Source organism: Nelusetta ayraudi, unplaced genomic scaffold (assembly GCF_046127955.1).
Source record: "Nelusetta ayraudi isolate G7.1 ecotype Tasmania unplaced genomic scaffold, CSIRO-AGI_Nayr_v1 ptg000012l, whole genome shotgun sequence".
In the NCBI taxonomy this organism is placed as follows: Eukaryota; Metazoa; Chordata; class Actinopteri; order Tetraodontiformes; family Monacanthidae; genus Nelusetta; species Nelusetta ayraudi.
The window spans coordinates 111,050-177,512 of record NW_027466062.1 but is presented as its reverse complement, the minus strand read 5'-3'; the positions used below and the strand labels follow the sequence as shown (position 1 = coordinate 177,512).

The window sequence follows — 66,463 nt, the reverse complement described above, 5'->3', positions numbered from 1 at the left end:
TTTTCTGTGCAAGATTTTGAATAGAATAATTTCACAAATACTTTTGCAGCATATTGACATGAATGATTTACATCCACGTCAATATGCCCCCCCCGCCCCCCTCTTGTCCCCTGCTGATCATGTTTGTTTTCTTGGAGGATGATCTTTAGAACGCTGCCATATCAAAGATCAAATCTTGCACAGACATCACACTGACGTGTCATGAAATGTTTCCAGGACTCAGAGTTGTTGGACCTGAGGGAAACCATAGATGCTCTGAGGACCAAGAATGAGGAGGCCCAGGCCGTCATACATGGAGCCTTGAACAACCCTGAAAATCCCAAAGGTTTGTCGCTTTCCCAGGACATCTGTGCACTTTTTTTTCCCCCTTTGTCTCTTTATAATTTCCCCTTTTGATGTCTCTCTTTCTAAACAGACCTGCGGATCCGACGCCAGAACTCCTGTGAGAGCATCTCCAGTCTGAACAGTCTGACCAGTATGTCCAGCATGGGCAGCCTGAAGGATCAGGATGCCAAGAAGAAGAAGAAGAAGAGCTGGGTAAGTGAGTCAGGGATGGACTCGTTGATCATCACGACTCCTCTGTCCACACTTCAATAGTTCTGACCGGTCAACAGCCAGCGTCACCAATCTCCTCTCCCTCTGTGTTGCTGTTCTGTTACATTTCTGTTAGCTCGCTGAGGTGAGTCAAGCAATCCACTGTCGTTTACAGCATGACAGACCACCTCAGGCTGCTTTGCAGTCCTCCACCTCTGCTCATTGGCCACTTAAACTACTTCCTCACCTGTGAATGGCAGGGATAAATGGACAGCCGTAACAATTGTGGCGGCAATCAGCAGACTCTGTGTTCCATGACAAGTGTTACCACCCCAGCCTGAGAATAGTGCTGCCCTCTTTGTTGGAATTCTTCCTTATGTGTTCCTTGTTTTGGTGTTTTCTTTGTCCTTCGGTGGAACCTCTGTTTTTTTTTTGTTTTTTTTTGCAGCCGCATCCACAATCCTCTGCTGCAGAGAATTCAACCAACTAACTTTGACGCTTTTCTAGAAGATAGCTGAAAGATTTAACATGTCCCCCTATTGAGAGATGTTTGTTTGCTTTCTTTCAAATGCGCATCTGTGAAAGCCTCGTGTCATCCTACATGAACATAAAGTCTTGACATTTCTCTGCTTCAGTTCTATCCTGCCGGTGTTTTAGCCTCAACCTCCTAAAATGATTGATTTGTTTTTGCCACATAGCGATCCGCCAGAATGAAAAGTCCATATCTACTGTCTACAGACAAAATGCATTTCTCAACATGTCAAACCGTCCCTTTAAGATTTTGCGTGTCACTAATTATCAGACCTAAAACTTTTCTTCCCCAACCGCTCTCCATAGTCAGCAAGCAATCCACTAAATGCCGGGTTTGCCTTCTTCTCTCCGTAGCTGAGGAGCTCCTTCAACAAGGCATTCAGCATTAAGAAAGGCGCCAAAACTTACTCGGACATCGAGGAGATCGCCACGCCCGACTCATCTGCTCCCAACTCCCCGAAGATGCCTCACGAGGGGCTGGAAGCGGGAGAGAACCAGTCCTCGGAGCTCAAGAGCTCGGCCTCCGCCACCTCCTCCGTGTGAGTGCACCAACACCGCTCCACCTCTGCTCTCAATCTCCCCGCCCGTCCGCTCAGGTCTCACCTGTGCACCTTGCGTCTGCCCTGCAGGATCATGGAGAGCACGGAGGAGGGAGACAACGAGGAGACGGCGGTGTCAGAGCTGCGCTCGGAGCTCTGGCTCAAGGAGAGAGAGCTGACGGACATCCGACTGGAGGCGCTGAGCTCTGCCCACCAGCTGGAGCAGCTCAGAGAGAACATGAACAACATGCACGTACGTTCCGGCCCTCATTCTTTGCATTTCTCCTGCAGTCACATTGCGCTTCTTTCACGTCACATATTCATGTGATGCTCATCTAAAGGTGAAGAGTGTCATATTTGGAGATTTTGAGAAGAAACAGCAACATCAAGTGGTTACTTTTTAGATTGCAGCGCTCATCCGCTCACCCTCCCTCTCCCAAGGTCGCCAGTGAACTACGGTGGCCGCAAAAACCTAGATACCTCGTCCACCTTCTCCTTCGGTGGTTTATTTAAGGGGCGTAAATACGCAACACGCTGTCAGGCCACCTGGATTGTCCTCACTGGGCAAGACTCTTACTAATCCATGTATAATCTTATATAGATAAATGAAATCAGTCTATGGGTAGGAAAACCAAATTACTTTTATTGTACTGTGAGTATCCTCTTTTCTTAATGTATTTGTTGAACTATGTTAAGCTTGTACGTATATACAAATCGTAAATCAGGTCAAATCTTGCACACTGGACATCTAAGTGCCTGTCCCCTGCCCAAATCAGTCCATAGTTGAGAACCTGAAGGCTGAGAACGACCACCTGAAGACAGGAAGTCAGCTCCAGCTGAACGCCTGCGGTCCCACCTCCTCCACCTCGCAGCCCTCAGGCCTGTCCTCCCTCCTGGGCCCGACTGTCCGCCAGCCGATGGGAATGTCCCTCACCAAGTCCTTCAGCCTCAGTCTCAACGGCTGCAAAGAACCGGGTGAGCGGACTCTTTTGTCTACTTGTTTAAGAGGCTGTTTACGTGCCAAAAGGATGTCTCATCTCACGTATGCCGTGTCTTTTGTTGCCTTATTCTCGCAGACGTGTCGCAAGCCGACACGCTGAGTGTGTCTTCCCTGCCGGATGAGGCGTGTGCACGGGTCCTGGTTCGCATCACCGACCACACGGAGGTGAATGCACTGAAAACCATCATCATTATAATAAGTGGTCATAAAGAATTACATTTGTTAGGGCACCTTTCAAGACAATCAAAGTTGCCTTGCAGAAACAATTAAAATACAAAATAGTACAGAAAGCATACAACATGTTCCAGCTTATAATGTCTTTGTGTAAAGGGCAGATTGTTCTTACGGCTCCCTTTCATTGAGGAGTTGGGAATGTTGTTGCTTATTTGCTATGTTTTAACTCAATGAATGAAATAAAAATTGTAATTAAATAGATCATCTAACGGCAGTAAAAAAAACAAACAAACAAACAAACAACTCTCACTCCTCCTCTTCTCTTGCGGCACTGCAGGGTAGTAAACACCAGCAGGAGTTCTACTTGGGCTCAGTGTTGATCAGCGCCAGAACCGACTGGGTCTGTCTTGACTCCCTTATAGCGAAAACCTTCAAGGTGAGTCACTGCCCGTGTCCTCTCCACCCCGAGGGCAAAGCTTGGATCGTTCATTTTGCCCTCTTTTTTAACGTTTGCCAGGATTACCTCACACAAGTGGACCCGACTGCTAGCTTGGGCCTGTCCTGTGATTCGCTGCACGCCTATCAGCTGACCCAGGGAGGCCAGAGGGTGATGGGAGGGGAGGCGCCTCAGGCCGCGCCTCACCGCTGCCTTGGTGCTTCTTCACCTCGGATATTTGTCAGCTTGAAAGGTCAGTGACTGCGCAGCCTCACATGAGTTGATGAGTTGTGCCAACAATTGTCTACCACAGTTCAACTGGACTTCGTTTTGACCTCATGCATTACACTCAGAGACAGACATGTCTTTTTGGCAGACAGAATTAAAATATTCAATTCCAGGATGGTCACATATATGCAAGAATCAGCTCATAACTGCTCCAAGAGAGGAAAATAATATGCAGGTTTATTTCATTCCAAACCCAAATAACCAAAACTGTGGCTGGTGGTTCTGGTATCTGAGAGGAGTGAGTTAGGAAATAAATATTGAGAATTATGTCTCTGCTTGGATCAGATTCAGACACCCTTCAGTAGAAAAGATGATTTTTTTTTTTTTTTTTAAATAGATCAAATCATCATCTTGTTCCATTTCATTACTTAGGCTTTTGATTCCTGTGACAACACATACAACTGGGCTGAACACTTCTCTCCTTTATCTCTCCCATGCTTCGACCTCCTTCCAGGTTTAAGAGAAAAATGCGTTGACTCACTTGTGTTTGAGACGATGATTCCCAAACCAATGATGCAACACTACATCAGCCTGCTACTGAAGCACAGACGTTTGGTCCTGTCGGGCCCCAGCGGGACTGGGAAGACCTACCTGGCCCAGCGTCTGGCCCGCTACCTCCTCGGACGGAACCGGATCGACTCGTCCGAGGGCGACCACGAGGGCTGCGTCCAAGGTCGCACCAGCGCCGTCACCTTCAACATGCATCATCAGTCGCAGAAGGTGACGACAACCGTGTTCAACCTTCACGTTTTTTGGGGTTTTTTTTTACATTTCTGCCCCGTTTGTGATACAATGTTAAAGATTCCCGTCTTCTCTTGCGCTGGCAGGAGCTGCAGCTGTACCTCTCCGATGTGGCCAACCAGATCGACAGGGAGAGCGGAGGAGAGCTGCCGCTGGTTGTGATCATCGACGACATCAGCGACCCGGCTGCCATCAGCGAGCTGGTGAACGGAGCGCTGACCTGCAAGTACCACAAGTGGTGAGTCTCTGACAACGGAGCGGAGCCTTTGACTTGTGAGCTTGAGAGACACTCAGTGTGTGACATTGGGTTTCCCTGTGTCTCAGTCCCTACATCATTGGAACCACCAACCAACCGGTGAGGATGTTGTCCAACCACGGGCTGCACCTCAGCTTCAGGTGAGAAAACCCTCCCACTCCTCCCGTGGCTACACTTTTAAAACAGCCCAAGGTGCAGTGTTGATTCAATGCAACACGACTCGCCCCCCCTTGACTCCAGGATGGTCACGTTCTCCAACAATGTGGAACCTGCCAACGGGTTCCTGCTGAGGTACCTGCACAGGAAAGCTGTGGAAGCCCACCAGGAAACAGAGCAGGACTCTGCACACCTCAAGGCCCTTCTCCATGTCCTGGACTGGGTGCCTCAGCTCTGGTACCACCTCCACGCTTTCCTGGAGAAGCACGGCACGTCAGACTTTCTCATAGGTGAGCGCACCAAGGTGAGAAACGGGAGAGCTGGAGCTGGGTGGTCGACTGACTCGACTCTGGTCTCGCCTCCAACAGGTCCTTGCTTCTTCCTGTCGTGTCCTGTATCCGTGGCAGAGTTCAGGCAGTGGTTCATCGACTTGTGGAACCACTCCATCATACCGTACCTGCAGGAGGGAGCCAAAGATGGCATCAAGGTAGACGCACTCCCTATATTAGCCATAATGCCGTGAGCCATGATCTCTTCAGTTGCTTTAACGTTAGCCTGCAACGTATTGAATGCATCAGGTTCACGGACAGAAGGCTGTCTGGGAGGACCCGGTAGAGTGGGTCAGAGGGACCCTCCCTTGGCCCAGTGCACAGCAGGACCAGTCCCGCCTCTTCCACCTACCTCCGCCCAGCATCGGCCCGCTGACTGAGGAGAAGAAGGCCCCTAAAGACACACCACCACCACCCAGCACTTTGGAGTCAGACCCCCTGGTGAGCAAGGCAGTCCGTTGCCATGAGCTCGAGGTGCTGAGAAAAAAAAAAAGGCATGAAATCTGAGATGTGTGTGTGTGTGTGTGTCCACCCCCTACCCCCCTCCCCCTAGATGGCCATGCTGCTGAAGCTCCAGGAGTCGGCCAACTACATCGAGTCTCCGGAGCGTGAGGGCTGTCTGGACCCCACCCTGCAGGCGACGCTCTGACAGGGCTCACAGTTGAGCTGTGGAGCCACAGTGCAGCCCTGACAAGACTGTAAAGACTCAGTAATTGCCTCTGTGCTCTGTCAGTAAACATGAAGCTAAGTGTAAAGAAAATCTACAGATAAGAGTGAATATGGACAAAAGGGTTTTCCTCTCTGTCCTGTTTCAACTGCTAACATGGAAAACTGTGATAATCGCGCAAGGAGAAAAGATGTTTCCCTTCCCTGTTGCCTGGTTCAGACGGGATGCTTATAAATCTGCAAGTGCATGGTAATCTGAATTATATGATGCAAAAATATTACCTATAGTCCTTTTGATCAAGATCTTTCTTACTTTCTTTGCTTGTGACAGCCATGTTTCATCACTTTACAATTGATTCCCGTTTCTTCCTTTTTAAAAGTTGAATTACTACTCAGCTACAGCCAGTAATGCACTTTATTTTATAACTTTGGTAATTGGTTCCAAGGAGGCCGCTCCGTGATCAAACATGTCCCCCCCCCCCCAAAAAAAAAAAATAGTGGACATGTCGTATAGTGTGTCTGTAATTCCTCTGTAATTCCTCTAGATGGCAGCATCTCCCTTGTCCAGCCTCAACGCTCTTGGTTAGCTTGCTGGATCAACCCAAGGTGCTCACAACACAGACTGTAACACAACTTTAACGTGGTCTTGAATGTCTTCTCTTTTTTTTTTTGCTACCACCATTGTGTCATTATTGGATCAAATATCACAAGCTGTGAGGCTGTAGGAGTAACATGCATGGGTCATTAAAGATTTCGTGTGAGTTGTAAGGTCAGTCTATCAAAAAAACAAACAAAAAAACACACACACACACACACACACCTTAAGGTCAGTGGGTTCAGTAGCCACTGCATTTACTCCAATACTATTATAACCACAGAGATAGACAATGCATTGTCAACAGAGAGAGAAAAAACAAAACAAAACAAAAAAAACCTTGCTTGCTTGTCATCGTCTGCCAAAATGGCTCTACTGTATCTGGCAACACTTGCATATATCTCGTACGTAGATATAGGCTATGGGCGTCTTGGGTGAACACGCACATCTCTCGTTCAACGCAGAGATGGTTTTGGAAGTCTTGATTTTGTAGGATTTTGTACACCGTCTGTGTTCAGCGACTGCAGTGTTGTCTGACTTGCCATCGCACCGTAGTCTGTCGTGTCATCCTGCAACCAACAACAAAGACAAACTGCCATCAAGCGATATGAACTGTTCAATTCAGTGTGTTGAATTTTATACCTTGGAAAACATGTTTGGTTTGTTTTTTTGTTTTTGTTTTTCTGTAACTGTCTGGAGCAGTTTCCAACTTTTAGATTATTTTAAAGGCAACTATGAGAGAGGGCTTGAAGTCAGAGGGGCTGGAAAACAGATGTGGCTCTCTGCTTTTGCTTTACTTGTTTGCACATATGTACAGAATGTGAGCACGAGATTTCAGAGTATTAATTGCTCACACGTTCTCGTGGCATCGCAAGAAAATAAAATGACGTGTAAGGGGAGAAGCTGTCTGTAATAGAGATATCTCACACTCACACAGCCATGTGCCCTGTGACCCTGAAGTACCTCAGTCTTCTATATTCTGTCCACATGATCCTCTGGTTTTCACAGCTGGGCGTCGGTATTAAGTGGAGACAGGATGCCTCAGTCTATCGTGCCTAATACACAATTTGGCCTGAAGCTGCCTTGGAGCTGCTTAGTGATCTACCACAGAGAGGCCTCCCTTCAGAGGAAAAAAAACAGCTCCTCCTCTCACCTTCTCACCTTGAGGTTGTCCTCTCAGTACCCAGAAATGTGGGTGGAGAGCGGATTATCAATTTTCAATCTACAGTGAGGGCGATGTGTTTTGTCTGCAAAGATAAGAATGTGTATCCTGTGTGACAGTTTTGTTTTTTTTTCCTTTTTCTTTTCTTTGAAAAGAGTGAAAGACTTGAGGTCTATGGGCAGTTGCCTGGGAGCAATGTGCAAACAGATGTTGGCCTATAAATCTAATGTGAAAGCATGTCCTCCTGGTGTGTTTCCCAAAGTTGTGTCTCATTGGACCTACCACGCTGAACCTTACAGTTAGGGGGGGGGCGGGGGGGATTTTTAAGAACTCCGTGTTTTTCCTCTTTTTAATGTTGTTTTTAAAGAAGTGACATTTGTTCTCCGTTTGTTTTTTTATGCAAATATTTGTAAAGATTTCTTTCTCTTTTGTACGAAACATCCCATATTGTAAACACTGTACATAGCGCATCTGCGACAACAATCATTTTAAGTTCAGATATCTAAGAGAGGTTCTGCCCCCTGTATGCAGACATGATGAGCGTTCTCATGGGGGTTTTTATTGTCTTCCGACAGAAGGCAGGAGCACTTGGCCTGAAGGGGGCCCAATAATGGTCGTGTGGCATGTCATTAACTACATCAGTACCATATGTCTGACATTGAGCGATGGACACAATAAAGTCATGCCATTCTTCCCGTCACTCGCTGTCTGATCTCTTTATATTATTCTACCCACTAGAGGGTGCTAACGCTGCTATTGGTTCAGGGTTTGACGCTTTCTGCCTGATATCCGCGAGAGGGAGCCAAAGGTGTTTTTCAGAATGATCGGCGTCACTCGGTGGGAAGGATTTCATCTTTCAACACGTTTAGTCGTTGCAAAAATGTTAATGTCGAACGGTAAATCTGGTTTACTGATCAATCATTATGGTTGTCGCGAGACAGATACTCGAGAAAAAGTCTTGTATTTCAACGGCCGGCCCAAACGGAAATGAGGATGCTCCCGCCGGAGGAGGGCTTGTCAAAGTGAGGGAATGGGTGGAGTTGTCTGCATTATTGTCTATATATATTCCCCCAAGAGGACCGTCGGTCCCCCACTTAGGGAAGCGAGTGACTGTCAGCATCATGCCGGGAAAGCCTCCCCCCATCAAGAAGTCCCCAGCCAAGAAGGCTGGCGCCAAGGCACCTGAGCCCGCCCCGAAGCCCGAACCTGCCCCGGTAGAAGTTCCACCGCCCGCGGAGCCCACACCTGTGGAAACCGCCCCGGCCGAGGCCCCACCGGCCGAGGCGCCGCCGCAAGAGGCAGCCCCTCCAGCAGCAGCCGAGGGAGAGGCTGTTCCCGCCGCTACAGAAGGAGAGGCTCCAGGTACCTGCACGCGCCCCGAAGGACCAAGGAGAACCTCTTGTGACGCAACCTGTTTATAGCCAAGTCTGGCGAATTTTGCAAGATTCGGGGGGTTGCAGTGACAGTCGGGTTCATAGATAGATATATACCTATATATTTGTTTATTTTATATTTTTTTATTTTTTTATTTTTTTATTTTAATTTTTTTTTTGGGGGGGGGGGGGCTTATGAAAAACTCTATATTCTTAAACTTAAGTATTTTTTCCTTCATTAACATTTTTTTTTATATATATATATAGTCAAATTGAGTAGTTCTTCAAAGCAAAGTATTATTGTCCAAACGTCATTTTGGGGAGTTTAGTTTAAATAGCAATAGCCTGTCGGTGTATTTTGATTTAATGGTGAAACCCAAGTTATTCAGAATTTATAAGGCATAACCAGTGTGTGCCGTGACTTTCAAAGTGAATAGTGTGAATCTGATTGAGGTCACTCGAGATGACGGACATTTCATATTGTGGCTTGCGTGACTACAAATTAGACCATCAAAGTAAAGAGTCGATAAAAGCGCAAGGGGCTTTTTTTTTTTCTCATTTCTCACCATCTACTGCATGCGTGTTCACCTGCCGACACAGTTCTAAATCCTAATAGATTCTGTGCTCATGTACAACCTAGTCTTTACAATTCTTCTGACGCACTCCTAGTCAGATATTGGGCAAACACCAAAGAGTCGAGTCAGACCCTGATTGGCACGCCAGTGATGGATGGATGGAGTTGAACGACCGAATTGTTTCCGTTTGTCTACACTAACTTGAAACCCTTAACCTCAGGAGATACTTTGTCCCGTCAGGAGTCAACTGATTGGATGCCGTCAGCTGCATGATGTGCCTGTATGTGTGCAGCTGTGTCCGTCGCACGGTGTGTATACTTCTAGCTCCTAAAGTCTTGTCTGTCTGTAAACTTAATTTGATGATGACATGGTTAACAGCAGTGGTTGTCTTTGTATGGGGGTTGGTGGTAGTTAACAATTCATTCATGTTCATATTTTTTGGATTATTAAAAGTAAAGTACGCTGGTTGATGTCGCTGACCTCGTCACTTTTACGCGTCGCCGCTGCTGCTGTTTTATCCAGCATAACTAACACCACCATGCGGGTCACTTATTATTGGCTTTCCAACTGCCATTTTAACACCAGCTGCTGAGCCTGCTGCTGAGCCTGCTGCTGAGCCTGCTGCTGAAGATGGTGCCGCTACTGCAGCTGCAGATGCTCCAGCAGACGGTAAACATGATCCTCTACATTTCACCGACTGTTTTACAGTTAATATCTTTAAAGCCAAGCAAGTGAAGAAGATGGATGGATGGATGGATGGATGGATCTCATAGCTTCACCCATCCGGGCTCTCTCTGCTCAGTGCTTGGCTTACAAGATGATTCCATGTTCCGCTTTCCACATCCACGCTCCACACCTTTTCCTCATAATGTCATTGTCGATGTTTCTTTCATCTTTTCTTTTTTGTTTCTACGATAACTTAAACTATTATTTCTCGCTGCCAGCTGCACCAGCAGAAGCTGCTGCGGTTGAGGAGCCTCCAAAGGCACCAACGCCACCACCTCCTGCAGGTAAAGTCAGAGCGCAAGCCCTGCGATGTATAATTGATTGAATATTAGTATGAATCTAAAATGCTGGGTTCCTTTTTAAACTGTGGGAATGGATGTTCAGAAATAAGTTGGGCCCAATGACTTGACGGTTTCAATGAATCATTAATTGATCAAAAAAAAATAATTATTGATAGCAACCCCAGTTTATAATGAAAATGAAGCACGTGTATGTCATGTTTGCAATTGCATCATAGTTTCTGTTTATAGTTGAGTTGAAATGAAGCTGTGTTGTCTGAACTTTCTTTAGTTCCTACCAGCGCTCCACTGGCCGTCGCTGTGGAAGATGTGAATGACTCCAGCCTCACCATTAAATGGAAGAGCCCTGAAACTATCGGAGACTCTGGCCTGGATGGATACACCATTGAGTACTGCAAGGATGGAAGTAAGTTGCACGAGTGCAGGCGCCAGTGCAGCAGCACCTGTCCACAGGCACGATCTCAGAGGGCAGATACACTCAGGGCCGGGCCCAGGTCCATATACGGCAGGCAGTATGTCACCGGCTGTCACTGTATCCCCCAAGACCACTTTTAGCTTTGCTTGTTTGCTCAGATGACAGCAGGCCTTCTGAAATTTCATCACAAAAGCCAAGACACGCTCCTTATGAGCACCTTGTTTGTAAACTTGCGTCGACAGGCAATAAACAACTGCACGTCTCATTCAGGATTCCCTTATTATGCATTTTGGGATCCAAATGTTCACTCTGAACTCCAGTGTGACAACCTCCAGAAATCAGCACGGTCGTCTGTCTGTTTGTAGCCTTCTTCGATAATCCTTCAAGCTTTTAAAGAGTTGTTGGTCCTCCAAGTCCGTAAAGAAAGTTGCCAGGAGGTGGCCTCTCAGAGCAGAACTAACAATGCCAGAGCTTGTCACTAATCTGTGCCGTACATAAGTGAAGTGTCAGCTGATTTCTAGAACTTTGTGGTCTAAAAAAACAAGCTACAAGCAAAAGAGGTCAAGGACGCTCCCCCCTCATTTCTCAGAACTTTACTGACAGACTATAAAGATGCATATTGCTATGGCAATATAACCTTTAAAACAATGTTTTACAGAAACATGAAATGAGAATAATCTTTCTGTCACTGCTTGTTCTGCACAGAGGGTAATTCCAGGGCTTATCCGCTCTTCACGGCATCAACATTTTAAACTAAATAAGACATGAAGATGAGCAACCTAACATGGATCCTTTGCTTTCACGCAGCATCGGACTGGGTTGTTGCCAACGAGGAGCCGTCCTCATCCAACCGCTACTGCATCAAGGATCTGACAGCTGGGGACCTGCTGCACATTCGCGTCGTAGCTGTGAACCCAGGTGGGCGCAGTGAGCCTGGTACCCTGGCTGCCCCTGTGCCAATCCGAGAGGTCGCTGGTGAGTAACAGACCTCGCTGACTCACAAACAGACTCGAACAAACTAAAAGGTGCCTTTCAAACCTTTCTTATCCACATGAACTGGTGTTTCTTTCTTGAACATGATGTTGGCACTACAGTGTTTATTGTTTTAACATTTAAAATAAAGATATACGTTCAGAATGTTCTGAGTTTTAAGATCAAAATATGAAAAATAAGAATATTTTATAGCAAAACCTACTGCTGTTTTTTTTTTTTTTAAATCAATCAATCAATCGGTTGATTGATTATAGGTAGAGCTCTTCTCATGCAGGTGCTTCACATACATTATATTATTATGAATGTGTTGAAAACGACTGAAGAAACACTATCGTTACTTCATAATAAAGAAAAAATGGAGATCAGATTGAAATGTTAAAAGAAAGTTTTAAAAGTAATGTAATCCTTTCTAAATAAATAATCAGGTAAATTAAATTTAAGATTAAAAGTTAAAAAAAAAAAAGGAATTCTTAATAATTAAGGAGATAAATTATTAAATAAACACATAGTAATTAAATAGAAGGATGCCGTCTCGGATGTAAAACATTTAAATAACCTAAAATGTAAATGAGCTAAAAGCTAAGCTAAAAAGAAAGCTTTTAAAAATATGGACAGTAAAAATCAATTGAAAATGCTCTTGCAATGCGTAGTGGTGTGGCTTTGCTGCAAAGATGTCTTTTAAAATATCTGTCACTAACCTCTTTATCAGGAGCTCCTTGATAGCCATAAGTGATGACCTATCCTTAAAATACTCATGTTGCTGGCTGAGTGCTTGAGGTGGCGTATAAACCCCCCCCCTCCCCCCCTCCCTCAGTTTGCCCACACATTTGCATGGACATAAATCTCACCAATGCTGACAAGACCTTTCAAGAGTTGTAAATCATGTTGCCACTAAAACACACACACACACACACACACACACTCACGCATGCACCACACACACGCGCACACACAAGCACTTTAACTGCAGAGTTGACTGTTAAGAAAATACTCGATGAGACTCTCCCAGTTATCATACTTATATTATTATTATATTATTTTTGACCCCTCCATCAAATCAGAAATCAAAAGTCTTGCAAACATGAAATTATAAAAGCTGTCATTAACATAAAACAAAAAAAAAAGGAAATCAAAGACAATTATTCTGATTAGGGAACAAACATATGCGTCAGTGAATATTGTCATACAACAATTTAAAGCATTAATAGTAAGAATAAGGTCTTGTCAAGGTCTTGTTTTTTTTCACTCTTTATGCTATAATCGCCAGTAACACTCACTTCAACATACACGTTTGTGATTGCTAAAGAGGACAAACGATTCCCTTCAGTTTGTGTGGTGAAGATCGTTTAACTGCAGAATTGAAAGCAGTGGAAATTTAAAGTCTGAAATTGATACATGTGTTTAAGGCCTAAAGGCATTTTTAAAATACCATGTGCAAGGCAACCACAAGACAGTCTGCTGGGTCTGAAGCACTGCTGCACCATGAGGTTTGCACGTTAATGCTAATTTAGTCCTGCCGATGATGTTATGGGAAAACTGAGTCGGGCAGCCATATTTTACTGACGTTAACCCTGTCACTGTCACCTCACCGTCACTTACTCACTTGCAGTATACAGTATCCATGTTAGTGGGTCTTAAGGCTGCTGGCGTGTCGCTGTCACTGAAGTCAGAGAAGTTCCTGTCGTGTATGTATACATAGCTGTTCAGTTTTTAGCCGTGCAAGATTGTGATGACAATTTTAAGAGACAAATAAAATGGAACACGTAGAATATTGTCTCTTGCGAAAGTGGCCTTGAAACCCCAGGATCTTGTGTTTTGAGTGGAAAAAAAAAAGTTGTTTGGCCTGTTCTGAAGTCAGTGGCTGGATGGTCAGAACTGGCTCCTAGTTTACTTTACTGCATGTTTCTTTGAATTGATTTTGTCCCCCACCAGCAACTTTTCCTCTAAGTCATTTTGACATGTGGTGTGGAACTGATCCAGCCTCTTCTCCAATTTCAGCTGGACAGGTCACTGACTCTGAGTGTATTTCCTGTCTGGGGTTCAGTCCACGGCGGACTAACTGGGTACTTTCACCGAGGTACACCGTTATGCAATCGCAACTGCTGGTTAACTGGGCTGAGTGAAACACAAGCTTAATTTAGTGGATTTTGGTTAGCTTGCTGGTGTGTAACCTCATCTGTGCGTCGCTCACACGCTGCCCCATGAGAACCCATCAACACGTACTGGCTTTTGATAAAGACTTGCTGTCCCTGGATATGCTGAAAGCTCACCCTCAGAGACACTTTATCCAGAGACAAAAGCAGATTAGAGGTTCTTTGCAGGAGCGGTCGCTGGCAGCTGAACGCTGTCATGCCAGCGACACTCCTGGGCATTGCCGGGAAGTGTTCTGATTAGCACGGATTAGTGTTTGAGCCAAATCTAGAGTTGGACCTGAGCCCCTCTGGGAATGATGTTTCCAGCGGCTGAATCCAAGCCTGAGAAGTGTTGTGACGACAAATGCTAGGACGAGGCGGGTAAGGCACACCTGGACCGTGAAAGTAGGTCACATCAGGCAAAGAAAGTGTGAGAGCCACAGGAAGGTTGGAGGCAGCAGCAGGTCCATGGCCTGCGAGATAAGAGGGGTGCCGGAGTGCATTGCCTGCTTGATTCATATGTCTTCTAAGCCAGAGGAGATTTTCAGACATTTGCTGCTTCCGCACAAACACGCAAGGGATGCTGTTACTTAGCACCAGAACTGAACGTAACCGTACCACATGGTGGGATATCACAAACGCTACATCGCAGTGCAACTCAATCCATATTATGTCTTTTGCAGGTCGAGCACATTGGCACTGACACTCTTGATCGGAGTGGCTGCAAGTTCCAGCTGGTAGTATCTCAGTATTTTTAGGCGTGATGTTTGACCACTCAGGTCGAGAGAGATGACATCTTTCCCTTGATTCTTTGTGCATGACATGAGCGGACACATGTCCAAGTGTCTCATCTCCAAATCTATTTTAAGAGGTGCTGGATCTTGCAGCTGAAAGGTTCCTCTGTAGCTCCTCTTCACCCCCCGTACGGTATTCCACTGGCCCACCGAGACCATCTATGGCCCTGAATGATCACATTGGGTCTGGGTTTGCGACTTCGTGGTCGGCAATCACGGTGGGACGTAGGTCCATTATTTCAAATACTCTATCATTACAGTATCACTGTAAGAAAGGGGAGAAGTATCTGCCTTGAACTCAAGTCTATCAATCAGGTTAGAAATTAACTGTCCACAGGGAGACAATATGAATAATGACCCATCAACATAAAACAATAGGAAAACCATTACACTGTTATTACTGTGGAACATCATACTCTATCTGTAAAAGAACAAATGGAATAGAAACTACCCAACTACAACTCATAGATCTATCCATCCATCCATCCATCTTCTTACGCTTTATCCGGCAGAGACACCCAGACTTGACCCCAGGCACCTCCTCCAGCTCACCCTAAGACCCCAAGGCGTTTCCAGGCCAGCCGAGAGACATGGGGTGAATTCCAATTCCTCCCTTCACCCTCGATCTCAACCCTCAATCTCAAACATGCGCGCTCCCGCGAGGTGCAAGTGCTGTCCCGATTCTGAGAAGGTCCAGTTGAGGGAGGAGTTTCAGGGCTGTATCGCCCTCAGTATTGAGATTCTCCGGCACCACCCTTGGCAGTAAGGGCTACCCAGAAGGCATTGTGTATTTTCGCCAAGACATCTTCGAAAAAGATGGCGATGTAAAAGCGAGCTACAAATGGAAGTATTTTCTTAGTTAATAAAGATATAAATATTACCAAACCATTTTATTGTCTTAGTTTAAGACTTTTTTATGGATTATTGACATCGTTGTTGCGTAACATTTTTATTTTTACTTTACGATGTGTGTCAACCGGACCGGCGGTCCCGGCTTCACGTTACTGGTGTACCTCGTTGTGTAGCGAGGTACACAAGTACCTTCTTTGTCGTCGTCGTCTTCTTGACTGACTGGACGTAGCTTTGGCGTAAGGCCGCCCCCCACAGTCTGAAGATGTAACTGCACTTAAGGGGTGTCCCATTTCTAAGCCCTTACACTGATTTTTGAGGTCCAAGATTGAGGGTTAAGGGCGAGGGTTGAGATTGAGGGTTAAGGGAGGAATTGGAATTGGCCCATAGTCCCTCCAGTGTGTCTGGAGTCTTTTCTTGGGGTCTCCTCCCTGTGGCACAAGCCTGGAACACCTTTCCAGGATGGAAAGGGTATCTGAAACACATGTCCGAGCCACCTCAACTGGCTCCTCTCGATGGGGAGCCAGAGGAACTTGGAGTGGAGCCGCGACTCCTCCACAACTCGTAGACGTCAAGTTCAAAACTGTGGAAACCAAGTGGACTGCTGAATAAAAGCAATTTTATTGAACCAGATAAATCGACTGCTGAGAATTTAATGGATTGCACCCAATTCTTTCATCACTCCTTTTTGCCTAGTGGTAGGTGGTCTATTTTGGTCTGGTTGACCTGAATGACACGACAGCACTAACACAAACAAGTGTACCACTGAATTTCTGCTCTAGTATTGTGCATGTCCTCTTTGCAGACCGCCCTAAGATCCGCATGCCCCGCGCCCTCAGAGCCCGCTTCGTCAAGCAAGTCGGCGAGCAGATCAACCTGGTCATCCCTTTTCTTGTGAGTCAGTCCTCGTGCATCAGCAAAATACTGAAAATAGTATTTCCAGAAAATGACGCCTGACCCTCTCCAACTGATCAGGGAAAACCCAAGCCTGTGGTGTCCTGGCTGAAGGATGGTCAGCCCCTCGACACAAAGAGGGTCAACATCAGAAATAGTGACAAGGACAGCATCTTGTTCATCCGCACCTCGCAGCGGGAAGACTCTGGTGTTTATGAGATGTCAGTCAAAGTGGACAGCTTCGAAGACAGAGCCACCATCACCCTTCAGATCGTGGGTGAGCAACTTTGCCACGGGTTTCCATTCAAACACAGTCACAGATGCAACCAGTACACTGTACACTACAACACTGAGTTGTGATGTTGATCTTTGTTAGGGGAGGAAATTTCTCTTCATGAAGCTCCCTGGTTTTGATTTCTTGTCAGAGTTGCCTGGTCCTCCGGTCAGTGTGAAGCTGGTGGACGTGTGGGGCTTCAACGCTGCTCTGGAATGGACCGTGCCCAAAGATAATGGCAACACGGAGATCACTGGCTACACTGTCCAAAAGGCCGACAAGAAGACAGAGGTATGGCAGATATTTACTCCCCAAAAATATCCAGAATAGCAGAAGTGGCTGGCACAAAGGTCTTCAGAGGCCTTAAAAGGGCAGAATGTGAAAATAAGATGGCTCTTTAGGACCGGTGGAGCCTCTGTGGCTTTTAAACAGAACATCCAGTCCAGTCCGAAGCTCAGATCATCTATCTGTTCTCCGAAGGATACACTTTGTTTTTGACTTGTCTATATAGACACAGGTGACACCAGGTTGGGGCACTGGAGGCCCTCTCAAGCCCCCCAGATCACTATATCATCTATCATCTATACCAGCACTGGCAACCTGACGTTGGCATTTTGCAGTGGCGAGCAGCGGAGTGGATTATATCCTGAAGCCACCTTGCGTTGCAACTGAGACATATGCAAATAGTTTTGTGCTGGAGAAAGACTGGTTGGAGAAGAAAGCCACGGAGCGCACTTCTAATGTAACCTCTGTCCCCCCCGCCCCCTGCAGGAGTGGTTCACGGTGCTGGAGAACTACCACCGGCTAAATGCCACAGTCTCAGATCTCATCATGGGCAACTCATACAGCTTCAGAGTGTTTGCACAGAACCGGGTGGGCACAAGCGAGTCCTGCGGCGTCACCAAGGATGTGGCCATGATCCATAAGACAGGTGACCTTCTCTTCTTGTTCCAATTCAACGAGGGGTCAACTTGTCCAGACCCCTGGGGAGTTCTGTGGCTTCTGTTGTAATTGGATATGTAAAACATTTAATGAGCTGCAATAAGTCTGCGAGAGACTGGGATGTGTTTGTGTGTGTGTGTGTGTGTGTGATGACTTTGACATTTGACATTTGGCAGTGGCCTGGGCACGTGACTTGGCAGCACCCGACTGCAAGGGAAGTACATTTCGAGAGGCTCAGACAGCAGATGTGTGTGTCTTGAATCTCAGATCTTCACATCAGTAGTGATTACAGAGTCAGACATTGAAACAAAAATAATTATTAGAAAAAAAAAAGAAAACTCTTCTTCACGGCATATCGTTTTGCACCACTAACTACAATAGTTCATTTGATTTACAAGCCAAGATCACAAGTTTCCCAATAACGTATTAAACAATTTACTACTTGAGTGTCCTATTGAAAACAAGGTATGCTAGAAGTGCAGGTACCTCTGTAAGAAGGATGAACAGGGATTGGGGCAGCACCTGTGGGCTTTGAGTTTCTGGTTATATCTATCTATCTATCTATCATCTATCTATCTATCTATCTATCTATCTATCTATCATCTATCTATCTATCATCTATCTATCTATCTATCTATCTATCTATCTATCCACCCCTTGCGTGAAATGAGTGTTTGGCATTCAAAGGAATCGTGAATCTTCCTGGAAGTTTAGGGTTCGATCTTGGTGATGTTTTTTTAATTTCATAATGTGCTCCCTTGAAAGCAGCAGCATCAGAAAGGCAACATAGACCTGTCAAAAGCACTCTGTCAAAAGTAAGATTCAGTACGTTTGCTTGAAATAGTTTCCACTCGCGTTCTTTCCGTCTGCCGCCTGGCAAAACCCTGCAGTCAGCGTTGTAACCTTCAACACACTCACACTTGTGTTTGTGTCATACTTGTGTTTACTGCTCCCTTGTGTGATTCATGGCTGCAGCTGCTTCACCGTAAAAAAAAACGCACCCTTTGTGTTTGTTTGTTTTTTTTTTTTTTCCTTTGTTGTTCCACGTGTTTGCAGGTATCGTCTACAAGCCACCAGAGTACCCGGAGCACAACTTCAGCGAGGCGCCCAAGTTCACCACGTCGCTCAGCAACCGCGCTGCCACAGTGGGATACACCACCAAGCTGCTGTGTTCTGTGCGCGGAAGCCCCAAGGTTTGACTCGCACAGCAGCAGGATTTCTTTCGTCTGTTTGTGTCGTTATCGCTATTTTAAGGCCCATCTTTGTTTGATGACGAATCGCCCTGATTAATACCTCTCTGTCGCGCACAAGTTCAGTTGAGTTTAGAATTATCAAGGCTATAATCATCTGTTGTAGAATGAGAGCGGAGCGTCAACTGCTTAGTCTAAATGAACCTTTAGCTCGCCTCTGGCTCTTCTTAGTGGCTCCTGCTCTGGTTAAACATATCTTCACACTTGTCTGACTGGTGCGGAGCGCTTTGGCGTGCGGCCATGTTGGAACTGCAGCTGAATTGAAATGCACGCCCTTGGGCTTTCTATCCCTCTATCACCAAGGACAGTAGCCACACTGCTGCTTTCAGCCAAATGAAATGAAACGAATTTCAAAGTACAGAAAAAAAATAAATAAATAAAAATAAACTTGCGTCTCTTGAAAAGCTCCCTACTAAAACCTTTCAGCCTGAAATAAAATGCATCTTTTGGACACGGATTGGTTGACTAAAACAGCAGCAGTAGGCCTTTGAATATGATGACAGACAGGAATATCCTCTACATTCCAACTGTGTTTTTAACAAGAGTTTTCTGAGATCTGATATATTCATTATATTATATAATTGATGTAATGACTTCATCATATCGTCTCACATTACATTACATCATATATCAAATCATATCATACATTCATTTATTGGTCTAGCTTCGACAAAAATCTCATCAAATTGAAGAAATAAAGTCCAGGAAAACATGTGACATATTTACATTGTGTGGCATGTGAGCTGCCAGTACAGCTAGCTCACAAGCTTTTTAGGGTGAGTCTACGGTCACGCCCTGATATTCAAGCAACTGTGTTTAAAAGCAAGCGGGCGTGCCTCTTGCCAGTGGGCTTCGATTCCACATCCACGGCACGCAAGTAGAGGACAGCTGTGTGAAAGAAACGTACGTATCAAAGGAAGGCGAGGCGCCGCGTGGACGTCGCTCCGCCCCTCCTGTTATCGTCTAGGAATAGTTTCAGTCGGAGATATTTCACTTTATCTTCTGTGCTATAAGGCTGACGTGGCTTGTGTTTCTTGGCGCTGGCTGTGTTGTGCAGAGGAGATCCAGCAGGGAGGCCCGAGTGGCCCCCGCTGTGTGATAAAGAGCTGTTGTACATGGAGGAGGAGGCTGGGCAAGGAGTCGAGGAGCGAGAAACACGAGAGGCCAGATAAGTGGGGAAGAAGAGACGGTGGCAACAGGAGTGGACCGCTGGTTCGGAGACCTTTACCATGTAGCGCAGGGGGGGGGGGGGGGCGCTATTCCCGCCGCCCGTCCAGAACGCTGCGTTGTTATCCGCAGTTTCTATCAACAACAGAAAAAAAAAAAAATCTGCGCACTCGCGCAGATGCCCCAAAAAAAAGAAGTGCCGCGGGACAAGGACTGGTTGAGGGGAGGAGGGTGGAGGGGGTGGCAGGGGGTGAGGGGGACACAGAGCTTTGTGTTGCGGTGGTGTAAAAGGATTGTGCGGCGTTTCACCTGCGCCCACATTGGAGTCAAAACAGAGGGTTACGTAAGGGCGCCGGTGTGACATCCTGCTGAGTGGCCACCAAGTTAGGAGGTCACCAGCGTCTCCGCTGGGAGGTGATGATTCCAGCCGCTGACTCTCTGCCAGGGTCCTCAGATGACTGCGCTGTTGTTTACCAACCAGGCCTCAGACCTGCTCGTCGGTCAGCAAGCCTGCTGCGCTGCACACAAATGCAGAATACTTTTTTTTTTTTTTTTTTTTTTTTTGAGGGGATTTTCCAGTTTTTTTTTGTTATGCCTCTAAAGAATAATGCCGTTGTTTGACTCTTAAATTCTAATCAGGAGTGTTGTGGTCAAAACTGCACCAACTGAGACCAAGGCTAGAGAGCATCGAGATCGACACCAAGGCCTTGAAAAATAACAACAAAACAGAACAAATGACCGGTATCTTTTTTTTTAATTTATTTAAGTTTGTTTCTACAGAAATGTAGAAATCTATTTTCAGAAAGGAATGTTTTAATATTTTTGTTTAACATTTTGCTGCTTTGCCAGCTATTTTCAATCAAAAAAAAAACTGCTTTGCCTCATAAAAAATAAAAAAATAAATGAACTAGGAATAAGGGGCCCGTGTCACTCCAGGTGTCACAAACAGAGCCAAACAAGGCAGCAGCTGGGTTCTTTTCTGTTACTATTTGTCATTGCAGTGCTGGCTAAGTCTCGACCCGTCTTGATCAAAAACCCTGAGTCCAAGACAAGTCCGATACCCTTAAAAAGAGACCGGTCTTGAGACCAATCAAGTACTACAACACTACAAGTCAGGTCTTGTCGTTGTTCTCATGGACAACGGCTCAGAGACTCCCAACGAATGGGAATGTGTTGGAAATAATTTTGCTGCGAGCCGAGTCCGTGCATGTATCTGAACCATTTGCCTACAGTGTAACCAACATTCTCAAAAAGTTCCTTGCATTGTTAAACTGCACGTTCTCTCCTAAAATAGACGGTGCACGTATTTTGAAAAGTTGGCCCCTGGCAGTGGCGGGGCTCTAAATTTGTTGACCCTCAATAGAAAAACACTGCTCTGAAATGCTTCAGCGCAGATGAATCCAATGACTGGACCCCATGGGGTCACCTTGCGTGAGTGTGGCTGAAACCCCGCAGCTGAACGAGCTTGGAGGTCAGGACGAGGTTTGGCTTGCATGAGCTACCTGTCACACGGAGTGGGGGAGCAGGTCTGACATTTTTAAGGACGTGTTCAGAAAGGAAGGAAGTACACTGAGTCATTGGGCCTGTCGAGCCATTCAGCTCAGGTGCAGTCATGTGAATGGGACCAATGCAGGGCGAGAATAGAGTCAGCCGAAATAATGTTTGCACACATCAGGAAAAGAAAAACTCGCATAAATATTTCAGTACCAAATTTATTCACAAACTACGAGATCAATAGACCTTTGGCCTGTACAATTCCAAGCGGTGCTACCAGACATTTATGCGTATGTTCAACCACTGCTCGGCCAAGGTTTTCAATAGGATTGCTACACACGCATTTTCAATTTCTTGTCTAAGGGCCACCAATGCAGTTGGTGTTAGTGGAACGTGATCAAACCTCCAGAGGTATGTATATGTAGAGAAGTACTTCTACAAATGAAATATTTATGCAAGTTTTTCTTTTTCCTGATGTGATGCATGCATTTTCTTCAGCTGACTCTGTATCGTCGTCTTTATTACTGGCGCTGCAGCACAGCTTCTCTTTTGAAGATTGACTGTACACTAGATAGTCAAATGTCTCGTGTCTGTCTCTCAGCCTAAGATCGAGTGGTTGAAGAACCAAATGATCATTGGCGATGATCCAAAGTTTCGGCAGATCTCCAACCAGGGCATCTGTTCCCTGGAGATCCGGAAGCCCTGCAGCTTTGACGGCGGCGTTTACACCTGCAGAGCCAAGAACGCCCAGGGAGAGGCCGCCGTCTCCTGCAAGCTGGAGGTCAAGCGTACGTATCCAAACACAGCTTTGCACGATAAACATGCCCGATACAAGGTCCAATAGATATTCAGCAAACAGCACATTTATCCCCCGAGTCTGTGTCTGGCAAGTCTTGTTGACAAGCCATAGTGTGTCATTGTTAGAAAACATCGGTGAAGTGTTGGTGTATTTAGCGGAGCGCGAAATACAGAATTCAACTCTCCTCCTGAAAGTAACGCCGGTGTTTATTCAAACTTTCTGCGAATGAGACATTTTCCTGATAGTTAGTTTTGGAGTGATGCATATGGACTTATGAAGTGTGAAAGTCGTATTACAAGAGAACTTGCATGTATTTAATTGATAAAAAAGTTGTTATGCTTGTCTGCCCACAGAGATTCTTCTTCCAGAAAGTGAAAAGCAGAGGAAATAAACCCACTGCCCCTACATTCACAGGTAACAAAATATACTTTTTTTTTTTATGACCGTAGTAATATTATTCAGTTGTGTGGTGGTTTGAATATTTATGTTTTTGCGCTGTGAACAACGTGACTGATGCCTGATCGGTAAATCAGTGCCTTCCATCACAAACCTGTCCTGTTAGTCCGTCCCTAACTTTGTGCTGGGCCCCGACAGCCACTTGGTCTGTGGTTGCATGGCAGTTACTATTAATGACGACTAATTACAGCGTTTTTCGGCTGGGACGATTCTATTTCTGCCTTTTCTATTCAACAGCTGCATGCGGGATGCTGGTGCTTAATCTTAAGCTTTTCAAATGCGTGTGCGGTGTAGCCTTTCAGCAAGTGTCGGGGAGGATTTGCTCGCAGTGTCATTTCAACCGCCAGGCGAGGAAGAAGAATGACGTGACGAACGTGGGGGAGGGGCAAAGGGAAACGAAGACAAAGGGAGGGGCCTCGTTAGAAACAAAAAAACAAAACAACAACAACAAGAAGAGAAAAAACAAGAGCAACCTTGGGCAGAAATGACATTTGAGGAGGGGCATTAAAGCTGGCAGGATGATTGAAGAAGCCCTGTCTGGGATTTTTGGAGGTTGTCAGAGGGTTTCGCCGCGACTGGTAATGGTTTTCTCTTACTGTAAAGGACATACCAACGGTTCTTTTTACAGCACTGTGAAACGCAATCGCCCTCCACGCCTGCCGTGTATTCAGAACATGTGCTCCGGGGAGTAATTACATTATTTACTATTCTTGTTTAGACGGCTGCTGCCTTTCTCCCCTCTGTTCACCTCTCAACCCAGCGACACCTGTGGAGACGTCTGAGGAGTTGATGGTTTAAACTATGATTCACTTACAAGTACAAATACTTAGCTTCGGATGTGTATATCGGGCCCAATCTTCTGCATTGAAGAGTGGTCTGGAAAATCTCAATAATCCATCCGAGTGTTTGTGTCGGTCAGTGTTGTGGAACGCGTTGTGTGTCTGAAGATCTTTAGCGTCATAGGCTGATACTTTGACCTCGCACAAAAGGTTTGACACCCAGCTGGGTACTATGCTATTTGTTGTTTGTTCTTGCTTTTCTTTCTAAGCAAACATGACACATGAGTCACTAGACAGTGGCGTGTGTGTGGAAGGCCACTGGCCATTTACAGCAGTGGGACGGAGCAGATTGTGGTCGACGTCCTCGCACAGAGACAAATTCAATTTGATGCAACATCCTCGCTCACCAACCCGCTCGCTAGCATCTTCCAGACTGAAGATGCTAGCGAGCGTGCAGATGCAGGATGCATTCTGTATGAATGAGTAAATCTAAATATTGTTTAGATCCCAGGTGAGTCTGGGTCTGCTCTAGGTTTCTTCCCACAGGGGAGTCAGCACTGAGCCTTAACGTCAGGGCTTCACTGGCTCATCTTGCTCGTTTGACATTAGCGCGTAAACTGGATGCGGTGGAGACTTTACCAAGGCGACCTTCACCGACCTTCACCACGCTCAGCAGACGCACTCGTGTTCGCGCCGCGCAGCCTGAAAAGGGGGGTTGCATTCCTCCCCGACCTCCCCATCATGCCGGCACCCCCCCCCCCCCCCACTCCAATGAGGTGATTGTATATTAATGCCTCCTCCATGTGTTTGGATGAATTCACACCTGAATTTACGGCCGGCCGCTCCACTCGGGTTACCCGGGGTTGCCACGTGTAAAGTGTGGCCCAGCAGATGACGTGATTGTGTCCCGGAGTCGCTCGCCGCGCCTGTCCCGTAAACACGGCCTTACATGGGTGGGAGCCTGGAGGGGGGGGGACAAGGGGGTCGAGGGATTAAGCAGGGAGCGTCTCTGGATAAGGGGAGGGGAGGGGGGGGGGGGGTGACGTCAGCAAGGCCCTCCTCTGCTAAAAATGACTCCCGAGGATGTGACACGGACCACATTACCATGAGTCGACAGGAGCGTCGACCGAGGGCTGACTGGAAGGACGGAAAACCGAGGTCGATAATCCCTTTTAGAAACCCCCCACCCCCCCCCCACCCCACCCACCCCCCCGTCTTCCGACTCACACACTTTCAAAGACCGTGTAAAATGCTCCTCTTGCCCCGTGTCCGTCCTTTTTGTTGTTATGTGAGTGTGCGTTTGTTCATTTGAGTGTGTGTGTGTGTGTGTGTGTGTGTGTGTGTGTGTGTGTGTGTGTGTGTGTGTGTGTGTTCGTCAGAGAGAGACAGTGATGACTCCATCTCACTCTACGTCTCATTTCTCATCCACAGTGTTGAAGGAGGCGTTACAAAAATCCCTGGCAGGCCGTGAAGCGGTGTGCACGTGATGAGGACAGGAAACCCCCCCCCTCCCCCACCACCACCACCACCTCCCCCCCACTCTCCCTTGACTCCCGAACCCTCGCCCCTCGCCAGACTTACTGACTTCATGTGCACAACCCAGAGCCGTCCATCCTGTCCCATCCTATCTTTTCCAATAGCCCTTTGAGCTAGTAATACGTTTGTAAGGCTGTTTTTTTTTTTCCTCCAATGTTCTGCTCTTCTCCATGTGCTCTAACTTATAGTTATTATGTGCTTCTTAATAAATATATCAATCTTCAAGTGTTTGTTTTGCAGTGTTTTCTTTAAAAAAAAAAAAAAAAAAAAAAATCAAACAAACAGACAGCAGATAATCGTTCACGACACAACAGGTAACACGTCTGTTTTTTTCCTCTGCTCCCTGCTTGGGTTCAATCAGTCAATCAATCAATCAGTCAATCAATCAATCACCTTTTACTTGTAAAGTGCTAGATGCCATCCAAAGGGCTCTGAAAGTATCTTTGTACAATTAGAAGAAAAACAACAGAGGCCTCCAGAGCAAGCAAGGTGCGACACCGGCGAGGAAAAACTCGCTTGGAGAAACCCAGAGTAGATCCAGACTCAAGGTCATCCGCTCGGACCGGTTCGGGTGAAAAGGAAATACGAAAAAAAATATGGATAGAGAAGAGATAGGCTGCGTTCAGACTGCAGGCGTATCTGATTCCAATCAGATTCCTTCTCAAATCCCCAGACTGTCTACACTGTTTTTACCAAATGGGATCTGGCTCCGTTCAGACTGGGCCACATTATTGAGCGATCTGCTCTCTACTTCTTCTGTCTGCTCCATTATGTCACGGCTCGGCACCTCGAATGGCGCTCTCGGGTCTGGCACATCGGGTCTTGCGTCGCGTAGCGTGACGCCACGGACTGTCAAAACCGATCGGTGTGTTTGGAGCATGGATGTATTATGAGAACTGGATACCTGAGTGGCAATATGACGGAGGGACGATTTTTTTTCCCCCCCGGTGGCCACTCAAGGTACTGCAACAGAAACAATTCCATGGGACCGAGAGGCATTTTCCCCATTGACCGCAATACAAAAATAAACGTCTGTAGAATGGCTGACAGGACACCTCCTAGCAAACTCATGCTTTGTAATATTACCTTTTTATTATATATTTCTATTCATAGACTTTTTGTCGCTCTGAATAGCTTCTAAAGGCTAGAAAATCCCCACAAAAGTGTCACAGTTCTGTTAGTAGGTCACAGTACTTTTCCACTCCCACCTCATCAGCCACTCCACTCACCTGTGCTCACAGCTGCTCTTCATCTCCAATCAGCTCAGTATATATGCTCCTGCTCCACACCCGTTCTTTGCCAGATTGTTCTTTGTCCTCATGCAAGACCGTCCAGCGGTTCTCTGCCTGAGCACCCGGTGCCGACCGAGCCTGTCCCTGACCCGATCCTGCTTGCGTTTCCCTGGTGTTCTGACCTGCCCGCTTCCACTCTTGGTCGTCCGCCTCCTGCCTTCTCGGTTCCGACCCCGTTTATCCCTGATGTTCTTCCCCCCCAGCAACCCGACCAGCCTTCTGCCCCCGACCACGTCTACAGCCTCTGCGTCCCTGGTGTCTGTCTGTCTGTTCCCTGGTCCTTGTTGGTTCGGGCCTGCTCCTGATCCAACACCTTCCCCCTCATTGTAGTCTCTACTGTAGTCTCTACTACGCTGTTTGTGCTGCATTTGGGTTCACACCACGCCCGTTTCAAAAAGTCTACATTCTGAGAGTGAGGTCACGGCTTTGTACGCGCACATCCAAAGCGTGTGCGAGCTATGTCCCGGGAGCGCGGATTATTACTATCATCATTATTATTATTATTATTATTAATAAAATTTCAAAACAACATCGTCAGTAGTTCCGTAAAAAATACATTCATTTCCACGTTGAATTTTGTACGGTTCGTGAGCGCGCACGTCTTTCACACTGACACCACTGCGCATGCTCTATTATGCCATCAACGCGCAGGTCAGAAACGTTTTTGGAATGGGACGCCATCTTGGACCCTGGGGGCTTGGTTTGGAGCTGTTCAGACTGAGACGAATGAATGAATTTTGTTTTTGAACGTGTATAAAATATGTAACTATTTGTACATACAAAATAAAGAAATTATAGATAATAATAATAATGATAAAAGCAAAAACATAACAAAACACCACACAGTTGGATAAAGGAGGAGGAAGAAGTAAAAAACTGTTTTCATTTCCTTCCCCTTTTTACCTATTCTTCAGTTTTGCTGGAACTTCTTGCTCGTCCATAGTTGGAGGGAAATACTTGACTCCGTTTTCTTCTTTGATTACTTTTCTTTATTATATATTTAACACGAAATCTTCCATGCGCAGAGCTCTTTCTTTTCCGGCATTGAACTTCCCATAATACAACAGAACATAAAAACAAAACACGCTCATACACCTTATTGGTGATAGTGGATCATGTGACCCCCACTGGCTGATTAGCTTCAAAATAAAATCATAAAACAAAATATGAGAACCTACATAATCCAACAAAATATTGCCAAATATTGCTTCACAGATATCCATCTAAATACATAATATATAAACAGCCATTCAAAATTACAACATATATACACTCCATAAATATCTATATATGAAATCGTATTAATACAGATGTAATATAACACAATATTACATAATATAATATGATATAGTATAATCTATATGCATATACAACACTACTCTTTGTTGATTCATCCCTCATCACCCTCAGTTATCATACTTCCTCTTCCATATACTTGTTTAAAAAATACTTTATACCTTTTTAAAAACAGATTTATATTTTATTCTGTCCTGGATAGCACGTCGGGTGTATTGTAGACAGATAGCTAACAGAAGAGCTCGTAGGTTTGAGTCCAGGTTGAAAGTTTACTGCAATCTTCTGAGACAGAGACAGAGTTTGTTGTAAAACTGCAACACAATAAAAATGTACAGAACGTTACCATTAAATCAAATTAAATATATGCAACAACACTGGTTACACTTTCCTTTTTTCCTTCTCAGGTTATTAATCAATTCAATGGCTTACACAATATTAACTAAGGCAACGCATTTCTTTGTTGCCCGGCTCACTAACTGCAACAGGATTGGCCCAACGGAGGATGGAGGAGCATTGATAAATGTGAATTTTATTTACAAAACCAAATAATACGTGCAACTAAGCCATAACCACAACAAAAGAGCCACACTTACAGGATAACCTCACAGGTAAGTAACAGCATAAACACAGTAAATAACAATCATGGTTTAAACGTAATGCCACACACACACACACACACACACACACACACACACACACACACACACACACACACACACACACACACACACACACCATGAATGAGGCTTAACAATGAATTAAATCTGCTTTGTTAGAAGCTACGACCCTGTCAGCATTCGCATTGTACCGTAACCAACTAGAAAAAATATAAATGAGTCGTTGTTGGGTTGTTTTTTTTTATATGTATATATATATACATATATAACTTAAATGCGCCTTCAACAATTTTAAACTTAACTTAAATGGGATTACAATCATCTGTACTTGCCGATTGATCTACTCCAAGGTTCAGACAACAACTCTGCGGTGGAGCACAGTCTGCATGTGTCACGTTAGATCGCTTCTCAAAACAGGGGCCTTTTTCCAGGCGTAATACCCTGACATGCCACAAGGGGGCAGCGGAACATTACACAAACACTGACAGGAGTCAGAACAGTTATACGTCCTCTTCCAAATACTTTTGCACCTTTTTTTAAGCAGATTTATATTTGTACATTGGACGGTCGTTCGTTGTTAACGACAGGGTGTTTTTGTTTTCATGTAGAGAGGTTTATATCTGCTGCGGTATATCCACTTCTTAAGCTTTCACTTTGGACTAGAGGAGGGAGCTGTGCGGTGTAACTTCCGATTTTAAATAGAAAAAGATTTCTTTATTTTTTTATTTATTTCAGTTTAGTTTTCAATTAAAGCTTAAACCGAGTCCTGTTTGGCTTTTCATGGGGAAGCGCAAAGGAGGCGTCAGCGTATGTGAGTGCTGAGTGGTGTAGTTTTTATTGTCTGTGTTATGGTGACACCCGGTGGTTAGGGCAAACCAATGAAAGAGTAGCACAAGCGGTCACAAACATGATCCCTCCTGATAACTCAAAGACAACCATAAATACCGAAGGCAATGTGACAGGTTGCAGACAAATTAGGTACGTTTTTGTTTTTTTGTTTTTTTTTAACTAAAAGACTGATTAAACGATGTTTTAATCTTTTTTTTTTTTTTTTTTTTTTTTTATTGCCCTCATGTCACGCTGTTAAGCATATTTAAGATTATAAGTGGCAAAGCCCTGTTAGTTAATTAAGGAAGTCAGTGATATAATATCGCGAGATATTAAGTTTTCTGCAGCGTGACTGCAAAGTTGGAGGCCCCGATGAGACAAATGAGGGATTTATCTTTGCATCGCTGGAAAACAGTCACATCGATCTGGGTGGCTGCTTTTGCTTTTGTAGGGGGCGCTGTTTCAAATCCATTTCGGACCGCGTTGCAAATATGACGAGTTTGAACCACGTCCAAAAATGTAAAAGTCAAGATACTGTAGGCATGAGTGTCTGATTAATACACAAGTGAGGAACCTTAATCCTAAATCATGAGCCCAGGCCTAACCCGAAATTTATGTCCCTAATCCTAACTCCAAGCCTAACCCTAAATCTAAATCTAAACCTTATCCTAACCCCAGCCCTGGTGAGTCAGAGTGGTATAAACCAAAATCTCCACATGTCTGAAAATAAGAAAAGAAAAAAGAAAAACATACAGTATGTTGTTTTCTATGGAGCAAAATAAATAAATAAATAAAAAATGTGATAGTTTATCATGAAACAGAGTAGTAGAATGCAAAATCTCAACATATCGAAAAATCGAAAAAGAAATTGACATACGAACTGTATACAAGTCCACACATCACAGACCAATTGTTGAATGTTCATGATGTGCTCAGTATTTTTTGCCCTCTTCACATTAGCTCTTACACGTGCTTTCAGTTCTCTAAACAGTGTGCAGCCTTTCAGCACAAATCAGGCTTTGAAAATACTTTCTACTGTGGTTGATCAATTCAGGGTTTCTGTTTTTTTTTTTTTTTTTTTTTTTTTCTTAGTTGACAAAAAAAAGCAGATGTCAGAGACGGTGAAGTCGGAGAGCCTTTTCAAGCGCACACCCATTACAGACTTTCTACCGCCTATATCCTCTCACGGAATCAACTCCTCAGCACATACGTGACTCTCAGCCTCAGTGAAGCCTCTTCATGTGCAACTCAATGGAAAATGTGGCTGCTCAAGGTCTTCAGTGCCATATGTAAGTTGTCAATTCTTTTTTTCATTTCCATTAAATATATATATATAAATCTGACAGAGCTGATGTCTTTTCCTCTTGTTATTATTATTTACAGGTTTTGCTGCTTTCTGTGCAGCTCAGAATTCAGGGGACGGTAAGAATCAAATTAATTTAGATTTTTCTTTCGATGAACAAAGTACAGTAGCTGGTCTGCACATTGCGCTTGTTTTAAAATGGTCTTAAAGTAACTCAGTTTTAAAGAAGAAAAGAGTCAGTGTTTGTCAGTGATGTACCCATTCTTATTTTTTATTTTATTTTATTTTTTATTTTTCTGCAAATGACAAACCTGACAACCTGTCAAACCAGATTATAATCTGCTTCTGTGAGTGGGAAGTGTACCAAGCATGTGTGTGCAGTCGAAATAACTGGGAGGAACCTGAAAAACTCTGTGAGTCAGGGTACTTCCTGCAAACGGTTGCCAGCCAACGCAAGTCGGCAGCTCTTTACTTCTCCTCTCTCTCAGCCTGTGGCGCTGGAATAATTCACGTTCTAGCTCGGGGGGGTGGAGGTGGAGAGGGGGGTCAGGGGCTTGTTGTTGCTGTTGCTTTGACTGTAGTTCCAAATCTCTCGCTCTGTCCGTCAGTCGTGTGCTAAAGTTGTGTCTGTAACCAGCCGTTGCAGCACAGGTCGCAACTGTTGGTGATTAGATTGGAATCGGAGCAGGCTTACGAGAAGAAACCATGCGTTCTCTAAGCACTCTAGCACCGATATAGGATACTGACATTCACAAACGTAGGTCTTTGGCCTTATTGACAAAGTTGGTCAGCAAAAACAAATCGTAGACTTTTATCCACTGAGTGTAATGTTGTGGGTTGTTTTTTATTTTTTATTTTTGTCTATTCATTTATTAAGACGTTGCAAAGTCTTTCTCAGTGTGACACACTCACCCTTTTCTGGCGTATAGAAACGGTGACACCGTAAGAGATAAACAGACATGGGTGGATGGATAGATAGACTGTCCGTTGATACTTGAGGAAGGCACAAGTCATTTTTATATTATTGGGAAACTCAGACAGAAATTAAATTAATAATTATTATTTGCATTTCTGTTTGCAGATCCTGTTATTATTCTAATGAATCTTTTTTTTTTTTTTGTCTATGAACTTTGGTGTCTTTTTGCTATGTAGCCCCACACCCTGTGCCGTCTGTGAGTCTGCTGACCCCCTGGCACGACGTGTTCCCCTCTGAGAAGGTGGAATTCCAATGCAGCGTCAGCATCAACAACAGCTATGAATACACCTTCACCTGGTCCAGAGATGGACATAATATCCTGCCTTCAAATTCGGGAGACGGCTCGCTGCTCACGGTGACAGTGGGTGCGCTGGACTCTGGAAGCTACACGTGCAAAGCTCATCACACGGCCACGGGGCATCAGACTGCATCTGGCAACTCTGAGATGCTGACGGTGCATCGTAAGTGGCACAGTTTGTTTGTTCGTCTGCGTGGCACTGCAGTGTGTGAAATAAAGTTTCCTGGTTCCTCTATGTCTTTGTCACACCAGCAAAAGGGCCACAGCCAATTGTGCACGCAGAGCCAGACTGGGGGACCATGTACCCGGGAGAATCTATCAACTTCAGCTGCTCGATGGCCGTTGGGTCTGGTTGGGCCTTTATTTGGTATCACAATTCGACTGAAATAAGCACATCCGGCAAAATGTATAGGGTCGATGCTTTAGAGTATTCTCACAGCGGAAACTATCAGTGCACAGCCAAGAGAGGCGAGGCTGCATATTCCACACACAACAGCACAGCAAAAAGTCTGGAGGTCTCTGGTAAGATCATCCATTTGTTAAATGGCATAGTGTTTTTGCTTCACGTGCTTGTGCTCTTTTCAAAACAAGTATATAGAAGCTCACCAGTGTCATTTGAGTGTCTTTTTTTTTTTTTTTTTTTTAAACACTCTGGCCTCTTTTTTTTTTTTTTTCTTTTTCCAGAGATTCCTGAACCTGAGCTGATAACGGTGGTTCCTTGGGCAGGTTATTTCAAAGAGGAGTCTGTGCAGCTTCAATGTCTATTTGAAAGCCGTGACTGGGCCTTTGTGTGGTACCGAAACGGTGTGCAGCTGGTGATGGACGAGGTCATGACCTTGGATAAAGAAGATCCCTTCCTGAACATCTCATCCGCTGCTAAAGAACATCAAGGCAATTATTCGTGCGGTTTGACATTGGAGTCAAGGGGACTTCGCTCACGACGTAGCAACATAGTTCGAATTGAAGTTTACGGTAAGCCATTGTGAATATGAATAATATTCGAACTTGGGTGATTTGCAAAATAATTTCAATGGAAAAAAATCAAGCAGCCTTCTTTCTAAAGCAGATAAATCCACTTTTTTTTTCCTAGTCCATCTGTTCTTTACAAAACAAAATCATTTGTTAATGTAATTGGTTTGAGAGTATAGTTCTGCTCTAACTATTGTGCTTTGGTTTCCCTTTTTGGGTTTTAGACCAATTCCCAAAACTGACACTGCACAAGGATCCTGCTTTTGACTTGATGTTTGTTGGAGAACTGGTTAACTTCAATTGCAGCATCAATGTGCCAGCGGAAATGGAGTATTTGTGGTACAGAGAGGGAAACATTTTCTCCCCTGAAGGGAGCACCGTCAGCGTCCCCCTTGTTGCTGGGAGTGGAGGGAAGTACTCATGCCAGGCCACCAGGGGAAACACAGAAGTGACTAGTGAGAAAATATTGCAAGTTGTTATTGGTGAGTAAGAAAACATGCGCGAAGACTAGAAATCTCAAAAATTGTATATTGAAAAGAAAAGAAATTGACAAAAAATGATGTGCTGCAATCCTGGAGCACGGTGTTTGTATCACAGTTCGTTAATCTGTCACTGATGCTGTTTGTCCCTGACACATTCAACAGCGCTTTGCTTCCGTTTTGCACATTTCCTGTTTCAACAGGATGTTGCGGTGCGATGAGCAAGAGGGTGGGTTGGCACGCATTTGTGTGGTGCAGGGACGTAAACACTCTCGAATCTCTAAATGGTGCAGTTTTGTGCAAGTGGAAGGGAACTAATTTTGGCTTCGTGAGAACTGACTGAGCCAGGATGAGGTTTTAGACCTGGAGTTTCAGACCTACTTGCCTTGCCCCCATTCATACTAAACTGAGCAGGTCCCAATCCTTGACTCAATTTTGACATAAATAGTATAAATAAAATAAAAATAATTATAAAAAACAGTCTCTTTGTACACACTACAGACTCTATCCATGCAGGTTAAACATTATCTCACAGCAATGGGAGTGTTTTGCATTGTTTTGTGTTGTTTTAGTCTTTTAGTGTAGCATTTCTGTGCAATTCAAATAATTCTGCAGGTTATTTGTTTGATACGCAAAATAAGCAGATATGTCCTTTTTCTTTTCTTTTCCTGCGTAGACCAGAAGCCCAAGCCCTCGCTGACTCAGCAGCCAGATGATAACAAGGTGTACACTGGAGAGACAGTCAGCCTCACTTGTAATGTTCAACTGTCCACTGGTTGGCAGTATGTCTGGTTCAAGGATGGACAACCACTCCAGGTCAAACACAGCAGCCACATCATCACAGCAGCAAATGGGTCCCACAGTGGGGTTTATAAGTGCATGGCCATCAGAAACCAAACAAAGTATACGACGGAGTACAGCCATGAGCGGGTCTTGAAGATACTGGGTGAGTCAAAGTTAGCTTGTGATGATGCGTTAAGATGTTTACTGCTGCACGAATGTCAATGAAATCCTGCAAGAAGGATGCTGCAAGCTGACTTGAGGGAGATACTTCCTAAATGATATCTGTGTTTGTGTGCAGAAATTCCAGTTCCTGCCCTGCGGCCGCTGACGCAGTGGTTGGATGTGTTTCCCACTGAGCACGTGAACTTGAGCTGTGCCATACAAGGCAGCTCTGACTGGAGATATGAGTGGGAGAAAGACGGACGGCCGCTCTCGCCCAGTCAGGTGGTGTCTTTTGACTCGGATAAGAGCGTCCTCTCCATCAGCGGCGCTGCAGCCCCACACGGTGGACAGTACGGCTGCTCCGCAGTGCTCAAGGGGAGGTCCGTGACCAGCGGCGCCAGTGGGAAGCTAATGCTCAAAGTTTACGGTGAGATGTTTGTTTTCTCGTTTATTCGTGAATGTGATTTTGCAGATTTTTTACAACATGCGTAGAAATGCAACACTCATGTTCAAGTATCATTTGTTTCTATCGAATAACAGATGTTAAATCTGTTTTTTTTTTGCATTTTTGTATCCCAGGTACTGTAGTTATGTAGACTGTTCTATGTTCATCCTAATTTCCTCTGTGCATGCAAGAGAGAGTTTTTGACCTTGCACTATGAGTTAACGCGCTTTTGATCATCGTTCTTGTTGATGGTCAATGTGTTAATTTTTGGTTCATGTGTTTTTCTGTTCTTGTTTATGGAATATAGGACACTCCGAAAGCACACTCAGTTTCTCTGTGGAGGTGTGACCGGTTGGCTCTGTTTTTAAACAAAACAAAAAACAAACACGTTCCACCTTTAAATCAAACAGTGCCGGTGTTCAAAGTGATCAGTGGAGCACGTGTGTGGTTGAGTTGTGGGACGGACAGTTTGAAATGTCAACGTGTGCTTGAGCTGCACTATTTTCACAGAACTTGCAGTCGCATGGTTTTTGAAAGAAATCCAACCACAGCTGATCGAAATAGATTACTAACTGTCAATAAGCAGCAGGTGTGAGCAAAAAGACACCATTCCGTGCTAATGACAACAGGATTAGATAAAAGCATTATCTGGTCATGACAAGATGAAGGCAAAAAACAAGACAGGGTTAAATTACTAAGAAAGAGTTTGTTGTTTGAACCACTATGAACGTGTACATATTAAAGCATCCACAAAAGGAAACAGCAAAGGACTTTCCCTTCGTGTCTCACTAAGGACAGGGTCACCAATCTTTTTGAACCTGAGTTATACAAAGGGCAACTAGTTTGCTGCACCCTCCTGAAATAACAAGCTTTCTCAGTTAGCCCTTAGTTATATAGTATTATTAATGATACTCATGTACGCGAAGACACTGAGCACGTTAATGAGTTCTGGTAATCATTATCAAAAGAGACTTAACAAGGTTGAGTAAAAATGCGGGCGGCTCATGTGGAGGCTACCTGGAGCCCGTGGGCACCACGTTGGTGACGCCTACGCTAGAGGTTCAGGTGCTGTTACACCTGATGCCTCTGGGGACATGGCGTGGGGGTGGGAGGGTCGGGGGTGAAAGGGAAGGTGTGACTTATGCACCGATTTTGTGTTGTTGTCATGTGTACTTCACAATTAAGAAATCCGTCTGTCAATGGGTTTTTGGATTTTCCTCCTTTAAATATTAATGCCCACATGTCTGCAGCATGTTAGTGAAATAAACACAGGAGTTTGTTTTTTTTCTTTTCTTTTCTTTTCCTGCGTAGACCAGAAGCCCAAGCCCTCGCTGACTCAGCAGCCAGATGATAACAAGGTGTACACTGGAGAGACAGTCAGCCTCACTTGTAATGTTCAACTGTCCACTGGTTGGCAGTATGTCTGGTTCAAGGATGGACAACCACTCCAGGTCAAACACAGCAGCCACATCATCACAGCAGCAGATGGGTCCCACAGTGGGGTTTATAAGTGCATGGCCATCAGAAACCAAACAGCGTATACGACGGAGTACAGCCATGAGCGGGTCTTGAAGATACTGGGTGAGTCAAAGTTAGCTTGTGATGATGCGTTAAGATGTTTACTGCTGCACTGATGTCAATGAAATCCTGCAAGAAGGATGCTGCAAGCTGACTTGAGGGAGATACTTCCTAAATGATATCTGTGTTTGTGTGCAGAAATTCCAGTTCCTGCCCTGCGGCCGCTGACGCAGTGGTTGGATGTGTTTCCCACTGAGCACGTGAACTTGAGCTGTGCCATACAAGGCAGCTCTGACTGGAGATATGAGTGGGAGAAAGACGGACGGCCGCTCTCGCCCAGTCAGGTGGTGTCTTTTGACTCGGATAAGAGCGTCCTCTCCATCAGCGGCGCTGCAGCCTCACACGGTGGACAGTACGGCTGCTCCGCAGTGCTCAAGGGGAGGGCGGTCAACGGTGGCAAAAGTCAGAAACAAAACCTTCTTGTTTACGGTGAGATTTCTTTCTTTCTTTTTATGTCATCATGTGGGTTTTTACAACATGGCAACATTTTTGGGTCTGGATGTAGCTTGGCGGCATCCAGACCCAAAAATGGGTCCGGGGTTAAAAGAGTAAAGTCTTTTAAAAGAGTAAAAGACTTTACTCTTTTAACACCTGTTGACACGGACCTCTCTCGTCTTCACCAACCCCAACCCCAGCAGAAAGCCCCCCCCCCCACTACCACCTCACCTTGCCCAAACACCAACAACAACACCAGACCTAAACTAAACACCAATCCTAACCTGAACAACAACCCCTAACCATAGTCTTAGTCTTAGCAACTCATCTAAGCTGTATGAGCTCACATAACTGAAGCTACCTCAATCAGATCTGCACCCGGCTTTGGTCACGTAAATATGAAACGGATGTGATGCTAATCATGTCTTTCGTCTGTGTTTGGCCTAAATTACACCATTTCCAAGTTCTTCTTTTTTTTTTTTTTTTTTGTCGGGATGTTTGCAATGCATACCCCATCTATGGAGCTTAAACTTTGTCTTCAATTGAGTAAAGGTAGAAGGTCTAGTCTCAAAAAGAGAAATGACTCTTCTCAGTGTGTGAAGCCAGTACAAATTTGCGTCAATCTTTTTTTTGGCAAATCCTTGTCTGTTTTACCCCCCCCCCCCCCCCCCCCCCCAACCCCACCCACTGAATAGCACACACAGGAACACAAAGGATATTACTCACTCCTTTATTCATTTTGATTAGTTGATTTTTTTTTGAAGAAAGCAAAGGTAGTAAACCTGAAAACATGATGCAATGGTTAGCAAATAAGGAAAACCCATATAGATCTAAACTCATAATTCCGGAACCAATAACAAACCATAAGATTATTTATCTTAAATATGCTATAAATATATCAATATAGTTTATATTAAATACACATTCAAGCAATAATTGATTTGATTTAAGAATAGCTAAGTTAATATGCAAGTTTTACTTTTAGAGTAACATACAATAGACGACGTAATACAATGCACATACTACAATATAATGTACGCTATAAAAATATACTTTTTAATTAGTGAAAGCAAAATGCTCTGAAAAATCAATCCATCCGCGGCCGAACCTATTCTGCAGAGCACCCCAACCATCCACGGCCGCAACACAAGCAGCCGGTCAAAAAAACGACAACTTCCATCGCTGCAAACGACACCCGGCGAACCGACAAAAAAAACAGTTTGCCTGGTTGTGACGCTATGGTCGCACCTGCCAACCACAGAAGCTCCCCCGTTCAGACCCACATCAATGATACAATATGTACGACCTCACACAAGAGACAAACTGGGAGTCCATGCACAAAAAACAGCCCCATTCAAGGCGTGTGCGCCCCACAGTCACCGTAACATGCCCCAAATACAGATAAACTCATTGTCCCGTGTATTGTGATTAGAAATGGTTTTATTCAAGCTTTTCCTGATTTCCTTTGTGTGTGAATCAGTAGGTTTCATTTTTTTTTGACCTTTTATTATCAATGATTGTTGTATTGGTCAGCTTACTGACATTTTTTAAATATGGAAATAAAAGTTTGTTTTTTGGTGGTTTGCTTTTTAAGCAATGATGTGCAATTACACTGAAGAAGAATAATAAATACATCTTGTCCCAGCTTTAATCAAAAGTTTTGATCAAACGTTTTATCATTTCAGATGAAAAATCCACAATGACAAAATCCAACTGTTAATAGGCTTTGGATTTCGATCATTCCAGTATTAATGTCCACATGTCTGCAGCATGTTAGTGAAATAAACACGGGAGTTTGTTTTTTTTCTTTTCTTTTCTTTTCCTGCGTAGGCCAGAAGCCCAAGCCCTCGCTGACTCAGCAGCCAGATGATAACAAGGTGTACACTGGAGAGACAGTCAGCCTCACTTGTAATGTTCAACTGTCCACTGGTTGGCAGTATGTCTGGTTCAAGGATGGACAACCACTCCAGGTCAAACACAGCAGCCACATCATCACAGCAGCAAATGGGTCCCACAGTGGGGTTTATAAGTGCATGGCCATCAGAAACCAAACAGCGTATACGACGGAGTACAGCCATGAGCGGGTCTTGAAGATACTGGGTGAGTCAAAGTTAGCTTGTGATGATGCGTTAAGATGTTTACTGCTGCACGAATGTCAATGAAATCCTGCAAGAAGGATGCTGCAAGCTGACTTGAGGGAGATACTTCCTAAATGATATCTGTGTTTGTGTGCAGAAATTCCAGTTCCTGCCCTGCGGCCGCTGACGCAGTGGTTGGATGTGTTTCCCACTGAGCACGTGAACTTGAGATGTGCCATACAAGGCAGCTCTGACTGGAGATATGAGTGGGAGAAAGACGGACGGCCGCTCTCGCCCAGTCAGATGGTGTCTTTTGACTCGGATAAGAGCGTCCTCTCCATCAGCGGCGCTGCAGCCTCACACGGTGGACAGTACGGCTGCTCCGCAGTGCTCAAGGGGAGGTCCGTGACCAGCGGCGCCAGTGGGAAACTTACGCTCAAAGTTTATGGTGAGATTTCTCTGTGAATGGCTTGGCCTCATTGTCTGTAAAAAAAAGCTATTCAAATAAATATGAAGCTATACGAGGCTTTTGCGTAGATGAGTTAGTTGATGTAGTAAATGAACAATTGGCCACGTATATTTCCTAACATTTCACCGTGCTACCATGCCCTTAGCCTGTTTCTCTGCTGCTGCTCAAGCTCATTTTTATGCTGATGAAAATGGAATTGTGTTTTTTTTTTTTGTTTTTTTCCCCACTTCTCAGATACACAACCCAGAGTTACAATTTTGAAGATCCCTGATCATGACGAGATCTACACGGAAGACTTGATCTCGCTCAGCTGTCACGTTAACATTTCCTCCGGATGGAAGTTCCAGTGGTTCAAAGAAAACCTTCCGCTTGCTGAATCGGCAAGCGATCACACTGTTGCCTCTGCTGTGACAGGAAACTCGGGTTTATATCAGTGCAAAGTAAAAAGAGGAAGCGGCATTTTGTTTGAGTCAGTCAGTCCGTTGGCCAAGCTCGATGTCAAGGGTGTGTGTGTGTATCTTTAAGCCTTTTTATATTTTCTGTATGTGCATATGGAGGTTTTTGCTTATCTCTGTTCTAATTGTGCCTCTCCAGAGCGTCCCATGGCTTATGTCAGCCTGTTGACCGGGTGGTCCGAGGTCTTTTCCACAGACAGCTTGGTGCTGCAGTGTGACGTGGAATTACGCGACGAGTGGAATTACACCTGGTAATTAACTGAGTTACAAATCAGAAGAATGCCTCTGCGTCGGGACATTTGGACGGACTCTTGTTGTACATTTTTGAACTTGTGCAGGTACAAAGACGACCATGAAATCAACGGGTCGTATTCCAAGAGACACGTCGTCACGCCCCAGAATGACCCCGAGCAGAGTCTGCACAAGTGCAGGGGCGTGAGCTCCAAACGACCCCTCTACTCAAAACAAAGTGATTCATTCAAGACCAGGAACCTTCGTGAGTGTCACCGAGCTTTACAAGTCGGAATGGGGGACATTGCTCCATTTCAGATCTCTGTTTCTCACTGAATCCTGTAGTTTTGAAGAGACGGGTGCTGCTCGCCATCTCTGGCTGCATCGTCTTCGGAATCACTATCACCATCCTGGGATGCATCGTTCTCAGAGCCTGCCGCAAACCAGGTGAGTTTACTCTTTATGAATGTATTTATGAGCAATATGTTGAGCTTTTACCAATGCAGAAATCCAAAAATCAAGGCAGATTTTACACACCGGACCTTTAAGTGACCATTTTAAATGGATTCGTTCAACATTATTGCTGGAATCACAACTTGTCCGAAGGACATCTATCTTGAGTCCCTACCTAGTGCAGACCTCCATGAGCTGACACATCTTTTCTTGCCGCACAGCTAAAGACGAGTACAAGCCTGATGAAAATGACCTGTTTCTCCCTATGAATCACCTGAAAGACGGTGAGGGTACGTAGCCCTAACTCATTGCTCTTCACACTGTGGGTACCGACTGGTTGGTGTCCGAAACTAAAACTTGTGAAACCTATTTTTCAACTTTCATAAGGCGTTGGCTCTCTCTCTCTCTTTTTTTTTTTTTTTTAATTTCCATTTTGTAGATGCACCCTGTCCGTTGGTTCAGTATATCACCAACGCAGCACTGAACACTTCCAAAGGTACCCTGGACTAAGTGTAAAGAATGAGACTGAAACGCAATACACAATAACTACTAAAGTTCAACGTGCATGTCTGATCTTTCCTGCAGAGGGAGACAATAATGACCTGATCTGCAGTGAAACTACGCCGTTACCCATAACATCGCAAGATGACCAAGGTAGCTTCTAACAACGTGCAATGCTTTCTGACAAATCTTGCAGCTGACTGTTGTTGTTTTATTTTAGGATGGGTTTTTTTTTCTTTTCTTCCAAAAACAAAACCCATGTCTGGCCCTTTTTGTCTCTCTAGATTTGGAACCCGAGAGTCAGCCAGCAACAGAAACCAACGGTGGGCTGGCTTCCTTTAAATGAGTCAGGGAGGCTCTCTACGCCTCGCAGCTGAGCGAGCAGACCACAGTCCTGACATGAGATGTTTTTATTACAACCTGTCTGTTCTGGTGTTTCTGTAAATGGCAAAAGTGTTGACTGCAGTCGTGCTCTGACTCTTACCTCTTCAGCTCTTCTGACAAACACAACACAGACAAGATGATCAACCAAAAGCTTATTTAATGTGTTTAAATATGTCAAAACTTTTCAGCGACAAACTACGAGAACTCGGGCTGTATTTAACAACTGCGGCTAGCAAAGCGGCACAGATGTAGTCGTGTGTCATTTTTTTTTTTTTAGCTTAGAGTGTTAAAATAAAAAATAAAAAAAAATAAAAAAAAAGTTGCAAGGCATGTTCATGTAACCTTTAACGGTGCTACCAGGAAGACACGTCAAGCGTGTGGGAATTTCACACCTCGGCCAGTGTGGTTTAGTCATTGGGAGGGTCTGGCTGCGAAATGGCTGCAAAGACACAAAGCAGGAGTGATTACATAGAGACAGAGATAGATTTACAGAGAAAAGGTTACGCACTGACACTTCCTGACTCACATCTACTTGAGCATATCAGTCAGTCTCTCCATGTAGTACTCGTAGTTCTCCTGACAGTCCTCCCAGGGTGTGAAGCTCTCCTCCTCCTCCTTGTCCACGTACATGTCCCACACGTGCACAAAGTCGGACGGCCTCATCATCCGCACTTTGCAGCCGGCCTTGCTCAGGGTCCGCAGGCCCTCGGCTATCTCCGGCTGCTCCCAATCAAAGAGGCGCGAGCAGAATATGCACAGGCGGAGCTTTTTGCGCTGCTGGAGGATGCTCGCCACCTTGGCGGCACAAGAGACACAGGGGCTGGACGACACGTACCATGTGACTTCATACTCTTGTGAAGCGTTCGGAAGGACCTGGGATAGAACCAGCAGGAATGTCTTTTTTTAGAAGCCTCAGGAAGTAATACAACACAAATGAAATGTTCAATTGTCGTAAGGGAAATTTTAAAAGCCTGCAACCACAAAATCTCTGATTGTGCCTTTTAGTGTGAAAGCAGAGGTGGCAAAAGCATTATTCACATTCTGTACTTCACAGAATGTGAATAATACTTCTACTGGTCAAAGTAAAAGTACTGATTTAACTCCTTCACTCAAGTAAAAGTAAGAAAGTACAGGTTCTGAAATGTACTGAAGTAAAAATTAAAGATTATGTTTTTTTTTGCCATCAGTGAAATAATACATTTGTTGATCATTTTGCAAAAATAAAAATAAGTTTTGGCAGAATTATCTGAACTTAACTGACCAGAATGACCCCAAAGCCAAGGTACAAAAAAAGTTCCTCTAGAATATGATTCACTTTTATATTTAACTACACAACAGCATTGTTTAAATAAGCTCCAAAGTGCAACCTGTTGAAAGAAAGCCTCTTCAGCATGAGCTGTGGCGTGTTCATCCTCCATGTAACCTTTCAGCGTTTCGGTGGTGCCCCCTGGGGTGTCCACTCGGAAGCACAGCAGGGTCTTATTCCTCCCGGATGAGTATTCTACATTCCGGAACTGAAACTTGAAGTAGAACGGGCTCATCTGTTCCCTGGTGGGGATTGAAAGCACAAACATTAGCATAAATCTAATATTAGGCCTCTCACGTTTCCCCTAAGAACGGCCAGGTATAGCCGAGCGTGTTGCAGCAGTCATGTGAGAGATTTGATGAAGGATAGAGATAAAGGAGGGGGAAGAAATAGCCAGCATGGTGTGTCTGTGAGTGTCCTCCCAGGGTGACGCTACTCTTTCCAATCAGCGCGTGTCTGTGAAGAGGTTGTAAACCACTCAAGATGCAGTAAAACAGTGACGGCCGTGAGCCATGGAGGGCAGCGACAGTCAGCGGAATGTTTTTGAAGGGGCTGCCGAGGTAAATCAAGGTTTCTGAGAATATTTCTCGTCTCTTAGTCATTCGATGAGCTGAGGTTTAGCCAGATCTGCCATGACTCATCAAAGACATCCACCTCAACTGCCTTGTATGGCTGCTGTCTGTTGGTGTACGCATGGGTGGGTGGGCGCGCGAGTGATCCTCTCAACAGATTAATCATACATTAATATAGTCTGTGAAGGTTCTCAGTCATCCAGGTCATCTTAATGTAGAAAAGGAACGAAGAGAGAACTCTCCTTCTCTTCTTCAGACGTGAAGCTCGCCTCTTCAGGACTGACTCAGGTTAGATGGGAGGCCAAACGTCTTCAAGGTGGCAAGAACAAGTTCAGTTGCCTCAACTTCACCCCTTCTACATTCATAGAAACTGTTATTCAATTATCTCGCAACCCTCCAATGTAAACAGCCAATGACTGCCCCACAGAGTGCAGGGGAACAGAAACTAGGTGGAGGGACAGAGTGTGCGCCTCTGTTCCGTGACTCATGTCTATTCTTACTGCCGAGGTAGAAAGATAGCAGGTGTGAGTCATTAGTATTGGTGTCGACGGATAATGGAGTAAATGTTCTGGGAATACAGAAAAGTGGGTGATATGATAAACAGCTTGCTGAGAGTTACTGAAAAGGAGACCTGTTTCACGGTGAAATAGTGAAAATGTGAAACTTCTCTCACACGTGTCGAGTCACACTCACCCAGTGACGATCTCAAAGGGCGGCAGCTCAATGGGCTGAAACTCTCCATTTCCTTCACTGTTTTGGGCCTCTGCTCCAGTCACCCCCCCGCTCTCCGAACTCCTCTTCTCGCCCTCATTCCTCGGCACGTCGGCCTTTTTGCCAGGTTTTTCGGGCTTCTTCGAATTCTGCTCCTGGTCTTCGTTTGCCTTGCTCTCCACCTTCTTCTCTTTCTTCTTTACACTGAACCGGCTGTTCCTGTCCGCCATGGTTTCGGTATTTTGGAGGGGGGGTTGGAGAACGGCAAGCGAGCGCGTCGGGAGAAGTTGGGAGTGGGTGTGACAGGGTGAGATAGAGGGGGAGCACGCTGCTAAAGAGGGGTGGCAACCATGGTGCGCTTACAGAAATAGATCCTATTGTGTGCTATCATTGAAGTCACAGCACGTCTGGCAGGAGAGGGTTTAGGTGGCGGCTTGCTTAACACACCCGACCCCACCGCCCCCATGGTTTCCATGCCGTGGCTGCTGAAAGCCCGGGGGATATCAGTGGCGTTAGCGCCCATGAAGAAGTAGGACTTAAACCTCTTAAACCAGTCATGCAGTTGAAAGGGAAATGCGGCTGATTAGACCATGGTCTTGTATTTTCTGCACAGCCCTAAAAAAAATAAAAAATAAAAAAAAAAACTTTGGGGACTTAAATAAATCAGGCCCCAACTGCCAGCATGCAAGTAGCCAGCAGAGTTATTAATAACGCCGCTTGTCTGTGTGCGTCTATGTGTATGGGGTAACCAGGACTCCCTTGATACAGAACACCACATTGCCGTTCGCCAGGCTCCGATGTCCTGGAGTTCATTAGGCCGCTGGGAATAAACCGAGGCCAGTAAAAGGGCACTGCAGACGAGCCAGTGCAGTGCAATGAAGGCAAATGCATGCAAAGGGGATTTTCTCTGGACGAATGAGAAAAAAATGAAGAGTGCTCACAGTGTCAGAGCACTGTGTCTGTAGATAATAATAATAATAATGATAATAATAATAATAATAATAATAATAATAATAATAATAATAATAATAATCTGCGTAAATGACTTTGTAACAAATACTGGAGGCAATGCATGAGGGAGGAAAAGGGTTCGGTAAACACATGACATTATATCCATGTGCAGTCAGAAAAAAGCTGTCTGCAATGCAGAGGTAATAAGCTGAGACATGAAGGAGAGAGCAATAGTTTGCCTTCCCTTCATTGGTCTCGATCGCTGCCAAGTGCTTATTTCGGGGGCAATAACCAATGTGACGACTAAACTGTGCCAAAGTGCCAAAGCCAGGGGTATTCCCACTAAGTGCCATGCTGCTCTTTTCAATTGAAAGATAAAAAGTAATTGAAAATAATTAGAATGTATAATGAAAAAGTATTTCGGGCATATTAAAAAGTAAATGAAACCAGTTTGACATTTGAAAGCAATTGAAAAATACAAACAAAGACTGAAATAATCTGAATGAGTCAGGACAAAATATAATTTCAAGTCAAACTGATACAGTTTCATTGTACTGTGATTTTTTTTCACGTTTCTTTCCAAGTTTTGTTACAAGTTTACTTTGTCTGTTAAGAAGACAGGTTAATTTCACTATTTATTATTCAAAGTATTTGTAACATGTTGTTTCTTTGAGCAAATGAAATTGAGTTTCTAGAGGCATTTCTTTTTTGCTATATGCTACAAAATGCAATGACCCACTTTTTTGCTACTAGTCTTTGCGGGATGGCCCGGACAGACACAGGCTCTCTCTGGGAGAGTTGGGGTGTTGATAGATAGTAGGACCTTCTGATGGAGTTGACCAAGTAAATCAACTCAGAGCTGATCCGGTTGTCAAGCCTGTGCTGTTGTGTAATGCTAACACAGACAGCGCACCACGTCAGTCTGGAAGGAATGGAAAAAAAAAAAAATGTTCTCAAAAACAGGAGGTCGCATCACGTGAGCAGTACGAGGACCATGTGGTGCTGCAAGCTCTGTTCCAGAGACAGATGCATCAAAAATGCTCCACTCTCAGATTTATGTCCACAACAGCTTATAATTTGCTTTGAGGTAGATGAGCGTCTCCAGATTCTTTGGTACGACACGGCCCCTGTCTGGCCACAGGCAGCGATCGGCACTGGCGAAGATGCTCCCCACCACGGTGCCGTACGCGGGCACCGTCAGCGCCTTCTTGGCTACTTGGGCGAGAAGGGGAAAGTCGACGGATCGGCGCCGCCAGTACTGTAGCGCCTCCTCATCTGTGGGCTCCTCGCACACGTACGCCTGCAGCTCCTGCTCAAGGCTCTTGGCTTGCGTGGCGGGCCTTTGCTTGATGAAAGAGAACAGCCTGCAGGGCCGCAGCAGCGAGGGAGCCTGCGACGGAGACGGGGCGGGAGGAGTCTGAGGAGCTTGAGGGCTCAGGTCTGTGTGAGTCTCTGCGGGGCCGCAGGACGACGGACTGTGTTTGGAGAACTCCTCAAGGAGGACTTGTTTGTGCCAGTCGGGGTTGCTGCTCCACGTTAGCTTAAACTGGGGGTCCAGAATGGTGGCCACTATGTAGAAGGGCTCCTCCAGTATAGGGGCTAGCCAACTATCCAAGACTTGGCTGAACCCTGCGAGGAGAGAGGGGCAGTTGGGCGTCGACATCTCAGAGAGATGCTTTTGAAGGCCCAGCACACAAGGAAGAGCCAAGCTGATGGACACATGTCTGTCCGAGTCGCCATGGACCATCTCCCAGGCCTCAGAAAAAGGTTCCAAAGTGTCGGCCAGCTCCCTCAACAGAACTCTCTCTGATCCCACCAACGTCAGCTCCCCCGGGGCGCTCATCTCCTCAAGGAGCTCCACAGAGTCCAGCAGTTGTCGGAGCACCTAAAACAAAAAGATCAGTAATTGCCAAATGCAGCTCCACATACTGTATATGGAATGAAAAATATTCTTATGGAGCTGTATATCCTCGAACAATTAAGGGTAAAGTGTGTAATATTCAGAGGTTTTGAGAAGAAACAGCGACATCAAGTGGTTAGGTTTTAGATTGCAGCACTCTTTACGCTCCCCCTCCCTCTCCTGAGCTGCCAGTAAACTACAGCGACCTGCACACACAAACTGTGGAACCTCTTCCAGCTTCTTTTTCTTTGGTTTATATGAGGAGGCAAGCATTTACCCTAAATATGAAACACGCTGTCAGGCAGGCTGGAATGTCCACACCAGGCTTCCTTAGAAATATGGAGCAAGACCCTTGCTCTCTGCATATTCTAATATATAATTATAAGAAACATTTTATGGGTAAGAAAACAAAATTCATTTTACTGTACTGCCAGTACACACTTTTATTCAAGTTTTTAGGGGCAATGTATTAAGTTTTTATCAATAAAAAAAAAAAGATAAATTAAGCCAAATTTTACACACCGGACCTTTAATTCCTCAAGAGCATGGGAGTACCTTCAGCTGAGCTGCCCAATCTTTTGCAGTAAGAGGAGTATTTCCTGGTCCTCCTGGAGTCATCACAGGGCCGTCAAACACTTGGGTAAGTTTCTCAGGTGGGACAGCAGAGGTAATGTAGTTGTAGAAGCACGCTGCCTTTGCCAGCGTTGGGGAGAGCTGCGAGCACGAGCGCAAGCCCTCACGGACGCACTGCTCGAGAGTGCGAGAGAAGCAGTCCACCCGGCCGACACCCAGACCCTGTTCCCACAAGTCACTGCACTCGGCCGCCTCGCCACCATTCCCGAGGCTGTTCCCCAATCCTTCCCCCCCGACAGGACCACATTTGTCCAGCGAGTCTTTGTGCCCATCGGGACAGGGGAAGAGGAATCCGGGGAGAGAGTGGGACTTTGGCGTAGTCGCTACCAGGTAGGTGTCTGCAACAACACAAAAGGCCTTCCCCGACACACCGTGACAGTGGCACACTTGATCAAAATCTGAAAGCACTCGATTTCCACAGCTGCCATCAGTCAACGGCAGGCAAGCCAGGAGGGCAGAGCGCATCTGCCAGTCAGCAGTAAGAAAGTGGCAGGTGACACCGAGGTACCTGAGGAAGGACGGACACACACACACACACACACACACACACACACACACACACACACACACACACACACACACACACACACACAAGGGGAGAGAGAGTGACCAGGGGAGAAGTGGACTTATTAGTATCCCAATCATTTGCAGTTGGGAGTCATGTTGCCGTTAGACTCCTCACCCTGACTTGGCTGCAGGTGAGCCGCTCCAGAGGTCCAGACTAAGACTGAGGGCGTGCGCTGAGGCCAGAGCTTGATGGGTTGCCAGCTGGGCCTGGTAGGTGTATGCTGAGAGGAGCAGGTTTTGGATGTAGTGCTGGCACTCAGGGGAGTAGCGCGGCTCGAGGAGCTGCAGCAGCTCTCTGAAGCCCTGATTTTCCACGATGGATACCGGCTGCAGATCGGTCACAATCATCTTGACTATGGCCTCTGTGATTAGAGCCTGTGGTGTCCAGGAAATAACACTGCACTCTTACTCTCTGTGCAAAAATCAATGTGTAGGACTTGAGGACTTTATGCAACAAATGAGCATGTGTATATGAGTTATACAATCATGACTTAATTACATATACAAACAAATGCAAATTATACCATTAAGTTGTATAGGAATTTAGGCTAGCTTTCTAGAAGAGTCTAAACTCAGTAAACCTCAGTGTCACTTCAAATTTCATTTGTCACACAAACACAGCTGGTGTGCACAGGCCTTCTCACTATTATTGTTTCACAATGGCTGACTGGAGCACAACACGAACCTGGCGGGGGTCATGTCTGACAAACTTTGTCAGGCCTCCGCCCTCGGCTCCCTCTGCAACAGAGCAGCGGCTGTTCCCTCCGCTGGCGCTGAACCCGTGCAGAGAAGCGGTGGAGTAGCCTTCCCTCTTCATGTCCTTCCTTTTCACAAAGTCGTCGTACATGGCCTGGTGCTTCCTCTGCCAGCGCGGAGAGAAGGTTGATCATGACTCGACAGCAGAATAGTTTTCGTTCATTCATAGCGTTGTGTTCTGTGCTCTCGCGTGCGCCTCCAGTCACATGCAGTCGGAAGGACATTGCTTTAGCTAGCTTTTTATTGTTGGGACAGGATCTGTAGTCTGCTTTGAGAACGAAAAAGAGAAGAACGGGCTCGTGTTGGTTTGAGGGGCGCGTGTACAGCAGCTCTCGCGAGATGTCACGTGACTTTACTTGCGAGGGACGGACGCGTCCCGAGACGAGCCGATTTTTGCAGTCGACCACAGTTTGGACATAGTCCACAGGCCGACGGGTAAGGACGGAAGACGGAGTGGCCGCGCAATACGCAATTCCACTCACGTTGCCGCGTGTGACGGAGGCGGGGCTAAAGCGAGCAAACGCAAATATAGAAACGCTTCGTCGCCAGTGGGAGCCAGACAGAGCTAACCCGCTATAGAACCAATCAAAACAGCGACGGGGACAATTTTAACTTGAGCTGCAAAGTGGGAGGAGCACATCCCCAGGGTTCCTCCCCTCGATTGTGCCCACGATAATGAGTCAGCGTGGGTGAATCGTCTTGGTGTTTTACACCGACACGCGTTCGCGGTTTTTTTTTAATTTTATTTTTAGAACGATTACCTTGAGGTGTGTTACGAAGTTGGACGTGACGCTCCTCTTCGCCTGGATTCTTGTGCCACACGCCTTGCAGTTGGACTCGATCTTGCCATTTTCACCCTCAAACACAATGTTAAAGTAATCGAGGATGGAGACCTTGGAGACAGACGCCATCGAGCCCCCCGTGCAAAAAAAAAAAAAAAAAAAAATCAACTTGCGACCAGGCTCTGGGGTGTCGGCAGTGTCACGTCGATCTCTGATGGCACATGAGAAAACAACACCGTTGCGGACCAACTGTGCAGACAAAAGATATGATCTGGGTGCGGGAGTTGCGGCGCCGAGACGATCGGGAGTGCTCGGCGATGTAAAAAAAAAGGGCTTCAGCGGCTCCCGCAGATGTCTTGGCAATATCAATCACACGACAGAGATGCTGCGACCGTCGCTCTCATCCACCCGTCGCTAGGACGCAAAGGAAAAGGAGGCTGGGCTGCGTGTCTCATTAAGGGAACTACACCACACAGTATCGTAATTGGAACAGGAAATGATCGCAACTAGCCGGAGTTGCGTCCTACCTTTCGACTGCTCCGGTCAACCAAAGCATGCTGCGGAAAGCTGTGGTGCATTTGTGGACGCACACGCGCGCGCGCACACACACACACGAAACTGGTCATGAGCAATTTTTTTCTTCTTCAGTTTTGCTGGTACAATAATTCGTACATTACTAATTGCTTAACTCATTGCACAGGCACAGTTGGAAAAAACATTTATTGCACAGTTATTGTTCATTGCAGTTTAAGTAGAATAAAAAAACAAAACATTTTTAATCGGTGAAACTCGGTCATGACAGCACAGTGAAACATAACTTAATCCCCTTAAAGAGCAAATGCTCAATCTAAAATCTTGGTCTCTAAACAAACAATTTATTTAAATCTGGCCCAGAAACATAACCCAATATTTTCCTTCATAGACAGAACGCTATTCTGCTGCCTGATCCAACTGCATAGCTGTAGCTTCCGCCTGGAGATTGTGATGGTCTTTATTGGCCTCCCTCAGCTCCTGTCTGGTGCTCAATACGGCACTCTGAAGGGTGGCAATCTCAGCTGACAACTCTATTACTGTAATGACATAAAACAGAGGAAGAATTAAGAAATTGATATGACAGTAATACAGTGAAAGATCCGCAGTTTTGTCTTGCACACAAGCGTACAAAAACTAATAATAATAATAATAATAATAATAATAATAATAAAGGTTATTTTTTTAAAAATATGTCTTAATTCTTAATTTAACATGTCTTAAATGGGATTGTCATGTTTTGTTTTTTACAATAGATTGCACTTCTGTCTTTGACCATTTTCACATACCTTGTTTAAACGAAGACTGTGCATGCTTTAGGGACTGTGGCAGCAAAATCCCAAACCATTTGAGAGGATCTTGCTGAGGATTTTGCACATGTTGTCTCTGGGAAGTTATCACAGGAGACTTTGTGATAGTGGCATTTTTACTTTCATCTTCCTGAGTGGTGTCCTTTTTTGATTTGTTTCTTCTCCTGATACCTAAGGAACCAAACTATTTAATCAATGGTATTTATTTATGGCATATATTTCTCAAAGAAACATCTGGAATATAGCTGACTCACCTTCCTCTTGGGGTCCAATGTCTTCGATGGTCTTTAACTCTTGCCCAGTTTCTTTGCTTGTTTCTTTCAGCCGGTCTGTGCAAAAATCCACCTCACCTTTGACGAGTGTTCTGTGGCACAATAACCCAAATCAATAGAGGTTGTTTTTTGTTTAAAGGAGTAAATACAATACTATTTCACACACAAACATGAAACCTTTTCTCACCGAGCATGAACACAAACTAGTGGCTCCATCTGACTTGCATACTGAAGTGCGGAGACTTGTTTGTTTCCCATGGCATATCGAGCTTTTGACAAAGAAAACCAACCCTGTGGGGAAGAAAATAAATGGAATAATAAAACTATTATTATTTTTATGTTACAAAAAGTTATGATAACGGATCGTGGCAAGCAAACAAACAAACAAATGAAACAAAGTGTAGAAACGCAATACTGAGGCAAGATTGTACATTTTGCAGCCACTGGCACTGGTGAATGAGCTCAGTGACACAATTTTGCAAGTATGTAGTAAGGTGGGCATTATTTATGCCCATTTTACAAAGATTATTTGACTTCATAGCACAAAGACTGTATAAATGGTACCCTTTGCCTCCCTGCTTGGCACTCAGTATTCGGGGGGGGGGGGGGGGGTTCGATCACTCAATGATTCCGGGAGCTTCGCTGCTGCCCACTGTTCCCCCCAGGGGCTGGGTCAAATGTGGAGAACAAATTTCGCATCCTTCGGGATGTGACAATCCCTGGGACTTTAGCTTTAATATATTAGCATCCTCACTCTCACATCAGTCTGCAACATACCTGCTCAGTCAGAGAGTTCAAAGCGGCGCGTTTCTCATCCAGTAGCTGTAGCTGCTCCATTAAACGAAGCAGCATGTCGTCCAGAAACAAAGATGACTCTTCCAATTCATTAACTCCCATCTCGACTATTCCCTCGGGTAAAAATAGTAATGATAATAACAGTAATAAATATTTCTCCACCAACGTTTTCGAAGTTAAGCGTCCGTCCAAAAGACAACTGGAAACGGATCGGGGAGGACGTCTCCTACTTCCGCGTAAGGTCATGTGACACTTGACGTCACGTGAAGCGTCACATGGGTTTGCGTCTATGAATTAAACCCATGAGCCGACCTTAATAACATTTTAAGAACATTTTTTGTAAGTCTGTTGTTGTTGTTGTTAATCCTTACTGAAGAGGTTTACTTTTTGTAAAATATAAATTATATCTACTTGGTATTTAAATGCTGAAAGAATGTACTTTTTTCAAATAAGGAAAAATAAAGTCCTATCTTTCTTCACATATCAATGGAATTCTCTGGCGGTGGTGAGACATACTATTTTAAGTGGCCTTTGATTTACATCTAGTGAGTTTTTAAATGCAGAAATACTTTTTCATTCATTCATCTTCAATAACAAAAATTTGCAATAACTGTAAATTTCTCATTTAGTTGCAATATAAACTTATTTATAGCCGAGAATGTAGCACATGTAAATTTAAAATGTTTAATATGTAAATATCTTGCTTTTTATCTCGCTTATTATTTTTCTTTATATACTTACAGATATTTTATTTTTGTCTACATCTTCAGTTAATATAATTCTTGACCTTTTGCACAGTAGCTTTTCTTTGTTGTTGTAATTGTGCAAATTTCCCCATCTTGGGATCAATAAAGGTCTTCTTCTTCTTCTTCTTCTTCTACTTGTTCTTCATGCAACATACTAACTAGTACTGCTGTGATCAGCATTGTGACGCAGCAAGAACCAACGACCGAAAAAAAAAAAAAAAGATATGTTCCCATACCGGGAGTCGAACCCGGGCCGCCTGGGTGAAAACCAGGAATCCTAACCGCTAGACCATATGGGAGACACGTACCAACCATTCTACGTTGATCCATATCCTGTCCTACGTGTCGGCTAATTCTTCATTTAATTAATTTAATACTCGTCACAGTGTAAGTTGTTTTAAGACAAGGAGTCGTTGCGTGTCGTTAAGCCCATTAATGTGACCATTACAAGACATGCTGCAAAAAGCTTTTGAATACCCCAAATCATTCAATTTGAGCTTTCACAGTCTGTTTGTATAATGTATCAAACCAAATCGACCTATATTGTATTCAATGTGCTCCAAAAAAACTTCGTACAACAGCACGCCGCTTCACCCGTGTGTGGATTCAAAAGCCGACTTGTGAGCCTGTACAGCCACCACCCCCGGTAGCACGCCGTGATCGTATAGTGGTCAGTACTCTGCGTTGTGGCCGCAGCAACCCCGGTTCGAATCCGGGTCACGGCAGGGATAAAACCCTGGCACGGCTCGGGAGTGCTTTTTAAATTTTCACTTTGTTTTGCTCAATTTTGTTAGGGGGGGACAAATCCCTCAAAAATGAGGGACAATCGAAAGGAAAAATACAAAACTGAACCTTTTGGGACAATATAAGCTCAATGTAAGCACTAATATTTTAAACACAAAATTGCACTGACAAGGTAAAGGTCCTGTGGATTATAACAATCAATTCTGAAAATAATTAATTTCAATAAACGATTGATGTGACGAAACAAGGACATTACATAAATGTTAGTCACCCTTCACCGGGAGTTGAAATATTCAACTTGAGCGTTTAGCAAAAGGCGTTTGATAGGTGACTTTCTGCAACAACGTCCATGTTCCGAGCTAAAGAGCCAATCAAAAGGCTGGTAGATCGCATGTGAGACCAGCTCTCTTCATGCGATCCCCTGAATGGTCCTTTCGATTAAACGTTACCGCCCCTTGCGAGAGTGGTTCCGTGTTTGAGTAGTCCGATAGTCTCTGGTGGACATGTCCCGCGTTCTGGCTGCTGCTGAATAATACGTTTTCTACATCGATTGCATTTTGCACTCATATTTTAACCGGTAAGGGCAAAAATTCACCGGTTTACTTGTTTTAAAAGTTAAAGTTAGTTTTGGCGTTTCGCTTAGTTGATAATCAAGAAAAAATAGTACAGATTAGATACTCTGCAAGTAATGATACGTTATTTGTTGTTGTTGTTGTTGTTGTTTTTATTTTTTTTTTATTTTTTTTTTATTAATTCATTTATTTGATTTTAACAGATAATGGATGCTTCATCGACTGTCAAAGCATCTCATCCCTTCTGGCCGAGGGATCTTCTAATTCCCAACTATGTCCCCAATGATCGATCCATGTCAGAGATTCTGGTGTTCTTGTTTTCTGGATCTGGGGTGTTTTTATTTGTGACCTGGATAATCACCGGCCGGAAGAGTTGCATCCTGAGCACATGGAGGCGACTAGCTGTGTGCTGGTTTGCCGTTTGTGGCTTCATCCACGGTGTAATTGAGGGCTGGTTCTCCATGTACTATGACATTATTCCAGGGGACCAAAGCTTCCTGTCACAGCTCTGTGAGTGTTAAACAGGAAAATGAGGACATGGGAACAGCATTTGTCAATGTTATTGTGTTACATGCGTGTTGGGCGTACCATTTAAGTTGAATTCCTATTTCCTTCTAGGGAAAGAGTATTCAAAAGGAGACAGTAGATATGCGATGTAAGTACACAGTCGCACAAAACACTGACATTAAGATGAAAATTGTTTACCTAAAAATGTATGCTTACATTTCCTATATCAACCTAGAGCGGACAACTTCACTGTTTGCATGGAGACTGTGACTGCATGTTTATGGGGACCCTTCAGTTTCTGGGTAGTGTTCGCCTTCTTAGCCAACAAGCCCTACAGGTTTGTTCTGCAGCTCATCATTTCATTAGGTAAGACGGTTTGCTTCCCTTGACCTTCAAAGGAAGAGCCATGAACTTCGTCTGATAACATTCATTATTGTTGCACCATAAATCACATTTCACAATCTGATTGCAGGTCAGCTGTACGGAGCTGTGCTCTATTTCTACACGGAGCACAGGGATGGGTACATTCACAGCGAGTATGGACACCCAATTTATTTCTGGTTTTACTTCATGTTCATGAACCTGATTTGGATCGTCATACCGCTGTTGCTCATTGTGGATGCGTGGAAACAATTGTCAGCGGCCCAGACCAACGCTGACAACACGGTGTCAAAGAAGTCCAAGAGGAACTGAAGACGAAGACCCTCCGTCGGACTTGAATGGGGAATAGTGTCGTTGTTTCTAAATAAATAATGATTTTGTAAAGTTCCACTTTGAAATGAAAACGGTATATCTACTCGTCATCGTAACAATAAAACATTTTTTTTTTGATTTTATCGTTGTAACCTCAATAATAATAATAATAATGAAGGTAAATGTCAATCGTCAATACAATAATCGTCAGCAGTACCATTACTGCCTGCCTTCGTATAAGAATTATTCCAACACGCATCAAACCACTCGCCGAAATAGCTCAGTTGGGAGAGCGTTAGACTGAAGATCTAAAGGTCCCTGGTTCGATCCCGGGTTTCGGCATTTTGTTTTACTGCGACGTGAGAACATAGGCAGGATTAAATCTACAGCAACACTGTGTGGTCAACAGGTGAACTGCACCTCGTGTCTAAATGGCGCTATGTTACAACTTCGAGACACACATAAACAAGCGTTCAACTTTATTTTGACACGTGCCTTTACTTACAAAATACATTCATGGTGTCAAGTTGTATGTGAGGTGTGTGATTGAACTCTCCGCTTTTATACAGCAAGATAAAAATTAAGTTATTTCTATTTAAAAGGAAAAACACACCCTCCAACCTCACCAAGTGAATTTACATTCAGACTCAGCTGAACATTTTGCTGAGTCTGAGTCCCAACTGTGTATTTGTCTCCTTTTCTCTACTTGCAATGTTTTTAAGTGCCTTTAAAGCAGCAGGTGAATCAGGCTGTAGCTCCAGTAGTTTACGAAACGCCTGCCTGGCTTCCTCCAGGTCGTTCACCATCTGGCAAGCTTGGCCCAGTCTGTACCAGGCTTTAGCTCCTGCAGGGTCCAGTTCAGTGGCTCTGGCAGCACTGTTCCTTGCACGCTCTGGCAGATTCAGTTTGAGCTGACACAAGGATAAGTTGGAGTGGAGCTCCGCTTTGGTGGTTTTGTACTCTGCAACTGAAGGGAGGCTCTGGGCACCATCGCCCGCATTCCAGTCTCTCTGCTCCTCCTCTTGTCCTTTGACACTTGCCTCTTTGAAATGGCGTTGGATTGTGATGAGAAGTTTGAGGGCCCGACTGTAGCTGTCCGCCGCTCCCCACAAATCCCCACCCCTAAACCGCACTCCACCTCTCTCTTTGTGCGACTTCACCCACTCCCACTTTTCACCCGTGGACATCTCCCATGATTCCTTCCCTGGCGTGCAAGTCTGAAGTTCAACCGTGGCCTGCAAAGGCTCGTTTTCCACAGGTGGATGGGAAATCGGGACCTCTGGTGCATTTCCAATCGGGGAGATCAGGATCTAGGGTGGACAAGGCAATGGTTGGAATCGCACTTCATACGACACACAAGCCTGGGCGAAATCTGCAACAGCTCAGATAGTTTGGACGAGCACCGAACGAGAATTACATGTAGACAAGAACATTGTAAGGCAAGTCATTTAAAACATTCTTGTTTGTGTTGTGGATGATACACCATGGGCATGTCATTTTCACTGATCTTTTGACTTTGTCCAAATACTAAGCAAAAGAGGAAAACTTATCCAATGACCCCGACTCCCCCCCACGCCCACCCAGCCATGTCTTCAAACTCACCTCGCATTTCTCTCCTGCTCTCATCCTTTCCACACAGGACTCTGTGACATCGCACTGACCCTCACCAAGCCTCAGCACTGTCCAGTTGCCAAGCGGAACCTGAAGCACCGACTCCAGACACCGGGGAAAGGCTGTGGGCATCGCCTTGGTGATGTCATCGACCGGCCTGTCTCTGCCCTTCTCAGAGGGAGTTAACCTCTCCGTTTGATGCTCTCTTGCGCTTTCGTGCTTCTCTCCTGCAAACTCGAGGCAGACTCGGACTCGACAGAGCGAGCCTAAGCTTGGCCAAAGTGTGGGTGCTAGAAAATGTGAAGGAACATTACAAGAGTCAGGGCTTCATGTTAACCCTCACAAACCAGAGCAGCAGGATGATTTGTATCCAAAATACAAATCAGAGAGAAATCCCCTTACATGCATCACCTCCGGAAGGACACGCAGCTTGTCGGACCGAGCTCTTTTGCTGAACTTTCCACAGACCTCTGGGACACACCGACACCCACGAGGTGTCGTCGGCATCAGCAGAAAAACGACAGTCAGTCAGCGGTCTGACGGTGTGATCCGTCCGTCCATCCATCCCTGGGTCAAAGAGTTTCATGTGAAACTGGATCTCTCTCTCTCTCTCTCTCTCTCACACACACACACACACACACACACACACACACACAACACACACACACACACACACACACACACACACACACACACGGGGCGCGAGAGAACATTGAATGTTTTACGGAGACATGCTGTTGCGCGAACCAACGGTTCCCCTCTACGACGTCACCAATTCTCTATAGCTTAGGCAACGTTCGAATGTCAACACAGCTGACGAGCTCTGCGAGATCAGAGCAGAGCGCTACAGCGTTAGCATCTACATTAGCGCGGCTCACCACCCTAAACTGGCACGGCACGCCACGCCAGCGAATTAAAGAGCCTCGGGATTTCTAATATTTACCTAAGCACGTGTAGCTAAAATAAATGCAACTTACCTCGTACGGAAGACCGACAATGTTTGTCACGCAGCCAGTCACTGACGGATAAATGAACTGCTATGACATGTTGCTACTCCGTCTTCTTCTACGACTCGACCGGCGTGTGTTCGGTAAATTCGAGGGGCATTGTCGCCACCTGCCGTACCAGATTGTAAACTTGATGTGTCGTTCTAACCCTAACCGCAATCCTTAATTTAAGTACGGCAAAAATGTATTAAAATAAATAAATAAATAAATAAATAAATAAAGAGGAGGGGGGGGGGGAGCCAAAGTCACTTCATTTCGAATATCATACATAAAAACAACAACAACAATAGTAATACTAGTACTAATTAGAAGGACAAAATAATAGTTCTTGTTGTGTCTTTTAATGAATTGCTTGTGATACTTAGGAAGTACTTCAGTAATTAGTCACTATCTCTCCTCAATATGTTGTTACCTTGTCCACTTTGAAGAAAACCCTTCAGTTACAGAAGAGGGCGGTATTTAGCTGTTGAAGACATGACTTGAGGCAGAAAAGACGCGCTCCATTCACGCACTGCAGCTCTTCTCACCATGTCTAACTCAAAGTTTGAGCTCAGCTCGCATGAGGCCTGGAAAACATTTACTTGTCGTTTGGAACACAAATTCGTAAAATCTCTGGCCATTGACCCCCCGTCCTCCTCCTCTTGAGTTTTCATTACTGAAAGGAAACTGGACAGTAACCTCTCAACACCCCCAAACGCTGCCTTAACTAAATGAATGTGCACCAAAGCTGTTTACCATTATAATACACCGTTAACAATAACACTAAACTGACTGATAAACGTCTAATGCAAAGCAAAAACATTCTGGTGTTCCAGAGTAAGTGACGGGCTTATTGAGCATCCCGAAACAACCTCTTGACAACATGCTGCCACAAACGAGATCCTCAGCTTTTAAATCCTCCTCCATGTGTTACCAATATAGTCTCTTTCTCTTCTTCTCCTCCTGTCCATCATCTCCTTTCAACCCCATCACCTTTCTCTTGGCTTCCTCCGGCATCCCAGCTGGCCACCCCCACCACACCCCCTTTTTTAAAGCATCCCAGTAGGTAAGTTCAGAAGCATGTACACCGGGACTCGTGGACTGCTCCAAGCTCGCCAGAAGGGCGTAGCAACCTGCCAGTAGTGGCGTCCAGGGAGCAGCTGCAGCCTCGGTAGCCAGGCCTTTTTGGGCTTGGTACGACCTCTGATAGCCTCTCCAAGGAGTTGAGGCATGCGTCATTCAGGGAGCGAGACAGGTGAACACCATGGAGAGACGTGCCAGACGGAGAAGAGAGGAGGAAGCAACAGGCAGATAGCTATTCGGGTGGAGGCTTCTCTCCTGGGGACAGGGATGGACCAACCACCGGCAGGACCTGAGTGGAACTAACCAAGAATGTCAACCCGACCACGGAGTCCATCAGCGGCTGAGAAATGGTAACCATCTTCCTAATAGGGGCGGACAGGAGGCTACTTCAACCTCAAAACATTAAAAAAAAAAAAAAAAAAAACTCAAAGCTGAGCCTCAGATTCTGCTCTGAGTTTGTTTTTCTCCCATGAAAGCCACAGCCAGCCTGCCTGTAATCCCTCCATCACACATTCCCTAACGCTGTCAGACAGTAACTCGCACACACACACACACACACACACACATACACATACTCACACACGCGTGCACACACACGCACACATGCGTGCACACACACGCACAACCTCTCCGACCCTGGCCGGCCAGAGGCTAACTGGTAAACAGATCGGGCCACACGACAGGCTGTTTATCCCTCGCTGAGAGGGGCCGCAACACTTTTTCAGGGATGGGTAAAACCGGCGTAAGACACTGAAGGTCCCGAAGGGTCTGCCATGATTGTCACACGCTCACCAGGAGAGCTGAGTGTCCATCATTGCACCTTTCCTCGCCCTGGCATGTGTGTGTGTGCGTGTGTGAGAGAGAGAGTGTGTGTGGTTTTGTGCGACAGAGAGCACCGAGGCCTCCCCGTCTTGGCTGTTTGCTGTTTATAAAGACAGTGACTGCAGACTCGGGCCGCACTGTGTAAACTCAGAGTGAAGGCAGGAGCTTTATCGTGAGCAGTTCCCACACTCAGCAAGCAGTGGTGGGTTAGACGAGCTGCATAAATACTGCAAGAATCATCAAACCTCATTCAGATGCCGCTGTCAGCCATGTGGTCAAAAAGAAAAGAAAAGAAGAAAAAGTAACTATTAGATCTGAGCTCAAAGCAAAACTTCCAACAAACGCTTGACAACTTTTAGAAGTTTTAATGACAATGCTTCTTGCACTCCACTCCACTCCACCCCACCCCACCCCAAACCCTTCTGCCTAGTGCAGCAATAGCTGCCAGTGGTAGGGTTGGAGGGAGACAGATCAAGCACGTCGTGTGACATTTCGGATCCATCATCCTCGCACGAACATTGCATTTCCGTCGATCTGCAGCGAAAACTACGCTAGCCGCGGCGCACAGTCTTGTAATTCAGACCGACTGCCAGCAGCATTGCACAAGCAGTGAAGAATGACTTTTGTCTTCCATTAGCAGTGATGGAGCGGAGTCTGCCAACCCAGGGCTATTCATCTATATTAGAATGTCATGATGAGATTTCTTCAAGTGCAGGGGAAGAACAAAACAAGGAAAAAAAAAAAAGCCTTTACACACTTACATGGTGAAGTCACATAACGGAATAGGTGGGGTTCTTAAAAGTTTTTGCATGTCTGCAGGTCGTTTTCTCACTGAACGCACCGCAGGAACATCCAACTCTGAGAAACATGTGTCAGCTGTGCTTGAAGACGTGTTCATATCAGAACTTTTCCTGGAGGAAACTGTGATGAAGAGAGTTGTATTTGTGTGTATTTGTTCAACAACTTAAACCCCTTTGCAGTGCAGTGATGTTCAGAAAGAAGACAAGATTATTGAAAACTGAAGTCAAATTTTCCCTTTTATTTATCTATAAAGGTCTATTAAATGTCCCTTGCTTTATTAAATGTCTCTTACTGTAATGAATAGTTGTGTGTGTATACACTTAGACATTTTGATTTGCATATTTTGTGCCTTGACAAAGGCCGAGACAGGCCAAAACGTTGTTGAATAAAATATTTGCAGTGCTTTTCTCTTTTTTTTCTTCTGATATTTTGCATTTTAACATTACTTAATGCAGGATGAGCAGTACAAGGGATTTCTCCACGAACTGTCTTTTGAACAACAACAACTTACAACGTACAGTATTTTCTCATGCCTCTGCAGCACACTGACACTCTCAGCGTCTCAACAGAAAAGCAGCAACCTGCCTCAAGACTCGGGCCTGTTTAGGAACCGAAATAGCAAAACAAAAATGATCCCATGAGTTTTTCAACATGAGAATTAAATGAATAATGACCAATAATAACCAAGATCTGAACCTGCACCCTCTAATGGACATCCCACCACAATCGGACCAATTAAGGGAGCACATTGGAGCTGCAGTGTGCTAATGTGTGTGTGTGTGTGTGTGTGTGTGTGTGTGTGTGTGTGTGTGTGTGTGTGTGTGGCCAGCAGCGAAACGATGTGTCTGCCACTAAAGTCGAGCTACATTTGTTTCATCTGGAGCATAAACAGGGTTTTACTCCATTATGTTGTTTCTCTAGGGAACTGTTACACAGTGGTACCAGTGCAGCCTGAGCTGGAACCTGCTGAGGGGAGGAGATGGTTATCAGGGGCCACAGGGCAGATTGAGGAGGGGGTGCGGGGTGGTTGGAGGGGGAGGGGAGGGGGGCTATTTTATCGACTGTAATGGGGTCTTCCTGTGAGGAGGGCAGGGATTGGCGGGGATTTACGCAGTTTTGGCTTTGTGTGTGTGTGTGTGAGTGTGGTGCGACCACGGCCAGCCACTGCGGGCCATTAGCCCTCTGCACGCTAGCGCACATCTGGATGTGCTTTCCCTCCAACGGCCTTACCTACGCACAGACTAGTGGGGCATGTGACCTCTTAATGCCAGCAAAGCACTTGGAGATAAAGCCAGTGTGTACCACCAATGGTGCGCCCACACACACACACACACACATGGTCACACCACCTGCTTATGTCCTGCTGCCAGCCTGTTGGGGGAACACTGGGCTGCTGGTCAACAGCCATCCTGGTTCTTTTGGTTCATACATCCACGAAGGTGTCACAGGTGCTTTGGGGCTGAGGCCTTGACTGTTCCAGCATGGAGGTTTGACTGCGATGCATCAACAGGAGAGGGAAGCCCCTCACCTGGGCCTGAGAGCAGCAGAGTGGTGGGGACAGAGTTGGAGGAGGAGGAGGAGACTGAGGTATCGTTGGCGTTCAGAGATCATCAAGGACTTCAAGCAAACACGCTACAGGCTACTCACACGAACTCATGCATGAACGATCATGAATTCATGAATTAAGAATCATGAATTCAAGCATGAACTCGTGCATGACGTAATAACGTCATGAATTAATGCATGAATTTTCACTCGCAATTTCATGATACTCATACATGTTTTCATGATGGTCCAAGTGCAACAATTTCTGAATTCATACATGATGCATCATGAGTTTATTTATTTAACAATAGTTTCCCTGAAGTGGGAATGAAAATCATTTTCTCTGCACTTTTTCTTGGTTCACCTCAAGTTTTAGAATGGAGTCGGCGGAGGTGGCCTCTAATTCAGACCAGTCCTCACTCAAAGTAGCAGTCGGCAGCTCGGCGGTCTGTTAGCTGTCATGTGTGCCTGTCAGTTGGGGCTCAGCCCTCATCGTTTCACACAGGCTGCCTGTGGCGCAACAAACCGAGTTACTCGGATGGAGGTGGGGTGTCTTTCTGACTGGTGGGAAGACGCCCTCTGGACAGAGGCTGCAGGCTGAGAATGCATTTCCCATTTTTGAAAATCACAATTTAAAAAAAAAAAAATTAAGCTTAACAAATGTGCCTTTCTGTTGGGGCCCATCGGCTGCAAATGAAGCGCTCAGAGATCAGAGGAGCAAACCCTAAAAAACCTTTTCGACTTTGTTTGTATTTTGGTGATATCATCCTGCTTTATGTGTACTGAATTTTACAGGCTGGCAGCAGGACATAATCATATTTTTTGTAATAACTTTTTCTTAAATATTAAATTTGCTGTAACTATGTAACCCATGTTCTCTTTTGCAATTGGTGCACTTGCAGTGCACCTGACTGCATGATGCATTTCTCAGTGAATGTGAGCTCCAGCAAAAGGAAGCTTCCAAGGTCTGGATCTGTGTTTTTCAGCCTGCTGCAAGGTTGCGTAGCCTTCAGCGACATGAACCAAAAAATATAACAGGAAAAATGTGCAAGCCGAACATAAGCGACTTTATTGTAGGAATTAGATTTTTTTTTTTCAAACACTTCAGAGAGACAACATTATTCAGAAGTGAATATCTGAATCCTTGTGCACCCAGAATCGAACCTGTTTATTTTATTTTCACTTGGTTGACCTCTTCTGCCTCCGGGTAGGAGGAAGAAATATGGCGCAGGACAAGAAGGAAAAAAAAAAGAGTAGCCCACCCATCGCACTCCAACATGCGGGGGGCAGATGTACGGACGCGGGCGTCCAGCTCCTCCCGGAGTGAAAAAACGGTTGATCTAAATAAGAGCCAGCTGATGTTGCTGCGCTCTCGGGCTCCTCCGTCTCCCGCTCTCCTCCTTCTAGCCTTTTCCTTCGCTCACCTTCCCGCAGTGTCTGACCTCTGACCTGCTGCCCATACTTTCTCCTCCCACCCTGCGCTTTTTGTTCTCCCCGTTTGTGTGGCAGATGCCCCCGAGGAGCAGGTAAGGTATAAATCTGTGGCGGCTCTGGCATCTCCCGCTCTCTGGTTCCCATTTGGTTCGATGTCCTGCAATCAGTCACTGGTCCAATCGCCTCCGTGCGTCCTTCCTCGCTCATTGTGCTCATGCTGGAGCTGTTTACAAAACTGCCAGTGCATCAAAGACTGAAGGAACATGGAGTGCTTTGCAAACTCGGCCCCCTGAATCAGAATCAGAATCACTTCCCCCCCAACGGCCGCTACAGTGCATTGTAAGGTTTTTAAAATTTCAAGTCAATTACATAAGAGTACTTTGGCGAGAGCGAGATGATTTCCTGCCCCGAACTTTCATCACTGAAAGCGCTTTAAAATGGCCATGTGTTTTCCTTGTTAACAGCCAACTAGAGGGCACAAATGCACACACATGCAGGCTGAAAAAAGGGGCAGAATAGATCATCTGGTTCAAACCCGCAGCAGTTGATGAAACAGGATTTGCCTGACTCTTGCCCAGTGATGGACCTCCTCTCATCCACGTTTTTTGAAGTCTGACGGAATGCTTCAATTGAGGATGGCGTTTGAAAGACAAGCTCAGGTCACCTGGGATAATACCTGAATACATATTCCCACGAGCCATTAAAAAATAATTTAAAATGTATTGTCCTAACTACTCCTTTTCACAGACTTTTACGATCGACATCTCACCAGATTGTTACCAGCGACAAGCTGGAACCATAACGAGATTCTACGACATGTTTTCCTCTCTATCTCCTCTGTCTTTGCCTGTCTTTGTGAGAGTCCTGGTGGTGCTGGAGCAGAAGTATTCAAGTGAAGTTTCAAGATCAAGAAGAGGAAGAAGAAGGAGGAGAAGAAGAAGAAGAATAGAAAAAGGAACCTCCCCCCCAAAAAAGCTGTTCAGACAGATCAGAAAAGTATCTCCCACTAATGGAAATTTCCATCACTGTTCCGACAAACAGCAAGACTCTTTCAGCTCCTCCCCACACCTGCTGTCGAACTTGTGTTTTTCAAGGTCCAGTAAGTAATATTTGACTTCATTTATATATTGGTAAAAGCTTGAATACATGAATAGAATCATTTGGTTTTCCTACCACAGAGCAAGGGCCTTGCTCCCAGTTAGCTGCCATCTTGCACTGCCATATTTCTGAGAAAGCCTGGTGTGGACAATCCAGCAAGCCACCGTAGTTCACTGGCAAGCTCGGGAGCGGGAGGGTACGGGAGTCCTCAACGAGACTTAAGTGAAAGAGCGCTGCAATCTAAAATGTAACCACTTGATGTCGCTGTTTCTTCTTAGAACTCTACACATATTACACACTTAACCTCTATGTGTATCTGCTCTGTGGCACCTTGAGTCAAGCAACCCAGGCAAATGGTGTAGCACGTTAGACGTTCAGTGTTGCAGGGCAGCAAGTTTTCCCACAGAGTGTAAAACTTTAACGCTTCAACATGAGCCCGAAGCGTTGCAGAGGAACCAAGACTTTCTTCTGCTAAAACAATCTCACTGTCTTAAAGCAGAAGCTGATCTCAGCCTCGCAGTATCTGCACGTGAGTCAGACCTCCAGGGGGGCCCCGTCACACTCGAGGGCTGACATTTGGGGCAATGTTTCAGCCCAGCAGTGCAGGTCGAATGCCACCCGTCTGCCAAGAACATGCCAGTTTCTGCTGCTCAGCTATTATTTGATCGTGGGCCTGAGACCTGCTTTTCCTGACCGAGAAAATGTTTTCATTTTCAGCGGTGCAGCGATAACGGATGACGTCATAGAGGCTTTTTATGGAGCTGGTAAAAAAAAAAACAACTGGTGGCACTGTACTTTCTGGAGATAAAGACAAAAAAAAAAAAAAAACGCACGTAAACTTTCTCATCACACATAGAGAACGCTCGTCAAAGCTCAAAACGATGCATTTATACCCTTGTTGTTGCGGCGGCGATGCTGCACGCTAACAAAAACGATAATGAGAAAAAAAAAAAAAAAGCAACTGGCCTGCTCGTCATCCCACCCACGCTGAAATCAAAATGGGGGGTTTTAAATTGGCAGGAAATTGAAATCCAGAGACGGACTTACTGCTGCATCTGACTCAGACATGGCTGCTGGGCTCAGGGCAGGACAGACTGGAGGACTCGACCTCGGTGACATCTGAGACAAGAACATCAGAGGAGTGCATGAAAGGCTCTAAACCTCCTGCTGATCAGAGGCAAATGAAACAAGAGCACTTCAAGGTGGCACGTGATGCAAAAAAAAACACATTTTTTTTCCTAACAATTTCTTGTTACTGGTGACTGTCAGTGAACCGTGTCCATGGAATAGAAAGGTCCATCCTTTTACTTCCTTTGCTTCGACTGCTTTTTAGAAAATGTGTACTAAAACACACACACACACAGACACAGACACACACACACACACACACACACACACACACACACACGTGTAAATCACCCCCTTGTGATGTCACATAGAGCAACAATACCTCGACCATACGCAGGTTATTGGCAACACCCACAATCCAGCTGTTGGTTAGTGTCCATCCATCCATCTTCAATAGCTGCTTCTTCCTGAGCTCAGGGTCGCGGGGCTCTGCTGGAGCCTCTCCCAGCTGTCACAGGGCGAAGGCAGGGTGGCACCCTGGACCAGTCGCCAGTTCATCTCGGTTCGTGTCTAAGTTGGTCAATTTTAGCAGTGAGTCTAGACTGGCAACATGAACTGTTTTCACAAGCTCTCTTTAAAAAAAAAATGTTTGGTTAATCAAGAATGAGAGCGCGCTCTTGAATAGTTGGGGGATCCAAAATTATTATCTGAAAAAATACACAGCGTGGTACCTTTCATACCACATAGCGACGCAATTCGAAAGACGTATGCATGTGATTTAAAAAAAATATAAAAACTAATCAAACTTCCTGAGGGTGTTTTCCAATGCTCTACAATACAAACAAAGCAGAACCTAAACGGCTGCGATACGTGACCTTGCCATGCCGGCCACACTTTATCCTTGTGAACGCAACGGATTTTCATTCAAGGATTCCGTGACACACGATTCAAGTGTGTGCCGGCGATCTGGCCATTGCTATCA

The 66,463-nt window shown here is 45.2% G+C and overlaps 8 protein-coding genes and 3 non-coding genes across 18 annotated transcripts in view; 6 read left to right on the top strand and 5 right to left on the bottom strand.

Moving 5' to 3' along the window:
* nav1a (neuron navigator 1a) overlaps nt 1–6,124 on the top strand; it is a 68,960-nt gene extending 62,836 nt beyond the window's left edge. For all 4 annotated transcript variants that reach the window (XM_076022536.1, XM_076022535.1, XM_076022534.1 and 1 more), the window contains 15 exons: nt 217–325; nt 416–537; nt 1,420–1,604; nt 1,695–1,857; nt 2,381–2,579; nt 2,681–2,769; nt 3,116–3,214; nt 3,296–3,467; nt 3,957–4,222; nt 4,330–4,481; nt 4,568–4,639; nt 4,740–4,945; nt 5,024–5,142; nt 5,234–5,425; nt 5,538–6,124. In XM_076022536.1, the coding sequence (XP_075878651.1) occupies nt 217–325; nt 416–537; nt 1,420–1,604; nt 1,695–1,857; nt 2,381–2,579; nt 2,681–2,769; nt 3,116–3,214; nt 3,296–3,467; nt 3,957–4,222; nt 4,330–4,481; nt 4,568–4,639; nt 4,740–4,945; nt 5,024–5,142; nt 5,234–5,425; nt 5,538–5,633 (2,241 nt within the window). In that variant the 3' untranslated portion in view covers nt 5,634–6,124. The remainder of the gene's footprint in view (nt 1–216; nt 326–415; nt 538–1,419; nt 1,605–1,694; nt 1,858–2,380; nt 2,580–2,680; nt 2,770–3,115; nt 3,215–3,295; nt 3,468–3,956; nt 4,223–4,329; nt 4,482–4,567; nt 4,640–4,739; nt 4,946–5,023; nt 5,143–5,233; nt 5,426–5,537) is intronic.
* Nucleotides 6,125–8,492: 2,368 nt separating this feature from the next.
* On the top strand, nt 8,493–25,379 carry mybpha (myosin binding protein Ha). Of its 3 annotated transcripts, none has more exons than XM_076022530.1 (13): nt 8,493–8,769; nt 9,953–10,024; nt 10,300–10,365; nt 10,652–10,786; nt 11,603–11,770; nt 16,369–16,457; nt 16,539–16,734; nt 16,883–17,022; nt 17,503–17,662; nt 18,730–18,866; nt 22,186–22,372; nt 22,737–22,797; nt 25,050–25,379. In XM_076022530.1, exons 1-12 carry the CDS (start codon nt 8,529–8,531, stop codon nt 22,772–22,774), a joined length of 1,629 nt encoding a protein of 542 aa, XP_075878645.1. In that variant the 5' UTR covers nt 8,493–8,528; the 3' UTR covers nt 22,775–22,797; nt 25,050–25,379. The 3 variants fall into 3 exon arrangements, with proteins under 3 accessions (XP_075878645.1, XP_075878644.1, XP_075878646.1); XM_076022529.1 differs by having other exon boundaries at nt 9,941–10,024; XM_076022531.1 differs by lacking the exon at nt 9,953–10,024 and having other exon boundaries at nt 8,494–8,769.
* A 4,949-nt stretch (nt 25,380–30,328) lies between these two features.
* On the top strand, nt 30,329–41,267 carry LOC142885807 (hemicentin-2). Of its 3 annotated transcripts, none has more exons than XM_076022526.1 (20): nt 30,329–30,476; nt 30,571–30,609; nt 31,643–31,927; nt 32,017–32,286; nt 32,449–32,736; nt 32,958–33,215; nt 33,889–34,158; nt 34,294–34,584; nt 35,914–36,183; nt 36,319–36,609; nt 38,446–38,715; nt 38,851–39,141; nt 39,397–39,666; nt 39,757–39,868; nt 39,956–40,113; nt 40,194–40,295; nt 40,523–40,585; nt 40,741–40,797; nt 40,887–40,955; nt 41,087–41,267. In XM_076022526.1, exons 1-20 carry the CDS (start codon nt 30,446–30,448, stop codon nt 41,146–41,148), a joined length of 3,747 nt encoding a protein of 1,248 aa, XP_075878641.1. In that variant the 5' UTR covers nt 30,329–30,445; the 3' UTR covers nt 41,149–41,267. The 3 variants fall into 3 exon arrangements, with proteins under 3 accessions (XP_075878641.1, XP_075878640.1, XP_075878642.1); XM_076022525.1 differs by having other exon boundaries at nt 40,523–40,591; XM_076022527.1 differs by lacking the exon at nt 32,017–32,286 and having other exon boundaries at nt 40,523–40,591.
* Nucleotides 41,268–41,326: 59 nt separating this feature from the next.
* On the bottom strand, nt 41,327–44,662 carry apobec2b (apolipoprotein B mRNA editing enzyme, catalytic polypeptide-like 2b). Its single transcript, XM_076022528.1, has 3 exons — nt 43,758–44,662; nt 42,554–42,734; nt 41,327–42,059 (listed from the first exon to the last, which is right to left on the bottom strand). Exons 1-3 carry the CDS (start codon nt 44,003–44,005, stop codon nt 41,715–41,717), a joined length of 774 nt encoding a protein of 257 aa, XP_075878643.1. The 5' UTR covers nt 44,006–44,662; the 3' UTR covers nt 41,327–41,714.
* Nucleotides 44,663–45,426: 764 nt separating this feature from the next.
* On the bottom strand, nt 45,427–49,902 carry LOC142885806 (zinc finger BED domain-containing protein 4). The gene is made up of 5 exons (XM_076022524.1): nt 49,344–49,902; nt 48,512–48,688; nt 47,942–48,201; nt 47,182–47,767; nt 45,427–46,611 (listed from the first exon to the last, which is right to left on the bottom strand). Exons 1-5 carry the CDS (start codon nt 49,491–49,493, stop codon nt 45,781–45,783), a joined length of 2,004 nt encoding a protein of 667 aa, XP_075878639.1. The 5' UTR covers nt 49,494–49,902; the 3' UTR covers nt 45,427–45,780.
* A 160-nt stretch (nt 49,903–50,062) lies between these two features.
* vma22 (vacuolar ATPase assembly factor VMA22) lies at nt 50,063–52,016 on the bottom strand. The gene is made up of 5 exons (XM_076022522.1): nt 51,754–52,016; nt 51,164–51,267; nt 50,959–51,068; nt 50,684–50,875; nt 50,063–50,434 (listed from the first exon to the last, which is right to left on the bottom strand). The coding sequence occupies exons 1-5, from the start codon at nt 51,871–51,873 to the stop codon at nt 50,295–50,297; spliced, it is 666 nt and encodes a 221-aa protein (XP_075878637.1). The 5' UTR covers nt 51,874–52,016; the 3' UTR covers nt 50,063–50,294.
* Nucleotides 52,017–52,744: 728 nt separating this feature from the next.
* trnae-uuc (transfer RNA glutamic acid (anticodon UUC)) lies at nt 52,745–52,816 on the bottom strand. The gene has a single exon. It is a non-coding gene; the product is annotated as a tRNA-Glu (tRNA).
* A 354-nt stretch (nt 52,817–53,170) lies between these two features.
* trnah-gug (transfer RNA histidin (anticodon GUG)) lies at nt 53,171–53,242 on the top strand. Its single transcript has one exon. It is a non-coding gene; the product is annotated as a tRNA-His (tRNA).
* A 465-nt stretch (nt 53,243–53,707) lies between these two features.
* On the top strand, nt 53,708–55,171 carry ebp (EBP cholestenol delta-isomerase). The gene is made up of 5 exons (XM_076022512.1): nt 53,708–53,838; nt 54,037–54,343; nt 54,452–54,488; nt 54,576–54,706; nt 54,813–55,171. The coding sequence occupies exons 2-5, from the start codon at nt 54,040–54,042 to the stop codon at nt 55,031–55,033; spliced, it is 693 nt and encodes a 230-aa protein (XP_075878627.1). The 5' UTR covers nt 53,708–53,838; nt 54,037–54,039; the 3' UTR covers nt 55,034–55,171.
* Nucleotides 55,172–55,302: 131 nt separating this feature from the next.
* trnaf-gaa (transfer RNA phenylalanine (anticodon GAA)) lies at nt 55,303–55,375 on the top strand. The gene has a single exon. It is a non-coding gene; the product is annotated as a tRNA-Phe (tRNA).
* Nucleotides 55,376–55,495: 120 nt separating this feature from the next.
* fkbpl (FKBP prolyl isomerase like) lies at nt 55,496–57,773 on the bottom strand. Its single transcript, XM_076022521.1, has 4 exons — nt 57,622–57,773; nt 57,047–57,211; nt 56,636–56,934; nt 55,496–56,343 (listed from the first exon to the last, which is right to left on the bottom strand). The coding sequence occupies exons 2-4, from the start codon at nt 57,207–57,209 to the stop codon at nt 55,681–55,683; spliced, it is 1,125 nt and encodes a 374-aa protein (XP_075878636.1). The 5' UTR covers nt 57,210–57,211; nt 57,622–57,773; the 3' UTR covers nt 55,496–55,680.
* Between the last annotated feature and the right edge of the window lie 8,690 nt (nt 57,774–66,463).

What these genes read in the sequence shown, in the direction of transcription:
- mybpha (XM_076022529.1), top strand. Translation starts at nt 8,529, where the DNA reads ATGCCGGGAAAGCCTCCCCCCATCAAGAAGTCCCCAGCCAAGAAGGCT. An exon ending in AGGCCGACAAGAAGACAGAG is followed by an intron (nt 17,023 to 17,502) that starts GTATGGCAGATA and finishes CGCCCCCTGCAG; the next exon opens with GAGTGGTTCACGGTGCTGGA. An exon ending in CTGTGCGCGGAAGCCCCAAG is followed by an intron (nt 18,867 to 22,185) that starts GTTTGACTCGCA and finishes TCTGTCTCTCAG; the next exon opens with CCTAAGATCGAGTGGTTGAA.
- apobec2b (XM_076022528.1), bottom strand. Translation starts at nt 44,005, where the DNA reads ATGGCGGACAGGAACAGCCGGTTCAGTGTAAAGAAGAAAGAGAAGAAG. An exon ending in CCCTTTGAGATCGTCACTGG is followed by an intron (nt 42,735 to 43,757) that starts GTGAGTGTGACT and finishes AATCCCCACCAG; the next exon opens with GGAACAGATGAGCCCGTTCT. An exon ending in AAGAGGCTTTCTTTCAACAG is followed by an intron (nt 42,060 to 42,553) that starts GTTGCACTTTGG and finishes GTTCTATCCCAG; the next exon opens with GTCCTTCCGAACGCTTCACA.
- LOC142885806 (XM_076022524.1), bottom strand. Translation starts at nt 49,493, where the DNA reads ATGGCGTCTGTCTCCAAGGTCTCCATCCTCGATTACTTTAACATTGTG. An exon ending in ACTTCGTAACACACCTCAAG is followed by an intron (nt 48,689 to 49,343) that starts GTAATCGTTCTA and finishes CCGCGCTGGCAG; the next exon opens with AGGAAGCACCAGGCCATGTA. An exon ending in ATTGGGCAGCTCAGCTGAAG is followed by an intron (nt 46,612 to 47,181) that starts GTACTCCCATGC and finishes TTTTTGTTTTAG; the next exon opens with GTGCTCCGACAACTGCTGGA.
- ebp (XM_076022512.1), top strand. Translation starts at nt 54,040, where the DNA reads ATGGATGCTTCATCGACTGTCAAAGCATCTCATCCCTTCTGGCCGAGG. An exon ending in GGAGACAGTAGATATGCGAT is followed by an intron (nt 54,489 to 54,575) that starts GTAAGTACACAG and finishes ATATCAACCTAG; the next exon opens with AGCGGACAACTTCACTGTTT. An exon ending in GCAGCTCATCATTTCATTAG is followed by an intron (nt 54,707 to 54,812) that starts GTAAGACGGTTT and finishes ATCTGATTGCAG; the next exon opens with GTCAGCTGTACGGAGCTGTG.
- LOC142885807 (XM_076022525.1), top strand. Translation starts at nt 30,446, where the DNA reads ATGTGGCTGCTCAAGGTCTTCAGTGCCATAT. An exon ending in AGCTCAGAATTCAGGGGACG is followed by an intron (nt 30,610 to 31,642) that starts GTAAGAATCAAA and finishes TTTGCTATGTAG; the next exon opens with CCCCACACCCTGTGCCGTCT. An exon ending in GCGGGTCTTGAAGATACTGG is followed by an intron (nt 34,159 to 34,293) that starts GTGAGTCAAAGT and finishes GTTTGTGTGCAG; the next exon opens with AAATTCCAGTTCCTGCCCTG.
- fkbpl (XM_076022521.1), bottom strand. Translation starts at nt 57,209, where the DNA reads ATGGATGGACGGACGGATCACACCGTCAGACCGCTGACTGACTGTCGT. An exon ending in TCCTTCCGGAGGTGATGCAT is followed by an intron (nt 56,935 to 57,046) that starts GTAAGGGGATTT and finishes CACATTTTCTAG; the next exon opens with CACCCACACTTTGGCCAAGC. An exon ending in GAGCAGGAGAGAAATGCGAG is followed by an intron (nt 56,344 to 56,635) that starts GTGAGTTTGAAG and finishes TGTCCACCCTAG; the next exon opens with ATCCTGATCTCCCCGATTGG.
- vma22 (XM_076022522.1), bottom strand. Translation starts at nt 51,873, where the DNA reads ATGGGAGTTAATGAATTGGAAGAGTCATCTTTGTTTCTGGACGACATG. An exon ending in CTAGTTTGTGTTCATGCTCG is followed by an intron (nt 51,069 to 51,163) that starts GTGAGAAAAGGT and finishes ATTGTGCCACAG; the next exon opens with AACACTCGTCAAAGGTGAGG. An exon ending in ACAGTCTTCGTTTAAACAAG is followed by an intron (nt 50,435 to 50,683) that starts GTATGTGAAAAT and finishes ATGTCATTACAG; the next exon opens with TAATAGAGTTGTCAGCTGAG.